Genomic DNA, 72,089 nt, shown 5'->3' on the forward strand with positions numbered 1-72,089 from the left:
GAAAAGAGAATTAAAGGGATCGCAGGATCAAGGACCAGCTAGAAGAAATCCCAAGAGGGCAGTGAAGATCACAAGTTGTCCTCCACTTGGGGCAATTCATAAAAGGACATGTAAACAACAGGACAGACGACGTCGAAAGGTGGCTAGAAATAAAAGCTTAGCAACTCTTGCAAAAGTGTAGTATGAGAGAGCGAACGTCATCAACTCATTGGTCATTAACGCGAAGCAGAGGTCGATTTTAGGGAAATTAGAAATGGAAGCATTCCCTCCCCTAGAATTAATGTTGATTGAGAGAGGAATCCATGATAGAGAACAAGGGAAGGCTATAAAGCTAGGATGCCGAGTAGTAATTGAATAGGCGGCATTATTTGGAAGCTGGAAACTCTTGTTGTGGAGGTGGGCTTTGGTACCGATGGCAAATAATGAGGCACCAAATGAATTTTGGCGTTGGAGCAAAGCATCCGAAAAAATATTTAAGAACCTGTTGGGAATGTACGACATAATGGGTAGTAGGTTGGCTCTATTAGAGAAAGAGAAGAACAACAGAATAGTGGCAACAGAGCGCTAGATGGAGTGGATGAAGACTGGGGAGAAATTAGCTGAGCGGGAAGCAAAGGAGGAGATGGAGAAGGACACGAAGGAGACAGGCTCGAAATTGCAGGTAACAATGCTTAGCAAGGAGGATGACGAGCCAGTCGGTAGGGCTGACAAGCAGGTATCGATGAAAGGAAATTTGAACTTGGATTCGAATTACTCACCAAAGAAAATTTATGGGTTGGTTTAATATGTGCAGTCGTTGAATTTTTTTTTATAAACTGAAGTATTTTGTATTACTTTGAAAAAAAAAAGTTACGTTTCGAATACATAGATAACAAAAGTTATCTAAAGTTCAAGCTCAAAACCAGCTATAAACTGAAGTATTTTGTATTATTTTGAAAAAGAGTTACATTTCGAATACATCGATAACAAAAGTTATCTGAAGTTCAAGCACAAAACAAGCTAAACAAGCAGAAGGACGAATCACCCCTCCTTCAATACCTGACCGGAATGCTACTAGGTCATCCCAAAAATTCCACACGGCTCGAATTCGAGGAAAGATTGGAACTCACAACATTCTAGAGGCATAGAACACTGGGAATCCCGCCGCCATTGAACCAACCAAAATGAGACTATACCCAGCCGCAAACACAAAACCCGCCCAGACGGTAAAAGGCATAAAAAAAAAATTGGTTCCAGGCTGAAAGAACCAATTGAGGAATTCAGCTGAAATTCTAAGTTACATTCCAGCGGTTTTGAAAATTTTCTGGCCAGCAAAAAAATTGCCAACCTTAAAAAAAATTTAGATATGAATTTTTGTTTTGGAGATATTTTTCAGTGATGTGGATTATTATTTGTTTTGGAGATAATTTTCAGTGAGGTGGATTATTATATTAAAAAAATGATTAGGAATTAAAGAAAAGAAAAAAAAATTAAAAAATGGGAGATAAGAAAAAGGGTTTTTTTTTTAAAGAACAGACTTTTTTGAATAGCTGTTGTTTTTATTTTTATTTCTTAGGTGACTGAATTTTCAAGTAGGTTTTTCTGATAATTTTATTTTTTACGTCTTATTTTTTTATTAGAAATTATGAGCTTTGAGTCATAGATGAGAACCAAGTTATGTTTAGAGGAGTTATGTGATATTATTGTAAATATTGTATGAGGCTATGACACAAGATTAAAAGTATAACTCTTTGTGAATAGGAAGGATGATGCAACAATATTGTTTCTAATTTAAAAAAAAATGGATGACAATATTCTTTGGAAGATTATAGTGGCAACCACATCCAAAGATGCTTGGAATATTTTGGAGATGGAATACACTAAGAAGGAGCAACATCTTTCAGCAAAGTGTTGCAATTGTTAATGAAACTGAGATTATAACAAGAGAATTCAAATATGTTGATATGGTAGAATTAATTGGAAACATTGTGAAAGAGTCATAGAAGCATAAGAAGAGTATCCCATGATGCACAAATTGAAGCCACCAGTATCAATAATATGTGGAAGATTAAATTTGAAGTTAAAGGTAATGGAATTGAAACCACTTTTGCGGCAAACAGGTGAAGCATAAGAAGAGTATCCCATGATGCACAAAGTGAAGCCAGCCACGTCGATAACATGTGAAAGATGAAATTGAAGTTAAAGGTGATGAAATTGAAACCACTTTTAAAGCAAACAGGTGAGCAGAGTCCAGTGAACTATGAGTTTGAATTATTTTTTCTTGAAAAGTGGTTTGCAAAGCTCAAGTATGATGGAGATGAAATTATGTATGGAAAAGTTGTTATCACTACAAAGATAAAAGGAACAAAAAAAACATAAAGACAACTACCAAAATTATTGAAGCTTTTGCGAAAGTGGAAGAGGGGACAAAAGAACATGAAGATATTGTTTTTGATATTACAAAGGTTGACAAAAGAATCCAATTAGTAGTAAGTCATGTACAAATAGATGCAAAAGAAGAACTAGATGAAGACCATGATGAAGATGAAGAAATATTGAATAAGAAGATTAAAGTTGAAGATGAAGATGAAGATGAAGAAGAGGGGAAAATATGCAAAATACAAATTTGGAGCTAAATGGAGAAAAAACTTGTACAACTTAAAGCTAAGAACAACCTACTGGAGCCAAATGTGTTGAAATGTAATTTCAACTGCAGCATCAGTCAAACAACGACCACAACGCTGTTTTGCAAAACCGTTCGTACGCTTCCCCGCACCGCTCTTGTTGGTCAGTGGTATTTCTCAAAGAGGCTCCAATCACACCGACTTGCTGTCACGCGTCCAGAGTACGTTTTAAAAACCGCCCATCCCCCGGAACGTAAAGTTCGTGCAAGTGGAGCCTCCAGGGAATTGATGACAGCCATTCGATTAAATCAATGGTTGCATACAGGTTTGAAATTGGAGATTGCGTAAAGCTATTTTGACCGCCAGTTCTTTTCTCCGTAAAAGTCATTAATGAAATTTATTATGGTTCGTAGGATGGTTGGTAAATGTTTTAATTTTATTGTTTTTTTTAACCACGGAGCTATGGGAAAGTCAACGTATTGTTAAGTTTTTTTTGGTTTTGGTATATGTAATGGTTTCTTTGTGTTCATTTGCATATGTAATGAAAAGGGGAGCACAACAGTGCGAGGAAAAAGAAAAGAGGGCCGAGTTAATTTTTCCCGGTGAAGACATATTTGGAATATGCAGCAGCGCATATGAATGAGAAAATATTTTACACAGAAGTGTAAATATATATTGCAGAGATAGTGTTGAAATGCAATGTCTTTTTTGATGAAATGTAAAAACGCAGCAGAGTAAAGGAGGTTTTTTTTGTTGAATGTAAAATGTGAAGGAATTACATTTACAGCAGTAAATGTAAGAATTGTTTCATTTACAACAGTGTGTTAATTTTTATGAAACAGAGTATTACTCTCTGTTGTAGAGACAGAGTAAATTTCTTTTGGAGCTGGTGTAATCCCTCTGTAAGAGGAAGAAGTTTGTATCAGGAATTTTATTAATGAATACAAGTTTGATTTGTATGTGGAAATCTCTGTCTGCTCAGAAATTTTATTTGCTTCCCTGTGTTAAAGATCCTATGGAGAAAACAGAGCATTTTCTCTGTTCAGTGTTGTGTTTGAAATTACCAGAAATTTCCAACATGGTATCAGAGCAGGTCCAGGCTCTTTGAAGGTGTCAAAGAAGCTGAAGGAAGGAGTTTTTTGCTGCAACAACTTCTCGAGCAGAGTGAATTCTCAGGCAAAAGAATCCAAGGTATTTCTCAAAGTTTTTTTTGTGTAGCTGTTGAAGACAATCACTGTTTTTTTTTAAATACAGAGTCAAATATTTGAAGGATAGCTGAGAGTGCAAGGAATGGCCAGCACCAGCACTAGTATGGGTATTTTTAATACTCATCTCCCACAGTTTAATGGGAAAAACTATGACTATTGGGCAATAACCATGAGAGCCCTGTTTGCCTCACAAGATTTATGGGAATTAGTTGAACATGGATTTGAAGAACCAGCGGATGAAGAAGAGTTTAATAACTTGACACAGGCAGAAAAAGATTTGTTGAATAGAAATAAGAAGAAGGATTCAAAAGCCCTCGTATTTTTGTATCAAGTAGTGCATGAGAGTGTGTTTCCAAGGATAGCAGCAGCCAAGACATCCAAAGAAGCATGGCAAACCCTCAAGACAACCTATCAAGGCATGGAGAAAGTGAAGACAACTAAACTACAGTGGCTGAGGAGAGATTTTGAGAACCTGTGCATGAAGGAGTCAGACAATATTGACTCATTCTTCACACATGTGATTGGTCTGGTCACACAGATAAGGTCTCATGGAGAAACTCTTGAAGAAAGGGGGATTGTGGAGAAACTATTGAGGAGCCTACCCTCAAGGTTCCATGTGATTGTCACCACCCTAGAAGAGACAGAGGATCTCTCAAACGTTTCAGTTAATGAACTTCATGCATCACTAATAACACATGAGAAGAGTTTGAGTAGAAATGAAAACTCATCTCTAGAGCAAGCCTTCAAGACCCAGATGTCATTTGGAAGAGGAAGAGGTCAAGGTAGAGGAAACAAGAGAGGAAGAGGCAGAAGCCAAAACAAAGGTGGAAGAAACAGTCCAGCAAATGCTCAAGGAAGAGGCAGGAATCCAAATCAGAACCAAGGCCAAGGCAGCAGTCAACAAAGTGGACAACATCATGCTCAAGGATAAAGGTATGAAAAATCCAATGTTCAATGCTATTATTGTAAAAAATATGGGCATTATGCAAATGAATGTAGGAAGAAGCAGCATGATATGAGTAATAGATCTAGTGCAAATATCACTAGAGAAAATATCAGCCAAGATAATGTGCTTTTAGCTTGTAATATGGCTGAAACAAACAGTGATGATATATGGTTTCTAGACTCCGGTTGCAGCAACCATATGACAGGAAACATAGCCCTGTTTTCTGCTTTAGATCAAAATGTGAAATCACAAGTCACACTTGGGACTGATAGTAAAATTTCTATTATGGGAAAAGGAGAAGTAAAAATATTTACAAAGAAAGGTGAAAAGAAAACCATAGCAGATGTCTATTATGTTCCTGGAATGAAGTGTAACCTCTTAAGTATTGGACAGCTTGTTCAAAAGGGTTACAATGTTTTCTTTGTGAATGATGTATGCACCATCATGGATAGAGCACCCAGCAAACGATGTATTGCTGAAGTGAAGATGACGAGGAACAGGATGTTCCCTCTCAAAATAAGGGCAGATTTGAAAAACAAAGAAGTAATTACAGCAGTTACCCAAGAGGCTTTCCAAAGCGTACCAAAGGATGAAAATTGGTTGTGGCACTTCAGATTTGGACATCTCAAATTTGGAGGTCTTAATTTGTTGAGTAGAAAAGGAATGGTAAGAGGATTACCATTGATAGAGAAACCGGACAGCCTTTGTGAAGGTTGTATCTTGGGGAAACAACACAGAGAAAGTTTTCCATCAAGGAAAAGCATAAGGGCAAAAGCACCCTTAGAGATTGTCCACTCAGACTTATGTGGACCGATGCAAACTCCATCACTAGCAGGCAGCCAATATTTTCTAACATTCATTGATGATTTCACCAGAAAGACTTGGGTTTATTTCCTAAAGAACAAAAGTGAAGTGTTTGAAAAATTTCGAAATTTCAAAGCACTTGTAGAAAACCAAAGCGGGCTACATATCAAAGTTCTCTAAACTGATAGAGGAGGTGAGTATATCTCCAAGGAATTCCTACGGTTTTGTAGAGAAAATGGAATTCATAAACAATTTACAGCTAGGTACACCCCGCAGCAAAATGGAGTTGCTGAAAGGAAGAACAGGACCATCATGGATATGGCGAGGAGCATGTTGAAGGCAAAGCATTTGCCAAATGATTATTGGGTTGAAGCTGTACACTGTGCAGTATATATTTTGAATAGATTCCCTACAAAAACTGTGATGAACAAAGTGATGGAAGAAGCATGGAGTGGGAGAAAGCAAGGAGTCACCCACATGAAGGTTTTTGGATGTGTGGCCTATGCACACATTCCAGATCAGCTAAGGAAGAAGTTGGACAGCAAAGGGGAGAAATGTATGTTCATTGGATACAGTGAGGAATCCAAGGCTTATAGGTTGTATATCCCATCCACCAAGAAGTTTTTTGTGAGCAGAGATGTTTAGTTCATTGAGGAGGAAGCTTGGGATGGAAGCATAGAGAAAACAGTGAATGTTAAAAACTATTTGTCTCATGATGAAAATGATGAGGAGATGGTTGAAATACATCCCCAAACAGCAGCACCAACACAAGGACAACAAGGGACACCCTTGAGGAGAAATGAAAGTGCTTCTCTAAGCACGCCACAAGGAGGAAATTCAAGTGCTTCTTCAAGCACTTGCACACCAAATGAAAGAGGTAAGAAATTCAGAAATTTAAGTGATATTTATGATGAAGGAATGAATTCCTTGTTTGCTTTGTATTGTCATGTTGATGACCCTATTCATTTTGAAGATGCAATTAAGGATAAGAAATGGATAGAAGCTATGAATGACGAGATCAATGCCATAGACAGAAACAAGACATGGGATTTAGTTGAGCTACCAAAAGGAAAAGAAGTCATTGGAGTTAAATGGGTCTACAAGACCAAAAGTAATGCTGAAGGCAAGATAGAAAGGCACAAGGCAAGACTGGTTGTCAAGGGATACAAGCGGCAGTATGGGAGAGACTATGAGGAAACTTTTGCACCGGTTGCTAGAATGGAAACCGTGAGAGCAGTGTTGTCCATAGTAGCACAAAACAAGTGGAAAGTTTACCAAATGGACGTGAAGTCAACATTCCTAAATGGAGTGTTAAAGGAGGAGGTTTATATTGAGCAACCTCTAGGCTATGAAAAGAAAGGCCAAGAACACAAAGTGTGCATACTGAAGAAAGCTATTTATGGGTTGAAGCAAGCACCAACAGCGTGGTACAGTAGGATAGATTCCTATCTATTGGAAAATGGATTTGACAAATGTGAGGGAGAACCCATCGTCTACATCAAAGAAAAAGATGGTAAAATTTTAATTGTTGTGTTATATGTTGATGATGTTATTTTTACAGGTAATGATGACTACCTCATTAAAAATTTCAAATCAGTCATGAAAGAAGAATTTGAGATGACTGACATGGGTTTGCTGAGATACTTCTTAGGAATAGAAGTAGATCAAAATGAAAATGGGATTTTTATCTCACAGGCAAAATAAGTTAATGAAGTGTTGGAAAGATTTAACATGCAAGACAGCAAGGCAGCAATCACTCCCACAGTGATGGGATTAAAACTCAGCAAAGAGGACAGCAGCAAGGATTTTGATCCTAGTTTGTACAAGAGTATAGTTGGTAGCCTTATGTATTTAACTGTAACTAGGCCTGATATAATGCTTGCTGTTAGTTTAATTTCCAGATTCATGGAGAGGCCAAAAGAAGCACATTGGCAGGCAGAAAAAAAGATTCTGAGGTATGTTAAAGGTACAAAAAGGTTTGGCATTTTATATACTACTTCAGAATGTTTAGATTTAATTGGATACACTGATAGTGATTGGGCTGGAAGTGTAGATGATCGGAAAAGCACATCCGGTTATGTTTTTCACATGAGTTCACGAGCCATTTCATGCGCTTCTAAGAAACAACCTATTGTAGCATTGTCTACAGAAGAGGCAGCATATGTGGCAGCTACAGCAGCAGCATGTCAAGCAGTTTGGATGAGAAGAATGTTAAGGAGCTTAGGCCAAGAGCAGGTAAAAGGAATGGTGATTTTTTGTGACAATAGCTCAGCTATTGCATTATCCAAGAATTCAGTGTTTTATAAGAGAACGAAACACATCGACACCAGATTTCACTACATCATGGAATTGGTGAGCAATGGAGAAATTGTTTTAAAACATTGCAGGACTCAAGAACAGGTTGCAGACATTCTGACAAAGCCATTGGATCAGAAAAGTTTTGAGTTTTTGAGGAAATGTCTGGGTATGACTGATAATCCAGTAGTTGAAATTAAAGGGGAGTGTTGAAATGTAATTTCAACCGCAACATCAGTCAAACAGCGACCACAGCGTTGTTTTGCAAAATCGTTCGTACGCTTCCCCGCACCGCTCTTGTTGGTTAGCGGTATTTCCCGAAGAGGCTTCGATCACACTGACTTGCTGCCACGCGTCCAGAGTACGTTTTCAAAACCGCCCATCCCCCGGAACGTAAAGTTCGTGCAAGGGGAGCCTCCGGGGAATTGGCGACAGCCATTTGATTAAATCAATGGTTGTGTATAGGTCTGAAATTGGAGATTGCGTAAATTTATTTTGACCACCAGTTCTTTTCTCCGTAAAAGTCATTAATGAAATTTAATATGGTTCGTAGGATGGTTGGTAAATGTTTTAATTTTATTGTTTTTTTTTAACCACGGAGGTATGGGCAAGTCAACATATTGTTAAGTTTTTTTGGTTTTGGTATATGTAATGTTTTTTTTGTGTTCATTCGCATATGTAATGAAAAAGGGAGCACAGCAGTGCGAGGAAAAAGAAAAGAGGGCAGAGTTAATTTTTCCCGGTGAAGACATATTTGGAATATGCAGCACCGCATATGAATGAGAAAATATTTTACACAGAAGTGTAAATATATATTGCAGAGATAGTGCTGAAATGCAATGTCTTTTTTTGATGAAATGTAAAAAAGCAATAGCGTAAAGGAGTTTTTTTGTTGAATGTAAAATGTGAAGGAATTACATTTACAGCAGTAAATGTAAGAATTGTTTCATTTACAGGAGTGTGTTAATTTTTATGAAACAGAGTATTACTCTCTGTTGTAGAGACAAAATAAATTTCTTTTTGGAGCTGGTGTAATCCCTCTGTAAGAGGAAGAAGTTTGTATCAGGCATTTTATTAATGAATACAAGTTTGATTTGTATGTGGAAATCTCTGTGTTCTTAGAAATTTTATTTGCTTCCCTGTGTTAAAGATCCTGTGGAGAAAACAGAGCATTTTCTCTGTTAAGTGTTGTGTTTGAAATTACCAGAAATTTCCAACAAAATGGAAAAAACCTCTGTTAAAGATCCTGTGGAGAAAACAGAGCATTTTCTCTGTTCAGTGTTGTGTTTGAAATTACCAGAAATTTCCAACAAAATGGAAAAAAAAACTTGTACAACTTAAAGCTAAGAACAACCTACTCCAACATGCAGAAGTAAAATCAAATTTTGAATTGATCTAAGTGTTGTAAGCCTAACTAAGACTTAGACTAGATGCAGTAGTAGCTTTAATTAAAAGGGAGTTGTTAAGGCCCATAAATATAATAATTGAAATTAAAAAAGAGAAAGATATAGAAGTGTTAAAAATAATAATAATAATAATAAAACATCTGATACCCCTAACGTTTCCAAATCAATCTCATTCCCTCTCAGCTTGTCAATGCCTAACCTATTTGAACATCAATTAAATTTGAACATCTTTTAAAATAATTCAAAATTTTAAATATGTGATTCCATCTTCAATCCTTTTAGGTGAAATTTAGCCCAAACATATTAAAAACTAAATCTACTCGTTATGAATATATCATATAGAAACATACATACTTCTTCCCTAATGTCATTCATTCCTGGCGAGTTGTTTTTGGTGCGACGTCCTCATCGCAGTCAACCCCACCCATAAAGTGGAAGTATACTACGATTCCACCCGAGTCGGATGAGCGAAACTATATGGACAAGGAGGCCCACTAGATTCCATTGGATTGAATGAAGATGGATCCTTCTCGTGTGTGTTCCTCTTGAGTCACTCTATTCGCTTTCAGAGCCACCTCCAAGATAAAATAAGATATTAATTGGATTGGAAAGAGTCAAACTGGTTAATTGGATTGGAAGTTCAAAGCAAATCCAGGTTGACGTTCAATGATCTAACATTTTAAACATTACGATAAGGACAATGAAGTATCTGGACCTGCACATTTAACGAGCTGGTCTCGACCCACACATTTGTCTGTATACATTGATCAGATCTTGAGAGCGAATAAAGTTTGAATTTCATGAAAATAGTTTGAAATTTAAACAATAGTGAGAAATCTATAATTCTTTTTGTCTGCATACTTCATTATTCCACGTAACCATGAACATTCAAAGTCGTCGTTCGTATATTTGATTGTCATCACATTATTCTAGAATCGAAGGTGTTTGTGAATTGGACAAATCTGAAACCTCCACAATTTCCACGTAATTTCCCAGGCGGACGGTGGAAATAAAGTAGACCCCAAAACGATAATCATTGCACCTACATAATTTTATCATGACTCTTCTTTGTCAACTATGAAAATTCCAGTAAACGGAACCTTCTACTTCCAGGGAAAAAATTGCACACGTTAACTAGGGTAGGGAATAAGGCACTTGGCGGCTGGTTGTCGGCAAGACATACATGTATTTCCATGGTAGGCCTGGTGTTGCGAGCAGTTTGACCCTGCTGTCGGTTTGGGGCGTCAAAAAGTAGGGGCTTAGGAATCTCGTCCCCTAGCTGTATGGTTGTAGTCTATTTATAGGTGTGAAGAGAGGAATCAATAAAATGAAATGAAATGATATTTTAAGGTTTATTATATAAAATTATTAGTTTTTTGTTTTTGTAATTTTTTTTTCCATTTAGATAGAGTTGGCTTAATTTTCTAAAAATGTCTTCGGACAAACCAATGCTAAAAAACTGATGCTAACATATTCTCATATGATTAATTTTTTTTCTAATTTTAAATTTCTCTTTTTTGATAATTAGAATGCAGTTTGTTGCCTCATTTATTTGAATTCAATTCCAAATAATTTCAATTTGAAGTGTCATGATTGATTCATTTTGATCATTTTGTTAAGGTTAAAAGGACAGCAAGGATATGGATTTAATTTCAATTTAAGTGATATGTTGGACCCATCAGAACATGTTGGTCTGACATTCTCCAATCTGAGGATGCCTTCCTTCTTACTTTTAGAGACAAAATTCATATGCTGAAGGAACATGCGAAATCGTGGCAGATTAATCAAAAAAAGAAGGATCAGCAGGATCTTCTCGACATTAAACAGGAGATAGACCGGCTCTCCTCCTCTATTCCCTCCTGCGGCATGTCGCTGGACAAAAAAGTCCTTCTCAGATCATTGGAAAGAAAAAAAAATGATCTTTTGCAAAAAGAGGAAGTAACCTGGAAGTTAAAAAGCCGCGCCACGTGGCTTAGGGAGGGAGATCGCAACACCCGTTTTTTCCACAATTTTGCAAATGCTCGAAGAACAAAGAACTCTATATGGAAAATTGTAAATGGGGAAGGTACTCTCCTATCCTCCCAACAGGACATTTCTGCCGAAGCTACAAGGTTTTTCAAAGAGCAATATAAAAGGTGAAACAGTGATCTAAACGACATGTTTTGGGCGGTCGAACAACTCCCTCTGATGTTTAATGATGCTGCCAACGAAGACTTCATTAGGCCCATCACGGAATGGGAGCTTTCAGAGACGATCAAGAGCTTCAAGAAGGACAAAAGCCCTGGGCCAGACGGATGGCCGGTAGAATTTTTCACTCACTTCTATGATCTATTCAAAAAGGACTTGCTGGACATGGTGGACGCCTCCCGTGTTTCGGGGAACATAAACAGTGCCCTATCGGCTTCCTTCATTGCGCTTATTCCCAAGAAAGACAAGTCCTTATCCTTGGGGGACTACAGGCCGATCGCTCTTTGCAACTCGCTGTACAAAATTATTTCTAAAATAATTGCTGAAAGATTGAAAAAGGTCCTCGGCTCCTTTATTACAAAAGATCAACATGCTTTCCTTAAGGACAGGCTCATACTAGATGCAGTCGCCATGGCCCAGGAATGCCTCTTCTCTATCTCCTCTAAAAATATCGATGCTGCTGCTCTCAAGATCGATCTTCAAAAGGCCTTCGACTGTGTCGACTGGAGCTTCCTCAGAATCCTCCTGGCAAAAATTGGCTTAAGTCCCCGCGCTATTAGCTGGATTATGGCATGCGTCGAAAGTGCATCCTTCTCTGTCATCATCAATGGCATTCCGTCTTCCTTCTTTCGTGCCGAGAGGGGGCTCCGCCAGGGATGCCCTCTCTCCCCCATCCTATTTATTCTGGTAATGAATACACTTAGCACCCACATCAATCTTGCTGTTGGAGATGGCAGGTGTAGACCAGTCAAGATGTGTCGGGATATCTCTCTCTCACACAATCTTTTCGTCGATGACATCCTCATTTTTGCAATGTTGTGCAAGTCTACATGGGTCTCTCTTTTTGTGATTCTACAAAAATTTCATTCTGCCACAGGTCTCAACATAAACAAGGGTAAATCAGTGCTTTATCATAACGCTACCAGCCCTGCTTTGGCTCTATGGATTGCTGACCGCTTTGGTATCAAACTTGGCTTGATAAGAGACGGGTTCACATATCTGGGTTTTCGATTGAAAGCAAGAGGATACCGCAGCCATGACTGGCAATGGTTGCTGGATCGTTTCTACAACAAAATAGCAGGTTGGGAAATGCGTCTTCTATCACTTGCGGGCAGGTTCATTTTGGTTCAGTCAGTTCTCTCCCAGCTCGCGGTATATTGGGGACATCTCTTTCTTCTTCCGGCTTCAGTCTCTAGGAAAATGAAATCAATTGCTGCAAACTTTTTGTGGGGTGGCCGTTCATTCCAATCGAAATTTCACCTTGCTAACATGGACTCTATTTCTAGGCCAAAAAAGGCGGGAGGTTGGGGCCTTCTTAATATGAAATTTTTTGGTCTCGCGCTCATCTGCAAATCTCTGCACAGAGCCATCTTTGGATCCAGCCCATGGAGTACTCTTGTCAACCAGAAGTATCTAAAAGGCAAATCCATTGAGTTCTGGTTCAGAAAGGCAACTCTCGGTATCCAAACGGGCTCCCCCATTTGGACTTGCTTCAGAAAACTTCATCCTTTTTTTATGCTGCATCTTAAATGGACTATCTATTCTGGTTCTAATGTCTATATTGGTATAGATCCCACCCTCCACAACCTGGAATCCATGATCCCTCCATCCCTTCTCTCCTTCTTCCATGCTAGGGGTCATATCACCTGCGATAAGCTTATTCATGCATGGTCCTCCCAGGAGCCTATCTGGAAAACTGACCTCCAATTGGCCTTGCCTCCCCGCCTTCGTTCCCACTGGCTCTCTTTCACCAATCGTTTCACTCACTGTGCTTTTTATCAAATTGGGACGAGGGATGCACTGACTTGGTCCATTGGAAATTCGATTCGCCCCATCTCCGTCAAAAGCCTCTACACTGCCCTATCTCCTCCCACCCTGCTCCCCTCCCCTACCTTCCCCACCAAGCTTTGGAAAGCCCACTTCCCCCTCAAATCCATCCTTTTCTCATGGCTCCTCTTCTCAAATAAGAACCTCACCTGGGAGGTCTTACAAAAAAAAGGTTGGCAGGGCCCTAGCGCCTGCCAGTTTTTCTCAGCTGCGATAGAATCAAATTGCCATATGTTCTTTGACTGCCTCGCCTCCTCTGTAATATGGTATGATCTCTCACTCTCTTATGGTTTCCATCACCGATCCTTTGCTTCTGTGCAGGACGCATTTGTTTGGTGGAGCTCTCAATGTCCTTCCTGGCATGCTCTCCTCATCCTTACATGCTGGCACCTTTGGAAATGGCGCAATGACAGAATTTTTCAAGGCTGCTCTCTGCCTCTATCTTCTATCCTGACTCCTATATCGGCGCACATGCCCTCACAGGACTAGGCGGGCTCACATAACAAGCTCCATTCTCATTTTTTTCTCCATTATGTAAAATCTACGAGCTCTATATACGAGTCTCCATACAGCATTTCATTTTTGCTTCTATCTGAACAGTCTTTTTTATTACAGATCCAAACCTGCTGGGATTCAAAAACAATGATGCTGATCCTTAATGGATGTCATACCGAAAATTCATGTATCTGATATTTATATTTCCTTAATATAATACATATCGTTTTTCTCTCTTAAAAAAAAAAGGTATTCCATTAATATTTTGAAATTTGTTAAGTTTTAACATTTGTTTTTAATAAGAAATTTGAATTTTGAGTTATAATAAAATTTTAAATTATTTTATACTAAATTAATATTTTAAAATTAGTTAAGTTTAAATATGTTTTTAAATTTAAAAATTATTATTGCTTTTGAAAAAAATATATTAAATATTATAATCAAATTAAAATGAATAATAATAAATTAATAATGTCCAATCTTAACGAAAAAGATTAATAATAAACAATAACAATATCCTGGTAATATTTTTTCATTCTTGTTATTCACATGTATTAGTTTGTCCTATTTTTTAAATTATTTTATATTTAATTAACATTCTGAAATTGGTTAAGTTTTAAAGTATTTTTAATAAGAAATTTAAAATTTGAATTATAATAAAATTAAATGATTAGATTAAATTAATATTTCGAAATTCGTTAAGTTTGAGTTTATTTTTAGATTTAAAAAGTATTATTAATAAACACATACTTTATATATTCTTCTCATATATTTTTCAGTGAAAGAGTTTTAAGGCTCATTGAAAGAATTAAAAACGTATTTTATATATTCTTCGCATATATTCTTCAGTCTACGAGCTGCGGTGGGCACGGGCGATCTGCAGTCAGTTACCAAAGATTACCAAGGGCAGACAGGCGATCTGCAGTCAAGTTTGCTGATATCAGGTGCATACATTCCTTATCTTTTTCTTTTTCTAATACATATTTGCTCATATAATTTCAAGTATGAATATTTCACCACAGTTACCAAAGATTACCAAGGGAAGACCTAGCACAGTTACTCTACAAGGCCTTTATGAGTATATAGAGTCTTTAGAGAAACGTAGAGAAGAAAGAGATGCCAAGCTACAAAAAGAGTTAGAAGCCATGCTGGAAAATAAATTTGCATCTCTTGAAGACACGATCCAAAAACAAATAGAAAATAAAATAGAACTACTAGAGAATAAAATGGAGGCAATGGAGACTAGACTGTAGCTTATAGAAAAACAAAACCAAGATACTAACCAACCATCCCAGCGAGGAGATGCTGATACTTTAGAGAGTCCTAAAATGAAAGACATGATTAAAGAACTAGAAGAAAAAGTTAATAGCCGTCTCACCCTAAATAATGTGGTAGATAAGTTAGATATCAAACCAATTAAAGATGAAATGAAAAAATTAATAGAATTAGACCACGAACGTAACAAAAGGGCCTTAAACCTTATAATATTCGGTTTAAAAGAGGAAGTAGATGAGGATACTTTAGTCTTAGCCCAGACAGAACTACATAATAGATTACAAATTGAAACATTGTGTCTCATAGAAGCAACAAGGTTGGGGAAATTAACCGAGAATAAAGGAAGACTAATCCGCATAAAGGTGAGTTCCACTAATCATAAGCACGACATACTTAGTAAAACCTCAAGTCTAAAAGGAATGGGAATATTCATAAATGAAGATCTCATTCCAGAAGATCAAGCAGAATTAAGAAAGGAGGTTCAAAAGGTAAAAGAAGCTAGAAAGGAAGGAAAATGGGAAATAATCAGAAATAGAAAAGCCTTTATTCGAGATAGAAACCAAAAAGATAGTAATCAATAGCAATTAAACATGCTCCGGATCCTTTCTTGGAATTGTCAGGGCTTCCCATGGAACAAAGGCCCCAAGCTAAGTTGGATTTCAAATGATGTTGATATTATTTTGCTTGTTGAAACTTGGGAGCACGAAGAATCTAAGGTCCCTAACATAGATGGCTTTACGCTATGGTCTACCTGGAACAAGCGATCCTCCCGTAGAGGCATTGGGGGAATAGCTTGTTACATTAAGAAGAACATCTCCCCCCATGTTAGGATTTATAAAAACGACCCTCACAACAAATATAGTTGGATAGAGATCAAAGACATTAATAATAAAAAGTCCTACATAGCAATATGTTATTTCCCCCCATTAATTCTAACTTCTATAAGAAGAAGAATCTAGATAAAACTAACCCTTACAATGGTTTAGAGAATGATATTTCTAGCCTAAGGAATGACGTTAATATCCTTTTAATAGGTGACTTTAATGCTCGAACTTCAAACAACCAAGCTATAATCATTCCAACCCTAATCCTCTTTGGTTAGACGATGACCCTACTCTGGCTAGTAGGTACAAAAGGAGCTCTGAAGATCTCGGGGAAAATTTGTTTGGGTCGGAGCTAGTCAAGCTCTGTAGTGCTCAGGATCTCATAATTTGCAACGGTCTAAAGAAGTGGCCCAATTCTAGTAAGATGACCTGCATCCATGGACTTGGTAGCAACGTGGTAGACTACGTTATTTCCGATCTCCCATTATACAACGAAATAAAAAATTTTGACATCTTAAACGACCACAAACCTGACTCTGATCATAGGCCTTTACTTATAACTCTAAATTTTGTCATGCATAGAGTTCCCATAGAAAATAATACTTATAGCCAAAAGAACATAATATTTGATAGAAATAAAAATGATCTCTTTCTAAATGAATTAAAAACTAATTTGCTTCCTTTATCTAGTATAGACAACATAGAAGACCTCTATCATAATTTTACTACAACCCTCTCATATTCTATTAACAAGTTCTCAATTGAAGTTTCAAATAATAAAAGAAATAGCAAAACCAATCCATGGTATGACAAAGATTGTAAAAGTGCGAGGAGAGCAATTAAGGAAGCTGTTGATGAATCTCTTAAAATGGACAAGATAAAAATATACAAAGCCCTAACTAAAAGGAAAAAGAGGTAGTACATTCGTCAAAGACAGGAGAATCTCTTACACCTCTCTAAGGTAGATCCTAAGAAATTTTGGAGGCATATTCTAACTAGGAAGACTAAGGAATAATAAAATTGATCTTCACGATTGGAATTCCTATCTTAAAAAGCTTTATGAATCTCCAAATGTCATGGATAATTTGGAAACCCTTCTCACAATGAAAGAAGTTTTCTCTTTAGAAGACATTAAGTTTGGGGTTATTCGCCTCGCTAATGGGAAAGCTAAGGACATTGAAGGTTACCAAATGGAAATCTTAAAAATTGGAGGTCCTGTCCTCATCCCCCACATCCACAAGCTTTTCAATCAAGCAGTCAAGCAAGGGTTCCCTAAACCTTGGACTAAGAGCCTCATTATCCCCATTTTTAAAAGTGGGGATACAAATAATCCCTCTAATTATCGAACAATTATGATCAGCCCTCTCTTAGCCAAGTTATATGGTAGTATTTTGGAAAAGAAGTTAAGCATATGGCTTGAAAATGAAGGTAAGCGGGCTAAAGGCCAAGCAGGTTTCAGAAGGCATCACTCAACAATAGACCACCTTGTTACGCTTAGGATCATTGCAGAGGAATGTCGTAATGATAAATCCAATTTATTTTGTTGCTTTGTGGACTTTAGAAAGGCTTTCGATACAGTTCCTAGATACAACCTTTGGAATAGATTAGAAGAGCTAAAGGTTCCTCTTGAGTTGAGGGCTACCGCTATAAGGTTATACGAGAATGTAATTGCCAAGCTAAAGAGCAATGAGGGGTGGTCGAAAGATATTAAGTGTAACATCGGAGTTAAACAAGGTTGCCCCCTCTCCCCTACCCTATTTGGCATTTACATTGATAAGCTCGAAGGCTATTTAGAGGAAGCAGGATGTGATGGCACGATCTTAGCTGGGATAGTCGTCATCCTTCTTCTTTATGCTGACGATATTGTTCTTTTGGCAAGGTGCCCATCTGATCTTAATAAGCAACTCAAGCTTCTTAAGGATCTCTGCTCTACCATGGGTATGACTGTTAACACTGACAAAACAAAAGTTATGATTATCAAATCCAAGAAGGACACTTACGCTAATTTTATGTATGACAATAATAACTTGGAGGAAGTGTATACTTACAAGTACCTAGGAATTGATATTCATCACAAGCTCAACTGGAACCATAGCATTGAGAAAAGGATTAATGGGGGGTGGAAAGCTTATTTTGGTCTTGAAAATAATTGTAAAATAGCAAACCTCGTAATGTGGGATAAAAAGAAGTTCCTATTTGAAACTTTAGTCACTCCTGTTATCTGATATGGCTGTGAGGTTTGGGGTTGCAGCATCTCCAGAGAATCATGGAGAAAGATTGAGCAAATCCAGAAGCGTTTTATAACTTATAACCTGAAAATTAATAGTAATACACCCTATCCTATTCTCCTTATAGAAGCAGGTCTTTCCCCTATTGAGAGCCTAGTTATGCTTAGGTTTGTGTTGTACAAGCACAAAATCAGTAACATAGACGATCATAGACTTCCTAAGCTAGCTTTAAATCTAGCCAAAACCACCTAAGGCTCAATCGAGGGTGGCATAAAGACACAAGGGTCTGGTTAAACTATTGGGAGATCAACGAAAATGATGCATTGCAAAACATAAATAACATTAAAGATATTCTTACCTCTAAGTTCAAAGAAAAAATGTGGTGTGAGAAAGATTTAGCGGCTAAAAGAAAATTAAGTTATTATAAGAAGGTCAAAAGTATCTCTCTGTTTTAACTAGCTCAAAGAAGAAAATTAATATAGCAAAGATTAGAACGAATTCTCATGAGCTCCATAGTGAAACAGGTCGTTGGGCAGTTCCTAAAACGCCATGGATGGAAAAGATCTGCCATATATGTGAGAATAGGAACATCGAGGATGAAAACCACTTCCTCTTAGAATGCCCTGCGTATAACCACATTAGATCTTAGTTTCACAATCTTTGTTACAATATTGACCTTCCTAGCCTTTTACAATGTCAAAATTATAGTGAGCTCGGGAGGCTTCTCTCCAAGCTTTTTGAGCATAGGAATAAAATCTTAAATCAAAATAAATAATTTGTTTCTTTAGGTCCGATAGACCATTGTTTGGTCTCAGCGGACGTTAACCATCTTCATCATCATCAAAGACAAAAACATATTAAAAATTATAATTAAAAAGTGAATAATAATAAATTAATAATGTTTAATTGTAATAATGAAGATTAATAATAAAAAATTAACAATATCTTTCTAATAAATAATAATATTTTTTAATATTTTGGTCATTCTTGTTATTCACATGTATTAGTTTTTCATATTTTTATATGTTAAAAGAGTATCATTGAGAAAACCATTTAAATCTTTAGTTCTAAATATATAAAATTGTAATAAATTTTGTATTTAATTTTGCTTATTTTCTAATATTAGTTTTTTTTTATTTGACTTTACATGTTCCTTATTATTTTATTTATATTTTATTATATAATTTAAATAGCTATTTAATATTTTAATTAATTATTTTAATGTGTAAATAGTAATAAATAAATCACATTTAAGAAAACAAAATATAAAATTTCAATTTATAAGATGTATTTTGAAATTAATTTGCATTGTGTTATCGTTAAAGTCATTTTATTGAAATATACTTATCAAATAAATTTCTTTGATATTGTTTTTTATTAGTATATTGAATCATGATTGTAATTTAAATCAATATACATTATATTTAATGGTTAATTTTTTTTTAGGTTTGGCAAGGTTTTATTTTTATTATGTCCAAAATATTGGTTTGATCAAGGTTCGGTTTGATTTGGGTGGAGAATGGAACAAGTAATTTCATATAAAGGATTGTTTTAATAAATTACCTCGTCTATCCAAAATCCCGTAAAATAATAAATAATGAATCAAAAGTTCAAATAAGTATAATGATTAATATTAAAATTGCATTTTTTTTTTCATTTCCCTCAAATCCATTTCATTTTCTTTTTAATTAATATACTTGAGATTAAAATATTAATATTACATCTTTTTTCATAAATGAAACATTTCAAGGATGTTACCTTCTACCTCCTAATTTTGAAAAGAAATTCAATTTAATAAAATACATATTAAAAACATAATAATAGATTTATAAAAAAAAAAAAAATCATCCCAATTATATTAAATTATTGTCTTAATAATTTTTACATTTAAAATAAATTTAAAATTTTGGTTGTTTTACATTTGAAACCATTTGAAATTACATTATATAATATGATCTTATATCATAGTGTAGTAAAGAAATAATATAAAATAAATTAGTTTAAAAAAATATGCGTGACCAAAATAAAAAATGATAATAATTATGGGTGAATAAAAAGAAATTTAAATATTAAATTTATTAAAAAGTGATGGTATGTATATTTATATAGTATATAATATATATTTTTTGGGTATTAATTTCTTTTTAGTCTAAATATAAGAGGATATTGTTGGAACTAGGCTAACCCTTAATATAGACCTACTTAAAATTGTAACAAAATTATTTCACCTTACCACCTAAGTTAAACTCAATTAACAACATTACATATATGTATTTCTTAAATAATATAATTTTAATTTTAAAAATTAAAAAACTGAAATTATTTAAAGTATTGATTGTATTTAATATTTGATATTCATCTAGATTTAATATTAATCTTAGCAATTATTTAGCAATATTATTGATTTTTTTATAATAACTATTCAAAATATTATTAAAACATTTTTTTTTGGTGATTTTTTTTTTTTAATTACTCATTGCTTTCCTAAGGAAAATCAATATAATACATATTTAAAAAAATGTTAGAATGATATTTTTCTTCAAATGGGTATGTGACCTTGTCATAGGTTTGGTTTTACTTCATTTCTGATTTGAAAATATTATGTAAGGAAGATTGATCCTCTAACTTATGTTTGGACATGTTAAAACTTAAAGTTCTTTAAAAACATGTTAATTGACAACATTTTTAAATATGCATTTCACTTCTTCTTTTTCTTCCCTTGGAAAAAGTTGTAATTTCTATTAATATATAAGAAATTACATTTTGTAGATGCTAGAGCATATGCATATGGAGGCAAGTTGCCTATCGAGTTCAAAAGAGAACAAAAATAAAGTTCAGATATGTAATCTCCATGCAGGGAGTCATGATAACAGATCATCTGTTTCCTGTGCCTGTTCTCTGTATAGAGAAACTGTAATAAAATTTTAATTCTGTCTCTTCTCAGAGAGAGAATGTAAATATCAAAATTGGTACCACATGTCCTATATAGTTGATCAAGTGCAGTATATATAAATAGCATAATATTTACAAGAGTTATGCCAAAAATAAAGGGCTTATAGCCCATTGTCTAGGAGCTCCATAAAAGGTCTGTGATAATGCTGGTCGAAAGTCCCATCAATCTCTTCCTGTATCAACCAGTCATCGCTCTGTCTAAGCGCTGCCTCTTTGGAAAGGAAATCTGCCCCCGAGTTTCGCTCCCTGAAAATGTGATGATAGGTAAATGAGTCAAAAGTAGAAATCAATCTGTGAGCCTCTTCCAATATATGCCTCAATGAATATGCATTGTAGTGAGATGCTCTATTTAACCAATTGCAAACAATTTTGGAATCCCCAAAGAGTTGTAGGTGTCTGCAATGCTTTTAATATGCATTTCACTTATTTCATGGTTCTTTTTATTTATTTTTTGTAAGGTTAGGTATTTTCCATTAGATTTAAAAAAAAATGTGCATAAATGTTTTCCGCCATACACTATTCCACCATTCAAGTTCATTTTATTTTAAGATTACATATTGCAAAAGATATCATTCTATCACTTAAATTAAAAACATAACTAACTAAAATATATTGTTAGAGATCAACAACTAAAGTCAAAGCATTGACACTACAAAAGTTGTAACATAGTAATTGGGTCGCATGATCATGCCAACCTAAGGGTGAGTCCACCTAGGTTGGTGGGTGAGAGTCACTTTATTCTTGAGGGGGAGAGAATATAATGTACACATACTTCTTAGCTAAGACATGGACCTTTCTATCTAGCTTCTCAAAATTTTCCATCATTTTTCCATTCAGACTAGAATCTCTTGTTGATTATTAAATTGTTCAATAAGAACTCGACCTTTAAGTATTTTGGCATGGCAATAAAGGTTGATAGCTTATGTTGGAAATGCTGAGAGGGGGGATGAATCAACATTTAACTAATTCAACAAATTTTATCACCTTACATAGTCAATACCATGAAACATATGAGAAACTAGATCTAATATGTAAAATTTTGTAATTAGTAAACTCCTCAAGTGTTGAAAATGCAATAAGAAAATATAGTTTTGACTTTGCCTTGGTCAAACTAAATTAAAAATCAAATTTCTATTTCAGCAGAATACTTGGAGGTAGTTAACTAAGGTGACGTGGCTCTTGTCACTATGTTAACTCAGATAATTTGAGGTAGAAAATCTCGAGTTCAGTTCTACATGATTGATTGCTAATTTGTAGCATTCCATTTCAGTTATTTTGAGTTATTATCAGTTTAACTAGTTCTATCTGTCAGAAGAACTAGTGGAGGTCAAGTTGTGGAAGTGGAACCTCAACCACACTCAGTGATCAACTAGTTAACTGATCAATCGGAATTTGAGTTACCTAGTTGAGATGGAGATTCAAAGGAAGTTTACCATTAGTTGTAGCATATTCCCATGTGTACAGGTGGTGCATGTAGTCAGAGATTGACCTAAGGATATTGCATAATTCCCTGGTGTGAAATTCCTAAAAAATAGGGGCTATTTCCCAAGGGAACAATGAAAGGAAATATGAGCTTAGAGGGCTTGAAAATTGGCTAAGTGTTGGACAGAGTTAGTCAACGAGGAAGAGGGATAGACTATACACTTGTAGGGTGTGCTCAAGCTTGAGCAAGAATTTTATTTCTTCTCTATTCTCTGGTTAATGCAATATAGATAGTAGGGGGTTTTGAGTAGTTTCTTTCCCCTAGATAAATCTCTATGCATGTGTGATGTTTCCTTTTGCATGTCAATGATTCTTGTTCTAGATTGATCTATTATTGAATGTTAGTTTTGTTGTGCTAATTTCAATTACATATTTATAAATACATTCTTGTTCATTGCTTCCTGTGCATAAGTTTCCTTAGGTTGTTTGGTGATTGAAACAGGTAAATTACATCACGTTTTAAGTGACATTCATAAGAAATAACTTAAAAGAAAAATGGTGAACAAAAATAGTAAAAAAGTACAACAAACCATCAAATAGACACATAACACAGTGTTTTGATGAAGGAGTTCACCCCTCCTAGGCTACATCTCCTTGGTCCAACTTCCATGGCTTGGGCCTCTATATTATCTCAATATGGAAAAATCTAATGTTTAAAAAGCTATACTACTCCTGATACATCTATCAATGTCTTCAGAATGTCAAGATTAGCTAGGAACAACTTTTCCTGAGCTCAATTTGGTCGAAAATTGCTCCAGTTATGGCTCTAACAGGTTTTTCCTTGAAACACTTTTCGAAATCTGGAAAACTCTAGTTAGGGCCACTAAATTTTGGGTTGGTGCCAAAAATGTCGGAATCACCAAAAATTTGCCAGTTTAAACTCAGGGTTAACAACAAATTGATTAAAGACTAAACTGGGATTAGCATTAATCACGCGGATAAGCCTAACCATTTCTAAAACTGTTGGCGGTTTCGTAAGAGGTGACACATGTTGCAGCTTATTAAACATCGTGGTTTCATAGCGCTGGCCACCAGGTTAGCTAAACTCCACTGTAGCCATCAAATTCGTTCACATGGCGCTAATTGTTAGGGTCATGGTCTATGTTAGAGCCACCACGTTAACCATTTGGTGTAACCATCATTGCGTTCACATGGGGATTGTGACTATTGTGGTGACGATTTATAGAGATGCCTTCCTAACCATTTGCGGTAACTATAGTTGTGTTCACATGGGGAGGGCTGGCCTGTGGGCTCGCCCTCCCCTAACTGCCAAACTTGAACCCATTAAACATTAAATAAATGTGGAATACAATATGGTTAAGAAACACATGGTAGCGTAGATGGTTAATACTTGTGGACTGTGTGTCGGAGGTCACGGGTTTGAGCCCAACCTCCACCAAAAATTTTATCCTTTGCGCCAAGTTTGCCTAGGCCTTTGGGAGGTTCCACGTGGTAGCATCCTGGCTTGCCACGTGGCATTCTCTCATTGGTTCAAAACTAACCAATGAAAATATGCCACATCACCACCTAAAACCCAATAAGAATGTGCCACTTGTCAAACTATGATTGAATGTTGACAAAAGTTTACCCTACACATTCACCTACCACGTCAGCAGTACAGACTGCTGACTGTGCAGTGACTGTGTATCTTTTATGCAAATTTCGTCGGTTTAGCAAAGCAAACATAACACAATAACTTCCTAATACGAACTCATTTTTTAGCGAAACAAGTTGCGTTAGGATAATTTTTCCAAGATAGACATGGTCATTCAGGTCTTGAGACATTTTGAGAACTTTGATTTTTGAGCTAAATACTGAGTACCTGATCATTGCTCCCCACTAGAAGCCTTTTGGACCCCAAAAGATACTATCAATTTTTCAGTAGGCGAGGGTACATATTCCTCACCTTCTCGATCTGCAACCATTTGGCTTTAGAAGGCTTTTGTCCCTTGAGTCCCACTCTAAGGTATTCAACATCCCCTCTTTTTGAAGTCCTAGTTCTTCTGTTAAGTATGAGATCCTGCTGAAGTTCATCAAAATATTATGGCGAGAAATCATCTATTGATGGTAGTTGAACATGCTCTCCTTGATCATCAATCAAAGGAGGCTGAAACAATCTCAAATTCTCAACATTAACAACATAGTATATTTGCATATAAGAAGGCAAATCAATCTTAAATGAATTGTTACCAATCTTTTCCACAATTTTAAAAGGACCATAACAGATTGGCTTAAGATTTTTACCTTTCCCTCGAAGTCTCTCTTCTCTAATATATAACCAAACTTTGTCACCATCTTGAAATTTGTGATCAACTCGGTGTTTGTCATGCCTTGCCTTGTAGCTGCTTTGGCTTTTCTCAAGTTGTTCGTGCACTGTATAATGTATCAACTGAACTTGCTCTATGAACTTCCTTGCCTTATTGATGTCACTGTGACCATTGATGGCGACATCTTTCTCAAAGATGAAGTCTAATGGAGATCTTGGAATGTACCCATAACATGCCTCAAATGGCGATGTGTTTGTGGAAGAATGTTTTGCCCTGTTGTATGCATATTGTATGTAATGCAACTGTTCATCCCACAACTTGGGATGTTTGTTGCAATATCCTCTAAGAAGATGAATTACTACTCTATTGACCACCTTTGTTTGTCCATCTGTTTTTGGATGAAAGTTTGTACTCTTCTTCAACTTTGCGTCCATCATGTCCCACAAATTTGACCAAAAACTCCCATCAAATCAAGAATCTCGATCACTTACAATAGAAGTATGAAGACCAAAATGAACCCAAATGTTTTGGAAGAAAAAATGATCTGTTTTTTCAACTGTAATTTTCTTTTTAGATGGTGTTAATATGCACATTTTGCTAAACATGTCTACAACTACATACAAGTAATCATGACCTTTCCTTGACAATGGAAGACCTCCTCCAAAATCCATTGAGATACTCTCCCATGGACGTGAAGGTATCGGAAGTGGAGTGTACAATCCAAGTTTCCTATTATTAGGATTACTAGTTGCACACAAATAAAATCCTCTTATAAATTGAGAAACATTATCAAACATGCTGGCTAATAACAATACCTTTGGAGATTCACTACTGTCTTGCCTACACCAAAGTGTCCAACAATCAATGAAGTGTGTGCCTCCATTATGATACTGTTTCTTTCTCCTTGTGGAATACACAACTTGCCCAAATGATACAACAAATTGTTATGTACATGATAGTCCAACTCTTCAATTTGGTTTCCTTGACTCAAGCTTGCATACACATCTTGAGAGTCACTATCATTTGGATATTGCTCAATGTAACATTCATGTGAAATAGAATTATGCTTGAGTATAACATATGAATTTACAATAGGCCTTGAAAGCATATTAGTAACTTAATGTAGATTCCCTTTTTATACGTGATAACCAAATGAAATTGTTGTAGAAAACCCATCCATCTGAAATGTCGTGACTGCTACAACTTTGACTGTGACTATAAATACTGCAATGGTTGATGGTCAGTATGGATAATAGTCTCCTTCCCCATCAAGTAGTGCTTCCATTTCTTAACACTTTGTACCAATGCATAAAGTTCTTTGTCATAAGTGGGATAGTTAGTTACAACTCCATTAAAAGTTTTAGAATGAAATGAAATGGGCTTACCATGCTGCATAAGAACTGCTCCCATGGCGTAATCACTAGCATCCATTTGAATCTCGAATGGTTGTCTAAGATCTGGAAGAGCCAATACCGGTGTTGAACTGATATTTTGCTTCAAAGCATCAAATGCTTTTTGTTGTACATCTCCCCAATGGAAGACTTTCTTGACACTTGTCAATGCATGTAATGGAGATGAAATTAAAGAAATATTAGCAATAAACTTTCTCCAATATTATGCTGCCCCAAAAAATCTTCTTACCTCTGTAACTGTATTGGGATTGGGCCAATCCAAAATGACCTCAAATTTAGAGGGTTCTATCTTCAACTCACCTCCTCCAATAATGTGTCCCAAATACACTAAAGAATTCTTTCCAAATTCACACTTTGGCATCTTTAAAAACAACTGTTCTTTTCTCAAGACATCAAGTACTTTCTTTACATGAATGACATGTTCATCTCTAGATTTGTTGAATATAAGTATATCATCTAAGTACACAATGACAAAGTCATCTATAAATGGTCTCAATACATCATTCATAACTCTCATGAAAGTAGTTGGAGCATTTGTAAGACCGAAAGGCATAACAAGCCACTCAAACAATCCTTGTTTAGTTTTAAATGTGGTTTTCCAAATGTCCTCTTCAGCTATTCTAACTTGATGATAACCACTTCATAAATATAACTTAGTGAAATACTTTGCATACCTCAACTGATCAAGAAAATCATCAATTCTTGGGAGTGGATAATGATTCTTTACCATGATTTTGTTCAGTGCACGGAAATCCACACACATGCGCCAAGTCCCATCCTTCTTTGGCACCAAAACAATGGGCGAACCACATGGCGAAGTAGATGGGCGTATGATACCTTTGTTCAACAGTTCTTGAATTTTCTTCTTGATTTTTGTGCTCTCCATAATCGACATGTGATACATGGCAATGTTTAGAAGTGGAACATCTTGCTGCAACTGAATCTCATGCTAAATTCCCCTCTTGGGAGGTAACCCCTTTGGTTCCTGAAACATTTTGCCATGCTTGTTTACCACATCAAATAAATCAGATTTCAATTTATCATCACAACCTTCAAAAGATTCATAATCTATATCATTATTTTTATTGATCATGAGAAGCGCAAAATTTTTACTTGCATTTACTAGTCTCTTCATCTACGCTACATTAACTAAAGAGATGTTCAGCTTTTTGTGATGGGCTCTCACAATGTACTCCACCCCATTCTTGAGCAATAATTATTTGTTTTCATGGCGATAAAATAATTCTTTCCTATCATACAAATATGGACTACCCAAAATGATTCCTAAGATGTCAAGTGGAACTACATCTAACTCAACTTCATCAATGAACTTTTCAGTAATCGCGAACTTGAACAAACACTTCGTTATAACTTGTAAGTTTGCATTGTTGACTATGCAACCCAATGGATATGGCTTGTGATGAGGTATAGTTTCAAGGTTTAGTTTTTTACCAACTCTTCTGAAATTAATTTTGATTGTGAACCACTATCAAATAATGCATCAATCTTTGTAATATTTGAAATCACCCTTACATGAAACAACTATATTCTTGATTCTTCATTTGGAGTGTTGTTTTGACTATGTGAGGAACTAGTACTTGCAACAGTTTATTTTCCTTTGTTGACCATGGCTGAAATCTTGGTCTCATCACCAGAATCTGAACCAAGGTCATGGCGTGTGGTAGCGGTCGTCTTTTGTTTTCCCTTATTGTTTTGTTTCTTAGGCCTTAATTCGGGATGTAATTTCCAACAATGGGCTTCATCATGCCCAACTTTGGAACAATGTTAGCTTATTTTTTTCTCCCTTTATTTCTTCACACTTGCATTCTTCTGTACCTTCCACTTTCCACCCTTTTGTTTCTCCTTACCCTTGAAAGGCTTCTTCTTACTACCCTCTTCCTAAATTTTCTTTCCCCTTGCTTCAAGGTGCATGGCTTTCACACATGCTTCACCCAAATTGATGGGATTGAACATAAGGATAGTATGTTTCAAATAGGAATGTAAACCCCCAATATATTTCAACAATGTATCTTGTGAATTCAAATTTACTCCTAACAACAAAGCCCTCTTTCTAAACTCTTGGGTATAATATTGGACTGTTTGGCCTTTAAGATGCCAAAAATTGTACCAACTCATAATGGATTTTTGCATATAGGCTAAAGGATAAAACTGTCTTTTAATTGCAGAAACAAATTCAACCCACAAAATGGATATCTTACCATGAATTCACATTTCCTCTTGAGTATTTGATTCCCACCAGACTAATGTTGCTCCTTCTAGCCTCAATGAAGCCAACTATATATTTATGTCATCTTCTTGAAGGTTCTAAATTTTGCAGTATACCTCCAATTGTCGAATCCAATTGTCTAACTTTTCTGCATTCACTTCACCATTGTACATGGGAAGTTCAAACTTAATGTCCAATTTGAGTAAGGGAGCTTTTCCTTTTTGGGTTTTTGAATGGGTATGGATAGTTTTGGTGGTGGCAATGGAAGAGGCTACTATGTGAGATGACGAATATGATGAGGAAGATGATAAGGATTGTTATCACTCAAAAAAAAAAATTTAAATTTTTCACATCAGTTCGATTGTTTGTCAAAGGCGCATAAATCCTTTCTATCAGTTTCGCAGCGCAGCATGTTTTAAGTGATTTCGTAGCGCATAATTCATATTTTGCACTGGTTGTGCTACGAAATGGGGAATTCATGCTGATCCATAGCACATCTCACACCAGCTGTCATATTTTCTGCAAGAATTTTACGGGAATAGCATGTGTAAGGTCTTACATGTCAGTCTTGACACGTGCAGGCTCTGTTGGCATCAAAGGGGCTTTTGCAAAGGACTATTTCGCGGAGTTACAGGTATTGTAACAAAGCCACTTGAAGGTGCCAGATCATCTGGTGTGGAGGGTTTTGTTCAAGGTGTTGGCAAAGGTATAATTGGAGTTCTTGATCTTCTGTCGAAAACTACAGAAGGTGCAAATGCAATAAGGATGAAAATCACTGCAACGATAACCTCTGAGGAACAACTACTTCGTTACAGGCTTCCTCGGGAAATTAATGGAGGCCATGCTCTCCGATCTAATAATATCCTGGCGGTCGTAAATACAAAGCTTCTCTATGATTATGCACAAATAGATGTCCGTTTACAGCAACTTGCATTCATGGTAAAGCATTGGGCAAAAGGTCGGCAGATCAATGAGACATATCAGGGCACTCTATCTAGCTATGCGTATGTGCTTATGTGCATACACGTTCTACAACAGCGCAGACCCCCGATTCTTCCTTGCTTACAGGAAATGGAAGCAACATACCAAGTTGTGATCGGTGAGATTGAATGTGCTTACTACGATCAAGTTGAGAAACTGAAAAACTATGGTGCTGGAAACAAGGAAACCCTTGGTCAATTGCTATCAGTTTCCTTTCACTACTGGGCTTTTCGTCATGATTATGCCAATTCTGTGATATCAGTACGCACTGGAGGGTTTCTTAGTAAGAATGAAAAGGATTGGACGAGGTGTATTGGAAATGAGCGACATCTTATTTGCATAGAAGACCCCTTCGAGATTTCTCATGATTTGGGCCGTGTTGTTGACAAGCACAGTATACGTGTGCTCAAAGAGGAATTTCATCGTGCTGCAGAAATCATGCAGGATGATCCTGATCCTTCTATCACATTATTCATGCCATATGTGCGGGGTTGATAAAATGCAGATGTTGATATTACAGATTCTCATCAAGTTAATAATTCAAGTGGCTCAACTGTAAGGTTTTGGACTGATGTAGTTCATTTTCTTGGGAGAGAAAATATGCAAGCATTTACAGTGGAATTCTTGGTTATTAAGTGCATAGTGTCAGATTGATCTGCATTTTGTGCGTGTATATTATCTTTGGGTCAGCATATACCAGTGATCAAGGGGAAAAATTGAAGAGGTTGAGTTGCCAGAGAAAGCAGATATTCTAATATCAGAGCCCTTGGGAACATTATTACTCAATGAAAGAATGCTAGAAACATATGTGATTGCGAGGGACAGGTTCCTTGGTCCTACTGGAAAAATGTTTCCCACTATAGGCAGGATACATATGGCTCCTTTTAGTGATGAGTATCTATATGTTGAAATTGCAAATAAGGCTCTGTTTTGGCAACAACAAAATTACTATGATGTTGACTTGACACCATTGCATGGTTCTGCGTTTCAGGGCTATTTCTCCCAGCCTGTTGCAGATGCTCTTGACCCAAGATTGCTTGTGGCCCCTCCTATCTCTCACACAATTGACTTTACAAAGGTCAAGGAAGAAGAGTGGTATGAAATTGATATTCCCTTGAACTTTACTGCATCTGCGGGCACTCGAGTTCATAACCTAGCATGTTGGTTTGATGTTTTATTCAATGGAAGTGCTGTACAACGATGGCTGACTACTGCACCTGAAGCCCCAATTGATCACTTCATGATCCTTCCAACTACAGATTCTTCTGGAGTCAATACATGCACAGTTCTACAGTTATTGATTGCTCACAAAAGACTAATATTCTGCCCAAACGATTCTGATACTGATCTTATTTGCTGTCTTTGTGTGAACTTGATTTCATTACTTTGATCTCAGTATATGTTTTCTCATTTGAGAATATGCGGAATGTGAAGTTCAAAGATCTCAAGGATAAATCCAAGGGTATGGTATCAACAATCAGGACATGTCAGATATGGTGTTTAAGGATTATTGCTTCAAAACTAGAGAACTGAGGCTCTTGTTGAGAAGTCTCAGATAATCCAGCTCCAAGTATTGTGATAGAGATTGGTGCAGTACATGAAGAATATCCATGCACCTATACTAAGCATACCAGCAGTGAAAGTTACAGTCCTATTGGTGTTCAGGAGTTTTGCAATCAAGTGGCAGAGCAGTAAAATCTCAGGGAAAAGAGAAACTGTTTAAAACAGTTTCGCAGTTTCGCAGCGCGCTACGAAACTGCGAAACTGCTGTAGGTGTTGTTTTAAAAACGCAGGCAAACAGTTTGATGGAATAATCAGAAATTGGCAAAGTGAACACCTAGGTGACATGAAAGAGATCAAAGAAGGCTGCTACAGCCATTCAAAATATGCCAGGTGTACTTTTAACAAAAGGTGAAATATTTTAACCTAAGTTTAAATTTTTGGTTATAAAGCCACTTTATTCTCGGTGATTAGGGTTTTAAGGGAGCTGCATACGAGAAGTTTTGGTTGGCACACCTGTCCATCAGAGAAGCCTCCAGCATATCAGGAACATGGTGATGCCCTTTATTCTTGGGCTATTAAAGACTTAAAGTTCATGCTGCTGCATATTCGAAGTGATGGGGGACCAGAACCGAAAATTTAGGGATATTCTCAGCCAACACGGAGCAGATCAAAGCCTTCAGTATCCAAAGCCAACATGGGACATTAATTGCTCATCACATGCCATCTCAGCCAAACGAAGAGGAAGCCAAGTGTCAAAGCTGCAAGGAGGAATCAATTTACGAAGAAGATAGAGTTAGAGTTATAACCAAATTAGAACTCTTTAGAACTTCTGTTAGTGGTTATTGTATTAAATAGTTTGTTAAAAGCAGATAGGTGTCATTAATGGCAATCATCGAGCTCCCCTCATGCTGGAGGAGGAAGCTCCAAGTAGTTAGAATCATGTTTCTATATATAGCTGAATCATCTATGTAACAGGGGTTGGATATTTGAGAAAACAGAGTGTTATTTTGGCTTGTGTACAAACTCCTTTTCAGTAATACAAGTGACTACTTTTCTTCTCAGGATTCATACAGTGTTTCAAATGCTCAAGATATGTGGTTTTGTTTTATCCTTTATGTTTTTACAGTTGTATAGATACACAATCACTCAGAATTCACTTTGCTGCTCTGATTTCCTGTGTATATTTGTAAGCTGAGGTTTCTATGAGAGGTGTTTTGAGTATTTAAACATCACATGCCCTGACTTCTATGAATGAGTAGTGTTATAGTTTACTGAAGGATGATTAACTCCATAAGCCCAATGGAAGTCTTTGTAATGTCTGTCCAGCCAACATATTTGTTAAATTTACTTTGCAAGAGTTAGCCATCTCATCAATAGCCAAAATCAATAACCTTTTGAGAGAGCCCTCTCAGGCTAAGGAGGCTAAGCCTTAGTCAAAAGTCTGGTTTGAAACAGTTACACAGAGTCTACCTGGTCAGCAGCCTTCTAGTGCTTGATTTTGTGATAACAAGGATGGTGGAGATGGAGGTGGATTTCCACCATTACCCATTGAATCCTTCTTTTCATCTTTTTTATCCTCTGAGATTCCTTCTCCATGTGGAGGTTTAGAACTCTCTCCAAGAATTCTAGTGTTCCTCTCTTCATAGAGGATTTTAACCATCTCAGTTAAAGTGTAGAAAGATTTCTTGAATTCTTCTTCTTCTTCTAAAGGACCTTTAGGCTCTCTTTCTCTAGACATAATGTTTTTGGATTAAGGCTCAAAAATTGGTACTGCTTGTACCTCTTCACTCTTAGTTGAAGGCATAAATTGAGGTGTTTCAAGTGCAGCTAGAATTGAAACTTTGGGAGGTGGATATTGTGGCCTTGTGGTTGTCCTTCTTTTGGGAATAACCTTAGGAGTTGCAACCAACAATTTCCCTTCTCCTTTCTGCAACTTTAACCTTGTAAGCATCACATTTTTGCAACTGTTAAAACCCTACTTGCACAAAACTCAAGCAGTCAAGAAAATCAACCTTTTCTCGGATACCAACTTGATCTATTATTGAATGTTAATTTTGTTGTGCTAGTTTCAATTACATATTTATAAACACATGCTTGTTCATTGCTTCTTGCGCATAAGTTTATTTAGGTTGTTTGGTGATTGAAACAGGTAAATTACATCAAGTTTTAAGTTTCCTGGCCTACATATCCTTGGTCTAGCTTCCATGGCTTGGGCCTCTGTATTACCTCAATATGGAAAAATATGCTTTTTATAAAGCTCTACTGCTCCTGATACCTACACCAATGTGTTCACAATGTCAAAATTAGCTAGGAACACATTTTCCTAAGCTCAATTTGGTAAAAAATTGCTCCATTTATGCCTCTGACATTTTTTTCCTTGAACAGCTCCAAATCTAGAAAAATCCAGTTAGGGCCGCTAAATTTGGGGTTGGAGCCAAAAATGTTGGAACCGCCAAATATCCGCTAGTTTAAACTTAGAGTTAACTATAGATTAATTAAAGGCTAAACTAGTATTAGTGCTAATCGCGCAGATAAGCCTGACTGTTTCCGAAACCATTAGCGGTTTCGTCAGAGGTGACACATGTCACGGTTTATTAAACATCGTAGTTTCATAGCGCTAGCCACCAGGTTAGCTAACCTCCATTGTAGTCGTCAGATCCGTTCACATGGCACTAACTTTCAGGGTCATGGTCTATGTTGGAGCCACCACATTAACCATTTGGTGTAACCATCATTGCATTCACATGGGGACTATAATTGTTGAGGTGACAATTTCTAGAGCTGCCTCCCTAACCGTTTCCGGTAACTGTAGTTGCATTCACATGGGAAGGGCTGGCCTGCAGGTTGGACCTCTCCTAATTGCCGAACTTGAACCCATTAAATGTTAAATAAATGTGGAATACATTATGGTTAACAAACACATGGTAGCATAGATGGTTAAGACTTGTGCACTGTGTGCCAGAAGTCACAGGTTCAACCCCGACCTCCACCAAAAATTTGCTCCTTTGCGCCAATTCTACCTAGACCATTGGGAGGTGCCACATGGTGGCCTCCGAGCATGCCATGTGGCATTCTCTCATTGGTACAAAACTAACCAATGAAACTCTGCCACATCACCATCTAAAACCCAATAAGAATACAACACTTGTCAAACTATGATTGAAAGATGACCAAAGTTGACCCTGCACAGTCACCTGCCACGTTAGCAGTACAGACTGCTGACTGTGTAATTTTTTTGCGAATTTCGCCTATTTACCAAAGCGAACAGAAAATAATATCTTCCTCATACAAACTCATTTTTCAGTGAAACAAGTTGCGTTAGGATCTTTTTTCCAAGACGAACGTAGTTGTTTAGGTTTCGAGCCATTTTGTGAAATTTTATTTTTGAGCTAAACACTAAGCGCCTGATCATAGGTGGTAAATTTTCTTCTGCATATCAATATAGTAGCTTCAAGTCTTGTGCTTTAGTAAATTTCATGAGCTATATTGAATCTACACATTAATTTCTACATGATATTAGCGCTAGAATCATTATAGAACAGAGATTTCAAAGTTGTCATTGCAGGAGGTTCGAATTTTAAGGTCAATGTTGTAGGTTTTCTTTGGGACTGAGAAGATGGCTTCCAATGGACTCATGATTGAGTATGCCTTGGAATGCACCTCAAACGTTGTTGCATGGAATGACCGCATGGAGGCAGTATTGGATGATAATGGGCTACTAGAATACATTTGTTAGGGTCCAACACTAACCCCTTTATCTATGTAATAAGCCCAAGGGGCCTAGTCCAAGTCATAGTTAGTTAGTGAGTCAATAAAGCTCGTAAGGGGTTATTTGAATTAATAATAATTGTAAGTGGTTGACCCACATTATAGAAAAGGGAACACAATTATTTATAAACGGGGCATAGTTAATAAATAAAGTGGTTAACCCATCTTATGCAAGGGAACACTAGTAGTTAGGATTTTGGATGTCATTAAGCTATAAGTAGCCTTAGATAGTAAGGGAAGAGACATTGTGTCTTATTGTAATTGAGCTCTTCTCTGTTGGAGGTTACCCATTCGAAGAACCAAGTGAACATTATATTATGTTTCTAAATAATAAAATATCTTGCAGCTTGTCTCATTTCATGAGATATTCCTATATTACGCTCTATATCGTTTCATATTTCTAGTATTCTTATTTTCTCGCAGGTCAAGTGCATAAGATGTGGTATCCGACCACTTTCTAGGCCAGTTGTACCTCCAATTTTTGCAGATTTTTTTTTTAGGCTAGAGACATGTTCTGACGTCTTTAAACCACGAAATATGTCGTTGAGCGGATAAACCTGTAGATTTGGGAAGTATTCATGCAGGAACTACAAGAGGTGGTCACTCTTATTGGACTCCCTTGTAACCCCTATGGGTACCCCTTCGAGTAGTAGCGCATTAGACAGAACTTCACACGGACTGCACTTCCACGTACCCTTGGGTATATCAGAAGCCCCTCCCTAGGGTAACCTAAAACCTAACATTATATAATTCATTGGTCGTCTTGCTACTATAGTACACTAAGAACAACACTTGGGGATATTAATCGCACATACAATAGGGTAGTAAGGTAGTACGGCTAAGCGTACGGTCGATCCTCCTTATTTAGCACCTTGAAATAATGGGTCATGTACTATTGTCAGACCCTTGTGTATATTGCAATGTGTATCACCAGACACTCCTTTGAGACCATAGTTCCCTCAACTATATGAAGATTGTCCCTACCTTTTCATCCATATCAGATCCAGTTGTTGGGATTCGGCTGTCATTGTCGAGATTAGATCCATTAGTTGGGGTTATGCCACCACCATATAGATTTGATTCAATAGTTGGGGTTCCACAATGCATATCAGAGTCTTTGTGTAGTGAGGGTTTTGGTTGCCATAGTCCAGATCATATTGATGCAACATATTTTGCAGTACCAATACCTTGGGGTTTCTGTTAATACAATTCTAGCCTGATTTTCATAGGATATTTGGTAGTGTCAAGCTTTATGAAATTAGGCCACTACAGTATTGATCAACTGGGAGTAAAACGACTTTCAGAGTATAAAACAAAAAAATGTTTGGGGTCATCTCGGGACGCTTGATAGAGACCTAGGCCATAATATTTAGGATGACAAGCTAGTGGTAGTGGTATCATTCACTTGTAGGTCTCCAATTTTCAGGTTGTGCGAAATTTTTCTTGACGCAAGTTCAAGTGAACTGCATCACTAGACTCATGAGCTTGCCCTCTTCCCAACCATATTACTCTTAAGTAAGATTGAAAACATTTATCGTGGCTAGCATATGTATGGTACCAGGTCTCAAGTTATGGTTGTAGAGAAGTTATTGGAGAAATTCAAAGTTGAGAAAAGATTAGATGAATTCCACACTTCCCTTCCCAGCAAAATTGCAGAAGCATTGAATTCCCCGCAGATACCTCACAAACCCATAAGCGAAGAACCTAGTGTTGATGCACATGTAGGAGAATTTAGCCATCACATTCACTTCCATGGAGGTCACCAATTTTCGAGCCAACGAATAGCCAAGCTGTACATGTACAAATTTGAGGGCTCTAACCGGACAGTATGGGTGGCACAAATGGATCAATATTTCCTCCTTAATAATATCTATGAGGATGGAACTAAACTACATGTGGGATCCCTTTACTTGGACCAAGAGAGGCGATAGTGGTGGCAATGTCATCAGAAATGTTATCCTGGAAGGCCAACTTGGAATATGTTCTCAGAATCCATTTGTGATTGCTTTGATTAGGATTCTCACTAATCTTAGGAAACCAGGTACAATAAGGGACTACATTGCAACTTTTGAAAAATTGGCCATCATAATTGAAGGACTATGAGATGAATTTTATTTGGAATGTTTCATCAGTGGCCTAAAGGAAGCCATCCAATCCCATGTCTGAATGCATCACCGAGTTACTGTGGAGCACCTGGAAGGTATGCTTTTTGATAAGTAATCTAGCGGTTTTTCAATACTATTTCTAATCTTTTCTGCATTATGAGCCTAAAAATATAAGGGTTTTGGTAAATTGTGTGAAAATGGACAAACGAAGCTCAATCACTAATAATCGATGTTTTCTATGCAGAAGGACGCGGAAATAGGGAATTATCGAGTAAACACAAGAAGCGCAAGGAAAGTAACTGCTGCCCCGTCGACAGGGAACCGGATGCGGACAAGATCAAGTAAAATTGGAGCCGAATAATCCAGGAAAAGAACGCAGGGCACCGTGACGGAGAACGCAAGAAGGAAAGAGGAGACCCGAACGATTAGCGAATCCCTCAGGATCTTCGATCCTGAGGGATCGCTGCTTTAAGCTTATCTTTTGTATCTAGACATCTCCGTCATTTCTGTTATATAAAGGTACCACGCCATCGAGCGTGAGGGGGAAGAAGAGAAAAAAGGACGACTGTTATTATAATTATAAACTCAGAACGATTTTGATCACTGAGCTTTTGTAAGATCTGATTTTGTACACTTTTGTTAATGCAATCAATATAAAGGATTTGGTGTTCACTTCGTTTCTGCATCTGAAGTAACTCTAAGCAGTGTACCATCGTAGCCAAGGGCCCAGCTCCGACGGTCACTTGCTATTGTATCATACGGTGATTTGTGTGGTTTGCTTATTTCTTTTATTACAGTAATCCGATATATCCTTGCTATGATAGACTATGCTTCTTAATTAATACTTGAATCTGAATAAGTTCTTTAATTCATGTCTCTGTATTACACAAACTGAATCTATTCGAATTGCATCCATTTCCACAGCAAGTTATTGGTATGAATGTTATCATTATTGGATTCATATGAAATAAGTATTTGTGAGGCTTGAAGATAATATCACTTTGTTCAGAAACATAGTCGCATCATACATTACTCTCGGATCGCTACAGTAGTATAGACTGTGTACATACTTCGTGGTTTGCTGTTCCATTTGGATTTGCTGTTCCATTTGGGGTTGCTGTTCCATTTGGGTTGCTGTTCCATTTGGGTTTGCTGTTCCATTTTATATGATTGACGTTTCCTGTTTATGATAGTTTGCTGTTCCATTTCATTACTGCTGTTCCATTTCATTACTGCTGTTCCATTTTAAGAATTGCTGTTCCATTTTACTTTCGTTAATCTGCCTTTATTGCTTTCGCGTGATAGCAGGCCTAAGGCTGTCGTGAGCCCAGCAAGACGCTGCCTAGCTCCCTGACCTATAAGCCCATGCTTTGGTTTCCTTTCTTTATCAGTTTCTAAAGGGAAGGGTTATTGGTTCCGTACCCTTGACTGATCATTTGCCTTGTGTGATTTCATTTTCTGAATTGGTTTAGTTATAGCTTAGTGTTTGTTTCCTTTCAAGTCATTAGAACGCTATACTACCGAGCACTACTTGGACAGAACAGCCTCGGATTGAGTTACTCCTTGAAAGAACAAAACGATCCCGGATTGACTTAATAATGTGGAATAATTGGTGGTGTGAGAGACCCTAGTTATCGCTCTACATTTTGGCGCCGTTGCCGGGGAAGGGGTAATAGCCATTTGTCCTTTATAGAGTAGTGCGCAAATCTGCTAGGAGGGAGTTGGATTTTAAAAACGGAAGGTAAGAACCTGCGTACGGAGCATGTAAAAGCCCTGCTCCACCGTCCGCTCTCTTAGTAGAATTGCTGGTTAAATAGGATTTAGCAGTTTAATTGGAGTGCATGACTAAGCAGAAAAAGTTAGAAAAAGATCAAAAGCCTCCATCCAAAGCCAAGGGGCCGGTGACCCTTGGACGAACGACCTTTATAGACGAAATCTATAAGAAAGCCGACTCTCAGCCATCAGTAGGTTATAAGAAAGTCAATTCTAAACAGCCTACTAGTTCCCTTCAGGCCTCGGGATCACCATCTGAAGCCTTTGCTGAGGTGCACAGTCGAACAGAGGAGCAGGATTTTCAAGAAATTGAAAATTTGACTCCTGGACCATTGCACGAAGGGACCCAAAGTAACCTTTGTGAAGGAGAAGGAGAAACAGGGGAAATTGAGGAACCTAGATCTCCTATTGAATTAAACCAGCCTTTGAATAGCCCGGACAAGGGAAGCGCTGTGAAAATCCTTGTTGAAGGAATTCATTCACCGCAGACAGTTGGGGCCATTATCATCCCTGATCAAGGGAGTGGTGTCAAGACAATCCCTGTTAAGACTACCCCTCCTCAACCAAGGAACACTCTCTTGGAAATTCCTGAAGATTACTGGCATATATTCGATCCCATGGCGCAGAATCAGCCAAACACCCAGACCTCCACATTGCAATATCCGATAGTAGATTCTGCAGCAAATGCGCCCATGAAAGCCATTCCTCTCCAGCATATTCCCACATTTCATGGCCTCACATCAGAAGATCCGGACGCCTTCTTGTTCGAATTTGATGTATTATGTAGAGGATACGATTACACCACCGATCCCCAGAAACTGAAATTGTTCCCCTCTACATTAAAAGGGGCTGCGTTGAGATGGTTTATGGGCTTAGGTGGTGGGGTTATTAACAATTGGGATCAAATGAAAGAAGCCTTTTTAAAGAAATACCAAGATTACTGTAGATCGAGGGAATTAAAAGATGAAATCTTTCAAATGTCAGCCAGACCAAACGAAACCTTAGAAGAATATGTGGAACGTTTCCAATATAACTTGCAAAGATCCCCTTATGCATCACTACCTCTGCCTGATAACGTGTTGAAAACTGCATTAATTAGAGGTATGAGAGAGCAATGGATCGAAACGTTAAACATCATGGGGAAAGGAGACATTTATCAGGAAAATTTTGCTGATATCATTGATCTGTGTATCAGGAGCTCAAGAGGCAGCACGAGGATAAAACCAGCAGAATATGATCGCTTCCCCAGAGATAACAGAACATTAACAGAGGGAGTAACACGGGTGGAACTTGGAAATTTGCTAGAAAATTTTAAAACTGATATCCTGGGAACATTAACTACACAACTTGACATTGTGCAGGCTAAACAGAAGCAAGCTGAGGCAGAGCAGAATCTAGCCATTTTTTGCCCACGATGCAGGAAGAAACACAGCCATAAGGAATGCCCGCTGGATACAGTCCAAATATGTGCTATCTACACCAAGGAACACCTGACCGAAAGCTGCCCTTCACTGCCTGGTTTGAAGGCAGTATACAAAGAAGCAGAAGAGGAGTCAGAACCAGCATATTTTGTTAACCAGCGTCGTCAATGGCAGCCTAGGCAACCAGGTATGTTTTCAGATCCCTCCTCTTCTTTTCAACCCCCGCAGTTCAGTACACAGCAACAGAACATGTGGCAAAATCAGTCCCAACCCCCGTTTTCAAATTGGTCACCTCAAATGTTTCCTACTCCGAATCCTTGGATGTCCCAATTTGGTTGGCCAAACTGCCCTTATCCTCCACCATATTGGCAGAATAGTTCCTATCCTCCACAGTGGACCCCTTCCACTTCGCAAGGCTCATCCTGGCAGACAAGCTGGCCAAGATCGACATATCAGCCAGCAGGATCAATCCCACTCCCTCAACCAACTCTGCCAGCCTTACAACAAAATCCCCAGTCTAATCTGAGACCGCAACTCCCAGCCCAACCCAATCCCAACCCTAATAATAGGCCAGTCCAATCTATCCAAATCATAGACACATCAGAGATTGAGTCTGACCTAAGGGAGTGCAACGATCTTCAGTTAAGATCGGGACGAATAATAGAAACAGAGGGAGACAAAATGATTCATATTGAAAATCAGTTACCAGTAGAACAACCCCCACATCGGGAGGATGAAAACAAAGAGCAAAACAATAAACAAGCAAGTACATCCTCTCCTCCTTTCCCAGAACGATTAGTCATATCTCGACCTATACAACCTCCAGACTTTGACATTTTGGGAGAATTACAAAATTTGTATATAAAGATTCCATTCCTCCAAGCTATACAAGATATTCCTATATATGCGAAAACCATAAAGGAATTATGCATAAAAAAATTAAGGAGGAATACAAATACTAACCCTAGAGTCCAAGTAGTTGGTACTTTATCCGACCTATTATCAGGAAAGGAGACACCTATCAAATATGAAGATCCCGGGAACCCAATTGTAACCGTTCAAATCTATGGCCAAACCCTGACTAACGCTCTAGTCGATCTGGGAGCTACAATCAACATTTTGACAACCTCCACCTGCCAAAAGCTTGGCATTACGTCAGTAAAACCTACCTCTACTCTGTTAGAATTGGCAGATCGATCTGTAGTTCGACTAGAAGGTACTCTGAATGATGTCATGGTTTCCGTAGATTCATGGGAGTATCCCACAGATTTCCTGGTAATTAATCCTAAAACCCGACTAGATGGACATCCGTTAATCCTAGGCAGACCCTGGCTTGCTACTGCCGATGCCTACATAGGCTGCCGGCAGGGAAACATGACTATAGCTAAAGGACCCGATGTTAAAAATTTAATTTTATATCCACCAGCTCAGCCAAGCCTGCCAATGATTAAAACTAACTCTTATCCTGTATCATATCTTGCTAACAACATCAGATCTCCATTAACTATACAGAAGGCGTTAGACTTCAAGGATCAAACAGAAGACGACGCCATTAACAATTTTATTAGTCAAACTGAAGCTAGAAAACATATGCAGTGTCTTATGATAGAGGCAGCATTTGACAGTGAGCTAGAAGAAGATCCCTTAAAAGATCCGCATGATCAGACAATACCAGTAACTGTTGTTGCTAATAGTAAAGTAGTGGAAATTGAACATGGTAAAACTCTGAATATTAATGCCAATCTTACACCAGATCAAGAGACAAAACTTGTTAGTCTGTTACAAAAATACAAGGATGCATTTGCGTGGGATTACCCCGACATGAAGGGGATTGATCCTCAATTATGCACCCATCACATCTATATAGAGAAAGATGCAAGACCTGTCCGTCAGCCACAAAGAAGACTCAACCCTCACCTAAAGGAGATAGTGAAAGATGAACTTCAGAAGCTCTTAGATGTTAACTTTATTTACCTTATCTCTGACAGTAAATGGGTCTCTCCCCTTGTGGTGGTACCCAAGAAAAATGGACAATGGAGGATTTGCGTCGATTACAGGGAGTTAAACAAGGCTACACAAAAGGATCACTTTCCCCTCCCATTTATAGATCAAGTATTGGACACGTTAGCAGGGAAGAAATTTTTCTCCTTTTTGGATGGCTTCAGTGGATATAACCAAATCCAAATTGCCCCTGAAGACTAGGATAAAACTACCTTTACGTGCCCTTGGGGAACGTTTGCCTATCGTGTATTACCCTTCGGCCTATGTAACGCCCCTGCTACATTTCAAAGGGCTATTCTCAGTATTTTTGCAGATCTAATAAACGATGCACTTGAGGTGTATATGGACGACTTCACATCGTATGGGGATGAATTTGATCCAGCTCTGGATACCCTGGAAAAAGTTCTACAATGCTGCATTGCTACCAGACTCTGCCTGAGCCACGAGAAGTGCTACATGATGATGACGGAAGGGCTCATTCTAGGGCACTACATTTCAGCAGCTGGCATCCAGGTAGACCCTGCTAAAATTCAGATTCTTTTGCTCATCCCTACCCCCACTACTCAAACAGAGGTACGTAGTTTCCTTGGATTTTCCGGATATTACAGACGCTTTATAGAACATTATTCACGAATTGCAGCACCTCTATATGCTCTGACAGGTAATGTCGATTTTTTGTGGACAGATAAATGCGACCAGGCTTTTAAAGAATTGAAAAAGTTGTTGTCAATAGCTCCAGTCCTTCGAGGACCAAACTGGAATCTGCCATTCCAGATCTCATCGGATGCCTCGGATACAGCAATCGGTGCAGTCCTAGGACAAGAAGAGGATAAGAAGCCATACGCTATTTACTATATTAGCAAAAATTTATCCTCTGCCGAACTCAATTATATTGTTACTGAAAAGGAATTTCTCGCTGTAATTCATGTTGTTAATAAATTTAGGCATTATATTACAGGTTACCCTGTTGTGTTATATATAGATCATTCTGCTATTAAATATCTAGCAAACAAACCTGTCACGAATGCTAGAGTAACTCGATGGTTGATCCTGTTGCAGGAGTTTGACATCACAATTAAGGATCGACCTGGCAAGGAGAACCCTGTAGCCGACTTCCTCTCAAGAATACCCAAATCAATCGAAGCAGCAGCCGTGGAAGATCAATTCCCTGACGAACATCTGTTTGCCATTGCCATTCGAACACCCTGGTATGCTGACGTCGCCAATTACCTTGCAGTGGGTAAGTTACCAAAACACCTAACCCCTCAGGAACGAAAGCAAATTGTTCAAAAAAGCACACGATTTTCGTGGATTGGAGACCATTTATTCCATACAGGGGCAGACATGCAAATTAGAAGGTGTATTCAAGAGGATGAGATCCTAGACATCTTAAAGGCTTGTCACAGTGGACCATGTGGGGGTCACTTTGCCAACAAGAGAACAACACATAAAATACTACAGGCAGGGTACTATTGGCCTACAATCTTTAAGGACGCGAAAAAGTTTGTGCAGGCCTGTGATAGCTGCCAGCGAGCAGGAAAACCTGGTCAAGCTGATGAAATGCCTCTGAGACCACAAGTGGTTATTGAGCCATTTGAACGATGGGCTCTCGATTTCGTCGGGCCCATTAATCCACCATCAAACCAAAGGACATACATCCTGGTAGCAACAGACTATGTTACTAAATGGGTTGAGGCTGAATCATTAGCTAGGGCTACAGAAGATTCGGTAATACAATTTTTGTTCCATTTGTTTGTACGTTATGGACTTCCGAGAGAAGTAATTACAGATGGTGGACCACAATTTGTTGGAAACAAACTAGCTGCAACATTTAACAATTATCATATCCAACATAAGATTACTACCCCCTACCATGCGCAGGCAAATGGACAAGTAGAAAACAGTAACAAGATAATTGAGTCAATCTTAACAAAGACCGTCGCATCACACAGGCGTGATTGGGCTGCTCGGCTACCTGAAGCACTGTGGGCTTATAGAACCACATGGAGAAGTACGACAGGCTATTCACCTTATCAATTGGTGTTTGGGAAACAACCAATCTTTCCTATCGAATTCGAGATCCAAACACTACGAACTGCACAAGAGGTTGGCCTAGATCTGAATGAGGCACAGATCAATCGACTACGACAAATCAACGAATTGGATGAGATTAGGCTCTCTGCATTACAAAACACAGCATTAATCCAACAACAGCGAGCTAAGTGGCACGATGCACTTATAAAGAATAAAGTCTTCCATGAACGAGACTGGGCTCTGTTATACGATTCTCGGTTCCAGGACTTCCCGGGGAAACTCCAGACTCGTTGGCTAGGACCATATGAGATCCAGAAGGTGCACGACAATGGGACCCTCACTCTGATCACGATTGACGGTTCTGGACATACGTTCAAAGTAAATGGCCACCGAGTTCGTCTCTATCGAAGACCTCTTACTCGGGAATCCTTTTGTCAACAGCTTCAGCAAGATACTGATTTGGAGATCCTAGCAGAGGAAGTGAAATCTTCCTCACCCATAACTTAAGCAATTTGTTTTTCATAATTTGTACATAACATCCTGTATATATGTTCTTTTCATCTTTGTTTTGTAGTATTTTGGTTACCTTATTTTGCACAGCACTGGTTTGATTTTGCTGTTCCTTTTCAAAAGGAACAACACTCGTTTGATTTTGCTGTTCCTTTTCAAAAGGAACAGCACTCGTTTGATTTTGCTGTTCCTTTTCAAAAGGAACAACACTCGTTTGATTTTGCTGTTCCTTTTTAAAAGGAACAACACTCGTGTGATTCTGTTGTTCCTTTTCAAAAGGAACAACACTTTTGGTGTTTTGCTGTTCCTTTGCAAAAAGGAACAACACTTGTTGTTTTGCTGTTCCTTTGCGAAAAGGAACAACACTTTTTATTTTGTTGTTCCTTTGCGAAAAGGAACAACACTTTTGCGTTTTGGAATTTTTGCTGTTCCTTTGCGAAAAGGAACAGCACGTTTGTGTTTTGGAATTTTTGCTGTTCCTTTGCGAAAAGGAACAGCACTTTGGCGTTTTGGAATTTTTGCTGTTCCTTTGGAAAAAGGAACAACACTTTTTGTTTTGCTGTTCCTTTGCGAAAAGGAACAGCACTTTTTGGCTTTGCTGTTCCTTTGCGAAAAGGAACAGCCCGTGTGGATTTTTGCTGTTCCTTTGCGAAAAGGAACAGCACTCTTTGTGCTTTGCTGTTCCTTTGCGAAAAGGAACAACACTCGCATATTTCTTTTTTTAGATGCAGAATTTGGTTAATTCCGCTATTTTCCACAAGATGAGTCATCCACATGCTTAGTGCAGAGAAGACACCATCAGAACCTTTCTGCTTCTATTTGGACGCTTTGCGATTATACTCTCCTAAATCCTTCAGATATAGCAATGACATTATGCAATGAACATAAAAGCATGATATACCGAAACCTGCATATCATAAATCACTATTATTTTAACAGTCAGTATATATAAGAAGTCAAGAGGAAGGACATTAACTTTCGTCTTTACTGTCATTATCTTGTTCCTGAACCATGGTTTGGAAATTTTTATCATGTCGATCTTCCTAAAAACTTTCTTGATCATTACTGAGGAATATGAGCAAACAATTTATATCTGTCTGTTGGGATTGTAAGACTTCTTCCACCATTCCCCGCTCTTAAGGAGTGCGGAACCACCCTTATGTGTAATTGAACAAAGAAAAAAGAAGTGTGCTGCAAAAGAAGAATAAAAGAAAAAAATAAGAACAAGACATGAAATCGTCAAATGCAGGATAGGGGGTCTCATTCAGAGCCAGCCTACCATGATCATAAGGATGGAAGCGAAGTGGCATTCCCATTACGGCCACCACACCAGGGATATGGTCCAAAGGTAAAATAACAAGCAAACCTTGGAACAGGAGGTCTCATCACGAGCCGGCCTGACCACGTTTCGTGCCTACCTTGTGAATGGCATTATGGTTATCTGGTCACCAAGCCAGCATAATGGCCTGCATTTTGACAAAGCACTCTTCAGTAGATACACAAAGGATAATGGTTCCGGAGGGTGAGATAAACAACTTTGCCAAGGTTATGAACACCTGTTGGCAGCAGAGCTCTGTTAATGGCATTGGAGTCGTAATATTTACACCAACAGGTATGATATTAAGTCTATTTGTCTTTTATATCCTTTGCATGTATCATATGTCACACCCTGATATAATTATCGCATGAGCATTATCACCAATCATGGCAACGGAATTGACAATGACTACTGGAGACTTGGTACAGTTGACAGACGTCCAACCCTCGGTTCCTCATTATATCACACTGGCTTATCTTAAAAGCGATCCATTTTTCTGCCTCGGTTTCGGTACTTCATTGTCCTTTTACAACATGGCATAATTTCCACCTGCTGTACTTTATGATTTGACTCCCGACTGGCTGCTGCTCCTCTCTTTGACGGCTGGGGGCAGCCTATCAGATCGCGGGGGGGGAGGTGACCTCATTACTCCAATGGTTACGTGGCTGCACACCATTCGGGCAAAATAATAACACGATTTAACGGTATGATGATCTCATTCCACGGACTGCCACCCACGGTCTTTCTCTTTGCTGCATGCTCTGCGAAAATCCTTCCTAAAAATAGCATCGAGTACCCTCTCTGTTCGGTAAATACCGCGGACAGTTGCTGTGTCATTCCCGAATTCATTCCTGAGAGTAAGCTATGGGCGGGAAAACAATCCGAAGTGAACCACACAAGCTGACCGCGTCTGCTGCTGCCCGCGAAATTCTGGAAAATGCAGGATGGTTGAATTACTTCAACCGCCTGCAAGAATCGAACGAGGCTGTAGCGTTGGAATTCCTGCAAAATCTGCAGGAAAACCACTCTATAGTCGGAGGAAAGCGGATAGAAGTTACGGAGGACATTATTGCAGAAACCTCAGGATTACCAGCTGTTGGACCTAGATGGGAGCTGAAGAAGGAAAGACTGCAGAAAGCAATGGAAATTTTCCAAAGCGAAGGCCAAAGTCTGACAGTCAAAGGGAAAGGAGTTCTGCCGACAACACTGGGGGAACCCTGGACCGAGCTGGCAAAGATAGTGCAGAGCTATATCACCTGCGAAGGGAGAAAAGATGTGGTAAGGGCTCGTCACTTAAAACTTCTAGCTGTTTTGAAGGGAAAATGCTCTGTAAATCTCCCTGCCTTTTTAAATTCATTATTACATGATGCGGCCCGAAGTTTGAAGAAGGCTCAGCACACAGAGACGGTTGTTAGCCACCACGGACTGATTCAGCTAATAATAAGCCACAGTCTTTCCCAACAGCAAGACACCTGGGAGGAATTGGTCGAAACAGTTAAAATGGGACTGGCTTTACCTCGAACCTCCAGCACACTGGAACGTTCAGAAGAACACAAGGAGCCAGCAGCAGAAAAGCATGCTGTTTCAAAACGAAAGCAGTCCTCTAGCACGCCGGAACAATCAGAGAAACGTAAGAAGCCGGCGGCAGAAAAGCATGCTGTTTCGAAACGGAAGCGATCCTCCGATACGCCGGAACGACCAGAGGAACCTAGAGAACCTGTTGGCACTCCCAACCTGCCTGAAAGACCCAGGAAGTCAGCTCGATTGGTTCGAATACGGGGAAGGTTGGAAAAGATTCAGAAAACTGCGGCCCAACCAATTGAAATCGAGGACGAACCTTCGGAAGAGGAAGGTGAATTACCCGAAGGAAATGCTGAGCAACTAGAGGCTGGAACTAACCAGCCAGAAGAAGGAATTGAGGAAGAAAACGCACAATCCATGGGGAGCCCGTTGCAAGACCATCCAGGAGAAGAGGAATTGGCAGCAGTTCTGGCCAATATGGGAGAATACGGCCAAGCCTCCAGTCCAGGAGGCATCCTTGACGGTCCCGCAGAAGAAGAATTACCTAAGGAAGGGCATGCAGAAGAGGCAGGGGAAGAAAACCTGCCTGTCTTTGGTAATGAAGCAGAAGACATCAATTCGGGGCAATCTGTCCCCAGGGCGCCGGAAGATGTTCCAGGAGAGGAAGAAGAAGTAAGATTGAAGGCCAAACCCTCTACCGAGGCTAGGGAAATTGCAAAATTGAGGAAGAAGCACCAGAGGATGCTGGGCACGATAGCAAGACTTCGGCAACAAATCAGAATGTTGAAAGCCAGTCTGAGAATACAGAAAACTGCAAGGCAAAGGAAAAGGACCACGGCAGCAAGAACCCCGAGGGTTAGGGTTCGTTTTGATGGACGAAACCCCATCAGGAGACCTACTGTGGAGGAACAGTCCGTTGTTCCGAATGATAATGAGGAACAGGGTGCTGTTCCAATAGAAACTGCTGTTCCATCTGGCCCAGGGGAATGAATGGACATTCCAATGGAACAGCAAGAGGCTCTGGTGGTAGGAAGACCGTACCAACCCTTTGTTCGCATCAAAAAGGAGACGGATAGCAAAGAGGTTCAAACGGAAGCACCCCCCTCGGGTGTAATTCGGGTCCAAAATTCCAAACAACGCAATAGGAAGGTCCAGGTTAAACTTCCAGCTTCTACGGCTGCCTGGAAGAAAGACCCGAAAACCAGAACCTTGCATAAAATGATGAAGGAAGCCCAGCAGGAGGCCGAGCAGTTACGAGAACAGACGGTCCCCAAGGAAAGATATGAGGAGCTCCAACAGCAACTTCGAAACATCAGTCAGTCTGAAAGCCAGGCCTTTGAAGGATGGCAAAAGGAGCAGGAAAAGGTTGCTAAGGTAACTCGTCGACTAGATAGTGTTGTTAAACAGATGGACACCTTGTGTTCCTTGTATACTGATGTTTTGACTTGTAGAGCCCCTGCTAAAAATTATGCTTTGTTTTTGCTTGAACGTTATTTGAGATTAAAAATAAAAGCTGTTAGGGCAGGAGCACCCATCCATATCAACACTGTTAATGATTTTATAGATTGCTGCAAGCACTATGGAGTTAAAGTTCAAAGGTTGTTATGTGAATTCTACTTGCACAATCTTGTCTTAGACCAGGAAACTGATTTGAATCCTGGCCCTTTCGTTGGCGATATACAATTTCAAGCCTTTATCTCATTTGGGGTGAATCAGTTAAAATGGCTTAAAGCTTACAACATCTTCCAGAGGCAAGAAAATAATTTAGACCTTTGGGTACGAGCTGAACCTAGGGACCCAGCAGCATTATGGAGAGAGCATAGGAGTATGATGAGGATCCCAGGTGTCATGAAGATATTAGGTCCCATGCATGGAGACTTGATCCGAAATGGTCTGGAGTATTTCCTGACTATTAAAGACCAGGCCTTCCATGCTGCAAAGTTTCGCTACCGAACCTCTAACCCAAACATCCAGCTCAGGGAACCCTTTAACTTTGAGAATTTTGAATTGGCTGCCAGTTGATTGAGTCTCTATGGGGAACGGATTCTGCGAGCAGGACCATTGTGGTTGGGGTATCGGTTTCGCAGCCCAATTGTTTGGCATCCTGCACCTGGATATCAGGCCCTATATGAGATGCCTGCAGATCAGTTAGACCAGTTCTTTGACCATCTAGTTGCTAATCATGGTTGCCGGCCTCTTCGTGAGATCCCTTCTCCGGCCTACTCTCTCACAGCCCTGCATGTCAATTACAACGTTTTCATGAGGACATGAAACAGGTTAAGCAGGGGGGTGTGTGGAGCACCTGGAAGGTATGCTTTTTGATAAGTAATCTAGCGGTTTTTCAATACTATTTCTAATCTTTTCTGCATTATGAGCCTAAAAATATAAGGGTTTTGGTAAATTGTGTGAAAATGGACAAACGAAGCTCAATCACTAATAAGCGATGTTTTCTATGCAGAAGGACGCGGAAATAGGGAATTATCGAGTAAACACAAGAAGCGCAAGGAAAGTAACTGCTGCCCCGTCGACAGGGAACCAGATGCGGACAAGATCAAGTAAAATTGGAGCCGAATAATCCAGGAAAAGAACGCAGGGCACCGTGACGGAGAACGCAAGAAGGAAAGAGGAGACCCGAACGATTAGCGAATCCCTCAGGATCTTCGATCCTGAGGGATCGCTGCTTTAAGCTTATCTTTTGTATCTAGACATCTCCGTCATTTCTGTTATATAAAGGTACCACGCCATCGAGCGTGAGGGGGAAGAAGAGAAAAAAGGACGACTGTTATTATAATTATAAACTCAAAACGATTTTGATCACTGAGCTTTTGTAAGATCTGATTTTGTACACTTTTTTTAATGCAATCAATATAAAGGATTTGGTGTTCACTTCGTTTCTGCATCTGAAGTAACTCTAAGCAGTGTACCATCGTAGCCAAGGGCCCAGCTCCGACGGTCACTTGCTGTTGTATCATACGGTGATTTGTGTGGTTTGCTTATTTCTTTTATTACAGTAATCCGATATATCCTTGCTATGATAGACTATGCTTCTTAATTAATACTTGAATCTGAATAAGTTCTTTAATTCATGTCTCTGTATTACACAAACTGAATCTATTCGAATTGCATCCATTTCCACAGCAAGTTATTGGTATGAATGTTATCATTATTGGATTCATATGAAATAAGTATTTGTGAGGCTTGAAGATAATATCACTTTGTTCAGAAACATAGTCGCATCATACATTACTCTCGGATCGCTACAGTAGTATAGACTGTGTACATACTTCGTGGTTTGCTGTTCCATTTGGATTTGTTGTTCCATTTGGGGTTGCTGTTCCATTTGGGTTGCTATTCCATTTGGGTTTGCTGTTCCATTTTATATGATTGACGTTTCTTGTTTATGATAGTTTGCTGTTCCATTTCATTACTGCTGTTCCATTTCATTACTGCTGTTCCATTTTAAGAATTGTTGTTCCATTTTACTTTCGTTAATCTGCCTTTATTGCTTTCGCGTGATAGCAGGCCTAAGGCTGTCGTGAGTCCAACAAGACGCTGCCTAGCTCCCTGACCTATAAGCCCATGCTTTGGTTTCCTTTCTTTATCAGTTTCTAAAGGGAAGGGTTATTGGTTCCGTACCCTTGACTGATCATTTGCCTTGTGTGATTTCATTCTCTGAATTGGTTTAGTTACAGCTTAGTGTTTGTTTCCTTTCAAGTCATTAGAACGCTATACTACCGAGCACTACTTGGACAGAATAGCCTCGGATTGAGTTACTCCTTGAAAGAACAAAACGATCCCGGATTGACTTAATAATGTGGAATAATTGGTGGTGTGAGAGACCCTAGTTATCGCTCTACAGTTACTTTGTTGGATGCATGATGTAAGGCCTTAGAGGTAGAAGTCGCCTTACATACTTAGTCTAATCATCCAAATCTCTTTGCAAAGGCATGTCCCACCCAGGCTACAGGCCCAACCCAAACACTTAATGTTCAAAAGGTGTTTCCGAAAGAAATGGCCGAAATAAGGAAACAAAGACTTTGTTACTACTGTGATGACAAGTACTCTTTAGGGAATAAATGCAAGGAACTGATATTCTTGCAAATTGATCCAACTGAAAATAACTCAGTCGATGAAGCTCCATCCACTGAAGTTCCTGACGAAGAAGAAAGTGAACCCCAAAAAGACGTAGACAATGATCTCATAGATATTCCAGATGAGCCGGTTATATCACTACATGCCTCAACTGTAATTTGTTTTCCCTCGACTCTCAAAATCCATGGTTTCATTAAACATAGGCCAGTAGTGGTGTTGATTGATAGTGGTAGTTGTTGGTTTGAGGGGGCTTAAACCAGGTTCAGAGTGTGTTGCGCACCAACAGAATCCTCAACTGATGACCCTTTTGGAAACAACCTTCAAGCAGGTCGTAATCTCACCCGAAGTAGTTATGGGAGGTTGTAGAACCAGGTTTTTGCAACTGAAGGGATATCCGAGAATTGGCGCCCTATATTTAGTTCTATTGTATATCAATATTCTAACTTCATATGCATAAGAACTTCACACAGATGATTATTTTACAAAAACACATAAAATTTTAATACATAACAATATATCTTATAGGTCTTCGCATAATTCAGTAAAAATCATACATAATCAGATACATAACAATAGACAATTAACATATACATAGATATAATACTCTGCCAAAACTTCTTCTTTATTAAACACATCTTCAATTACATTCACTTCTTTGACCTTTGCACCCAACTGTAGATGGTTTGCGCACTCAGATGCAGATCCTTCTCCCAACACTAAAGACTACAAACGTGAAAACATAGATTTACTTTTGATATCTCATTACTTTCTTCTCATTTCCTTTCACTAAGGTATTACATATGATTTTATACAATTCAGCTATACAAAAACCCTAGTCCACATACCATGGATCCATAAAACAAGGACTACTGCTTGACACCCCTTAAAAAATAAGGGCTGTATGCCATCCCAAAAGCCCTGAAAGTCTGCACGATGAATATCTCTTCACCAGCTTCGCACCATCTGCTCCTTCTTTCACGAGATATTTTACCCAAAACTTGAGCCAAGCTAGACCATGCCCAACAGGCCCCCAACACTCACCTGCGACTTCTCCCGAGTCACTTAGCTTTGATGCCCTTTATCTTTGCTGTGATCCCATTTTACACTGCGTTGTAATGTTGGAGTGTTTCTGCCATCAACATTTCTTCCTATTGTGCCTCCTTCAACAAAGATTCTGTAGTAGGGCCAATGGTCTTCTGCAGTAGCTCTACTTCTCTTTTCTTCAATTCCTTCAGTTGTTCATCTACTGCCTACGAACATTCTAGGGCTTCCTCCTGCCATGGATGAGTCCTCTCCTGCAAGGTTTGTGCTTTTCTCCACAGGTCATCTATTTGCGTCTGGAGGTTCTTTCCTTCGGATATACTGGCAAGCCTCTACAAGGTTGGTATGGTATTCACAGCTACCAAGATCTCATCGCATCGCTTCTTCTTCGTTTGTAGTTCTTCCTCAATCTTCAAGACGTTGGATCCTCTTGTAGTGAGGTCCAAATATGCATCGTGTCATTGAGAAACTTCCCACAATCTTCCACCGCATCATATATGCCCTTTGATGTTGCGTCGAGGTCCCTTTGTATTTTCTCCTGAACCTCTGCTGGCATACTTGGTTGCAACCTTATTTATAGCTCCGATATCTTCACTTCATATTCAAATTTCAGCTTAGCTATAACATTCTTTGAGTCCTTGATCACGAGGGAAAGCTTCGCGACCTTTTCTGTTGGTTCTTCTTCCTCAAGGTCCTTCACATCTGAAACTATTCTATAAGTCTCAACAATGGCCTTCTCCAACAATGTTGCCTTGCTTCCTCCCTTTCCATGGCCACTTGCTTCAGCTCCTTTTGCATCGTTGATTTCTCTAAGTCCACCATTTCTTTTAAAAACGACATACATTTCTCTCATTCTTGCATCTCTGAAATGATTCCTTGATGAAATTCATGCAGCACCTGGATGGGTAGCGCAAGGACCTTCATCTGGACACTACGCCATGCCTTGGCTAGCTCTTTATCTATTGTTGCTTCAAACTTCAGTGCCTCAGCTGGCACATGTAACATCCTCATTCCAAAACTCGTTTCCAACCTCTGTTCTTGTTGTGATGACTCGATTTCCTTCTCTTGTTCCTTCAATTCTTGTGGCAATGCCTTCAGCTCCGTGATATCCTCTAGTGCCTTAGCTAATATCACTTTGCAGGGATCATCAATATTGTCCTAGGTCTCTTTGTTAATCTCCTAGATTTTCTCTGATATCTCAATGATGTCCCCATCAATGAGGACAAGCGGCACTGTGCCCTTACTCTTATCTGCCTTATGCTTCTTTCTTGGCCAAATTTTTATCACAAAGGACTAATCTTCTGATACCTATGCATATCTACAATGTTCTTTGTGTTCTTGTCCTCCCCTTGTTTCTTTTGTTTCCTCATTGACATTCCCCTTGTACCTACACCCTTCGAGGTACCTTTTTCTGCTCCCTCTCCTCCAAATGCTCCATTAGGTGGAGTCATTTGTTGGTTTGAGGGGGCTTGACCTAGGTTCGCAGTGTGCTGCGCACCAACAAAAACCTCAACTACTGGCCCTTTCAGCGACGACCTGCAAGTAGGTCGTAGTCTCACTCGAAGCAGTTACGGGAGGCTGCGGAACTAGGTTTCCGCAACGAAAGGGATATCAACGAAGTGGCACCATATATTTACTTCTACTGTATATCGATCTTATAACTTCACATGCATAAGAATTTCACGCAGATGATTAGCTTACAGAAACACATAAACTTGAACTCATAATAGTATATCTTACATGTATTCACATAATTCAATAAAAAACATACATATCATATACATAACATTAGACATTTAACATATATAGAGATACAATACTCCGCCAAAACTTCTTTATTAAACATATATTCAATTACATTCACTTATCTGACATGCACACCCAGCTGCAGGTGGTTTGTTCACTCAACTGCAGACTCTTCAATGTCTCCGTACATTTAGCTACGAAGCCTTCTCCCAAAACTACAGACTACAGACGCGAAAACAAAGATTTACTTATGATATTTCATTACTTGCTTCTCATTTCCTTTCGCTAAGGTATTACATATCCTTCTATACAATTGATCTATATGAAAACCCTGGTCCACATACCATGGATCCACGAAACAAGGACTACTACTCGATACTCATTATAAAATAAGGGCTTTATCCCATCCCAAAATCCCTAAAATTCCATGCGATGAATATCTCTTCGCCAGCTCCACACAGTCTGCTCCTTCTTTTGTGGGGTCTTTTACCCAAAACTTTGACAAAGTTGGGCCATGCCCAATAATAACACTCATAAATTTGTACATAAGAGAGTAGCAGAAGTTGTTCATTATTTTATATGGGTGGTATCTAATTTCCAAGTCATTGTCATTGATGGGGGTACCATGAAATGTGAAGGATGTTGTGAAACTATTAAGCTTCTTATGGGGAATTGTCACCTCAAAACCCACATGTGTGCCATTGAAATGGGTGGCTGCGACATTAACCTTGGTTTCAAATGGCTCCGCACACTAGGCCCTATCAAAATGGATTTCTAGGAGTTATATATGAGCTTTACGTAGAATGACCACACTCATACGCTTAGGGGACTCCAGATAGGTTCTCCTACTATCATCAGCATGCATCGAATCGAGAAGCTTTTAAAAAAGGGCCATCATGGGATAGTAGCCCAATTTAATGCAATCTGTGCCATTGAATCCACTCGTTATATTCTTCCAGATATGCAACAGGTATTAGATTGCCAGCAGCAGGTCTTTGACAAACCTAAGGAGCTCCCACGCTTTAGGGGTGAACATGATCATATAATCCATTTAGTCCTAAGTTCCTAGCCACCAAATGTCCTCCCATATTAATATTCTTTTGCACAAAATAATGAAATTGAAAAACCCATCAAGGAACTCCTCGCAGTCAGTGTTATTCATCCCAACACCAACCCTTAGTCATCTTGAGTGCTCATGGTTCGAAAGAAATATGGATAATGTCACATGTGTCTCGACTTTAGGGACCTTAACAAGCCCACTATGAAGGAAAAATTTCCTATTCCAATAGTTGATGATATGCTTGATGAACTACATAGTGCTAAATTCTTTACCAAGCTAGACCTTCACTCTGGGTATCACCAAATACACATGAAGGAAGTTGACATTCCCAAGACAACCTTTTGAACTCATGAAGGCCATTATGAATTCTATTTCATGCCATTTGGTATTTGTATTGCTCCATCCACTTTTTAGAGCCTCATGAACCACCTTATGAAACCATTCTTAAAAAAATATTCCTGGTCTTTTTTGATGACATTCTCATCTACAGCATAACATGGGGCAAACACCTTTAACATGTTTACCAGATATTGTAATTACTCCAAGATCACAAATTATTTGTCAAATTATCCAAGTGATCCTTTGGCATGGAAGAAGTAAAGTATTTTTCACACATTGTCGGTCGTAACAGAGTGAGAATTGACTTGAAAAAAATTCAGGTGATGCAAGATTATCCCTAACTAAAAACATTGAAGAGTTTGCAGGGATTCTAGGGCCTCATAGGCTACTATTGTAAATTTGTCAGCAATTATGGATGGATTGCCCTACCCCCCTCTAATATTCTTAAGAACAATTCATTTCTCTAGACTGACGCAGCTCATCAGGCCTTTTTGGCTCACAAACATGCCATGTGCTCCATTCCAATATTGACCTTACTAGACTTGGCCAAATATTTTGCGATTGAATGTGATGCTTCAGGTATGGGCATTGGGGTAGTATTAATGCGAGAAGGTAGACCATTGGCTGTCACCAGTAAAGAACTTAGCGACAATCATCTGGGTCAATCAACATATGAGAAAGAAATGATGGCCATCTTACATGTAGTAGACACTTAGAGACCATACTTATTGGGGTGACATTTCCAAATTCACAGTGACCATCATAGCCTAAAATATTTTCTAGATCAGCATCTATCATCGCCACAAAAAAATAAATGGCTTGCAAAAATGTTGGGACATGATTATGAGATAATTTACAAGAAGGGGTGTGACAATGCAGTGGTGGATGCCTTATCGCGTCAATTTGAGGATGAGGGAACCCTTTTATCACTCTCTCTACCCATACCATATTGGATTGAAGAGGCCCACCATGAATGTTTTCCCACCCATCTTTGTCCCAACTCATTAATAACTTAAGAGTTAATCCTAATTCCTCAGAATATACTTGGAAGGATGAGGTTATTCACTACAGGAATTGGGTAGTTCTATCCCCGACATCCACCCTAAAAACCTGCATCTTGGAAGGGTTTCACTCCTCTATGATTGCAAGACATTTAAGCTTTCAGAAGACTTATGCTGGAGCATGTCGCTCTTTCTTTTGGATTGGTATGAAGAACAACATTCTTACTTTTGTAACTGAATGTGATGTATGCCAACGCAACAAAGGGGAAACGATCAAGCTACCAGGAACCTTACAACCATTGCCACTCCCTACTTCCATCTAGATGGATGTTTCCATGTATTTCATTACGGGTCTCCTAAGGTCAGGAAACAAATTAGTCATCATGGTGGTTGTTGACAGGTTTTCCAAATATGCTCATTTTTTCTCTCTACTACACCCATTTAACCCAACATTGGCCGCTCAAGTTTTCATGGACCAAATCTTCAAACTGCATGGAATGTCGACTTCCATTGTGTTTGATCAAGAGCCCACTCTCACCAGAAAATTTTGACGGGAAAGTTTCAAGCTCCAGGGCACACAACTCCAACTGAGTACAACTTATCATCCACAAACAGATGGTCAGGCTAAAGCAGTCAACAAGTGTTTGGAGACCTATCTGTGGTGCTTAACTTTAGACAAGCAACATCAATGGGTATAGTGGTTTCCTTTAGCTAAGTGGTGGTATAATACTAAGTATCATGAAGCCACCAAGGCAATGCCATATGAGGCAGTGTATGGCCAACTCCCACCTTCACTAATCTCTTATATCCCTAGGTGTTCCAAAGTATACGTAGTTGATCAACTCCTACAAAGTCATGCCACCATAATCGCTCATCTCAAAAATAATCTACATCAAGCTCAAAACAGAATGAAACAAATGGCCGACCAACATCATTTTAAGCGGTCATTTCAAGTAGGTGATTAGGTGTTCCTACGACTCCAACCATATAAGAATACCTCTCTCAAGGAAAAGGGTTGTGAGAAAATAGCACCAAATTTCTATTGGCCTTATAAGGTTGTTCAACAAAATGGAGTAGTCTCTTACAAGCTAGCCTTGCCAACTACTTCAAAAATCCACTTGGTCTTCCATGTATCATGCCTCAAGGAAGTTGTGGGGAACAATTCCAGGGTTCAAGCAAGTCTGCTAGAATTGGATGAGGAAGCCTCACTTTCGCTCCAATCATAACAGGTCTGTGATGCTCGTGAAGGACATCTTTGTGACCGCAAGATCAAGGAATTATGTAGGTTTTAACTCCGTAAAAAAATTACCTGCATACAAATTCTAAAAACAAAAAATAAACAATGGCATGAGCATAAAACATAAAACACATATACATAGATATTTTCCCCTAGATCCAAAATTTGGGACTACCAGATTGATTGTTCATTATATTTCTTTCAATTTTACAATACATATATATACATGTCGAAGCATCCATAAACCCCAATCCACTAACCCTGGATTAGAACATATCCGTAGTTCCCTTGACTAGATCTACAAATTACCATGGGTAGAAAATCATCATGCCCAAAACCATGTGTGGAAACCACGCATAAACCATAGGTAGGTCCACCCACCTAATATAGGGTCCAAAAAGAAATTTCCCCGGGATGTTGCCCCGGACCCCATAGAGGGAGGTTACTACCCCCTCAAACCCCCTGATAGGGGGGCTGCCACGCCCCCCGTGTGACCCTCACGTTGTGCTCAGCATAATGAATAGGGTGGCTATTGCCCCCCCTATGATGCCCTCACACATGGGGCTAGTTGTGGAAAGAATATAACGCACACCCAACAAATTCCTCATCAAGTGGAAAGACACCTCTTCAAAAGATGCAACATGGGAACCAACCATTATTCTTCACCAGTTTCTGCATCTTCATCCTTGAGGAAAATGATTCTTTTGATGGGGGAGGTCATGTTAGGGACCAACCCTAACCCCTTTATTTATGTAATAATCCCAAGGGTCCTAGTTTGAGTCATAGTTAGTCAATGAGTCAATAAAGCCTGTAAGCGGTTATCTGCATTAGTAATAATTGTAAGTAGTTGACCCGCATTATAGAAAATGGACCACAATTAGTTATTAAATGGGCCATAGTTAATAAATAAAGTGGTTAACCGATGTTATGGAGGGGACCACTAGTAGTTAGGGTTTTGGATGTCATTAAGCTATAAATAGTCTTATATAGTAAGGGAAGAATCATCGAGTCTTATTGTAATTGAGATTTGCTTTGTTGGAGGTTGACCACTCGAAGAGGCAAGTGAACATTGTATTTTGTTTTAGAATAATAAAATATATTTGCATCTTGTCTCATTTCATGTGATATTCCTATGTTTCGGGCTATATTCTTTTGTGTTTTTGATATTCTAATTTTATCACAGGTCAAGTGCATAACAACATCAAGATAGATGTAGAAAAACCCCAATAATCTGATGCCCAAAATCTTTTTTAGTGGAAGAAAGATGTGGCCAAAGCAAGGAGAGTCACATTGGAGGGAGTACACGATGAGATTGTCTCAATCTCCCTGGAAAGTTTGTAATGTGGAAATCATTAATAGAGTTTTTCGAGAACAATAATGACCAGAGGAAGCTAACACTCAAGGACAAGATTCGAAGTATGAAGATGAAAAAGAATGATACAATTCCATAGTATCTGATCACACTTACACAATGTCATGATGAACTTGGCGGTGTCAATGTTAATGTCCCTGAAGAAGACCTAGTAGCTCTAGCCATTTTGGGCCTTCTAAAGAACTAGCATAGCTATCAAGATTGGTAAATCGTATAGAGAAACTACCAAGTTGGGAGAGCTTATGGTCCAACCTGGTGCAGGAAGAAATAAGGCGAAATACCAGAGACAAGGTTTTATCCAATGGTGAGGGTGAGGAGAATTGTGTCTTGGCTGAAAAGGAAAATAAATGAAAGGTAAGAAATCCCAATTCAATGCAGAATCCAGTCAAAAGGTCAAGGAAAAAAACTTATCCAAAATCAAATGCTTTCACTATCATGAATTTGAACACTATGCAACTAAATGTCCACACACGAAAGAAAATAAAAAAACCGCAAAAAGAAAAGTTTTCTCATTCTATCATGTCATTCATTCCTCACGAGCTGTTTTTGTGCGACGTCCTCATCGTAGTCAACCCCACCCATAAAGTCGAAATATTCTACAATTCCACCCGAGTCGCATGAGCGAAATTAGATGGACAAGGAGGCCCACTAGATTCCATTGGATTGAATGAAGATGGATCCTTCTGGTGTCTGTTCGTCTTCCTCTTGAGTAACTCTATTCGCTTTAAGAGCCACCTCCAAGAAAGAATAAGATATTAATTGGATGGGAAGAGTCAAACTGATTAATTGGATTGGAAGTTCAAAGCAAATCCAGGTTGACATTCAATGTTTGGTACTCAATCTAACATTTAAAACTTTACGATATGGACAATGGAAGAATCTGGACCTGCACACCCACGCATTTGTCTGTATACATTGATCAGATGTTGAGAAAGAATAACGTTGGAATTTGATGAAATGGTTTGAAATTTAAACACACATGAGAAATCTATAACTTTTTTGTCTACATACTTCATTATTCGACGTAACCTCAAAGTCGTCCTTCGTAATTTCATGAAAATAGTTTGAAATTTAAACAATGGTGAGAAAACTATAATTTTTTTGTCTGCATACTTCATTATTCCACGTAACCATGAACATTCAAAGTCGTCGTTCGTATATTCGATTGTCGTCATATTATTCTAGAATCGAAGGTGTTTGTGAATTGGACAAATCTGAAACCTCCACAATTTCCACGTAATTTCCCAGGCGGACGGTGGAAATAAAGTAGATCCCAAAACGATAATCATTGCACCTACATAATTTTATCATCACTCTTCTTTGTCAACTATGAAAATTCCAGTAAACGGAACCTTCTACTCCCAGAAAAGAAATTACAGAGAAGTCGGCAAGACATACTAGGGTAGGGAATAAGTCACATGGCGGCTGGTTGTCCGCAAGACATACATGTATTTCCACGGTAGGCCTGGTGTTGCGAGCAGTTTGACCCTGCTGTCGGTTTGGGGTGTCAAAAAGTAGGGACTTAGGAATCTGGTCCCGGGCTGTAGTCGATTTATAGGTCTGAAGGGAGGAATCAATGAAATGATATTTTAAGGTTTATGGGATTAAAAATAATTTATGAGAATATTAAATTTTTGTTTTTGATTTTTTTTTTAATTTAATCTTTTTCTAATTTAAATGAATGATAAGTTGATTTAATTTTTTAACAATTCTCTAATTAAAAAATAATGTCAAAAAACTAATACTAACATATTTTCATATGATTGAATTTTTCTCTAATTTTTTTTTAATTAGAATGTAGTTTGTTCTCTCATTTATTTGAATTCAATTCCAAATAATTTCAATTTGAAGTGTGATGATTGATTCATTTTGTTAATGTTAAAAGGGCAGGTATCTTATTCATAAGGTTATTAAGAAGGATGTGGGTTTAATTTCAATTTCAAGTGATATGTTGGACCCATTTAGATAAGATTAAGAGAATAGGTATTCCATAATTTTTGAAATTTGTTAAATTTTAAGGGTTTTTTTAATTAAAATTCAAACTTTGAGTATAATAAATTTTTAAATTATTTTATATTAAATTAATATTTTGAAATTTGTTAAATTTTAAAGTTTTTTTAATTAAAATTCAAACTTTGAGTATTATAAAATTTTAAATTATTTTATATTAAATTAATATTTTGAAATTAATTGTTGAATTGAGGCTTCTGTGATCCATAATATTTATAAGTAGAATTTCGGTGTAAATCACATAAAGAGAGACATTTGTCAATGAGCCATACTGGTTGGTTCTAAACGCGTCGACAAATGTCTCTCTTTATGTGATTTACGCCTAAAATCCTACTTATAAATTTTCAAATTAATTAAGTTTAAGTTTGTTTTTAAATTCAAAAATAACAACAATATATTAAATATTATAATTAAATTAAAATAAATAATAATAAATTAATAATGTCCCATCTTAACGAAAAAGATGAATAATAAAAAAGTCACAATATCCCAGTAATAAATAACAATATTTTTAATATTTTTCATCCTTGTTATTCACATGTATTAGTTTTCCATATTTTTTAAATTATTTTATATTGAATTAATATTTTGAAATTTGTTAAGTTTTAAAGTATTTTTTTAAGTAAGAAATTCAAACTTTGAATTATAATAAAATTAAATCATTAGATTAAATTAATATTTTGAATTAAGTTTATTTTTAGATTTAAAGAGTATTATTAATAAAGACAAAAATATATTAAAAATTATAATAAAAAAACTAATAATAATAAATTAATAATGTTTAACTGTAATGAAGAAAATGAATAATAAAAAAATTAACAATATCTTTGTAATAAATAATAATATTTTTTTATATTTGTTACCCATGTATTACTTTTTCGTATTTTTATATGTTAAAAATATTTGATCGAAAAAACTATTTAGATCTATAATTCTAAATATATAAAATTGCAACAAATTTTGTATTTGATTTTGCTTATTTTTTAATATTAATAATTTTTTTATCTAACTTTATATGTTCCTTATAATTCTAGTTATGTTAAATATAATCAAAATAGTGATTTAATATTTTAATTAATTGTTTCAATATGTAAATTTTAATAAATATATCACATTTAAGAAAACAAAATATAAAATTTCAGATGTATTTTGAAATTAATGTGCATTGTATTATAGTTAAAGTCATTTCACTTTTTATATATAAATTTATTAAATAATTTTTTTTTTTATATTTTTTTAATTAGTATTTGAATCATATTTTATTATATTGTAACTTAAATCAATATACAAATCAATATACATGGTATTTAATGATATATATATATATATATATATATATATATATATATATATATATATATATATATATATATTTCATTTCTCTCCGATTCATTTCATTTTCTTTTTAATTAATATACTTGAGATTAAAATATTAATATTACATTTTTTTCCATAGATGAAACATTTCAAAGATGTTAACCTCTACCTTTTCATTTTGAAAAAAAAAATCAATTTAATAAAATATAATTAATATTATATTTATAAAAAAAATAAAAAATCTTAAATGGTTTTCTTAATAATTTTTATATTTAAAAGAAATTTAAATTTGTGTGGTTTTACTCAAACAATTTGAAATTACATTATATACTATGATTTTATATAATATTACATTATATACTATGATCTTATATAATAGTGTAGTAAAGAAATAATATAAAATAAATTAGTTTAAAAAAATATGCTTAAATAAATGACCAAAATAAAAAATATAATAACTATAGGTGAATATAAAAAATTTAAATGTTAAATTTATTAAAAAGTGATGGTATATATATATATATATATATATTCAAGAAAATATTTTGGGTATTAATTTCTCTCTGGTCCAAAGGCAAGAGGATGTTGTTGGTACTAAGCCAAACTTTAATATAAACTCATTTAAAAAAATTGCACAAAATTATTCTGCCCTACCCCCAAGAAAAACTCAATTAACAACGTTACATATGTGTATCTCTTAAACAATCTAATTATTTTAATTTTAAAAATTAAAAAATTGAAATTATTTATGTGTATTGATTGTATTTAATATTTGATATTGGTGTAGATTGAATATTAATCTTACCAATTATTTAGTAATATTATTGATTTTTTTTAATAATAACTATTCAAAATATTATTAAGCCAAATTTTTTTTTTTTTAATTACTAAGTGCTTTCACGAGGAAAATCAATATAATGCATATTGTAAGACATGTTGAATGCTATTTTTCTTCAAATGGGTTTGTGACCTTGTCATAGGTTTGATTTTCCTCTAACATATGTTTAGACATGCTAAAACTTAAATTTCTTTAAAAACATGTTAATTGAAAACATATTTAAATATACATTTCACTTATTTCATGGTTCCTTTTATTCATTTTTTGTAAGGTTAGGTATTTTCAATTAGATTTAAAAAAAAAAGAGTGCATAAATGTTTTCCACCATACACTATTTTACCATCCAAGTTCATTTTTTTAAGATTATATATTGCAATAGATATCATTCTATCACTTAAATTAAAAACATAACTAACTAAAATATATTATTAGAGATTAAGAGCTAAAGTCAAAAGATTGCCACTACAAAAAATTGTAACAAAGTAGTTGGGTCGCATGATCATGCCAACCTAAGGGTGAGTCTACCTAGATTGGTGGATGAGTGTCACTTTATTCTTGAGAGAGAGAGAGAGAGAGAGAGAGATAAGATAATGTATTCATACTTCGTAGATAAGACAACGACCTTCCTATCTAGCTTCTCAAAATTTTCCATCATTTTCCCATTTAGACTAGAATTTCTTGTTGACTATTAAATTGTTCGATAAGAACTCTACCGTTAAGTATTTTGGCATGCCAATAAAGGTTCATAGCTTATGTTGGAAATGCTGAGATGGGGGATGAATCAACATTTAACTAATTCAACAAATCTTACCACCTTACACAGTCAATACCATGAAACATATAAGACACTAGATTAATATGTAAAATTTTGTAATCAATAAACTCCTCAAGTGTTGAAAAAGAACAAGAAAATATAGTTTTGATTTTTCCCTGGTCAAACTAAATTAAAAATTGAATTTCTATTTTAGCAGAATACTTGGAGGTAGTTAACTGAGGTGACATGGCTCTTTTCACTCAGTTAATTTAGTAAATTCGAGGTAGAAAATATTGAGTTCAGTTCTACATGATTGATTGATAATTTGTAGCTGAGTTCAGTTCTACATGATTGATTGATAATTTGTAGCGTTCCATTTCAGTTATTTTGAGTTATTATCAGTTTAACTAGTTCTAAATGTCAGAAGAACTAGTGGAGGTCAAGTTGTGGAAGTGGAACCTCAACCACACTCAGTGACCAACTAGTTAACTGATCAGTCAACCCAAAATAATAGTTGCATGTAGAAAATTTGAGTTACCTAGTTGAGATGAAGATTCAAAGGAAGTGTACTATCAGTTGTAGCATATTCCCATGTGTACAGGTGGTGCATGCAGTCAGATATTGACCTAAGGATATTGCATAATTCCTTGGTGTGAAATTCCTAGAAAATAGGGATTATTTCCCAAGGGAACAATGCAAGGAAATATGAGATTGGAGGGCTTGAAAATTGGTTAAGTGTTGGATAGAGTTAGTCAGCCAGGAAGAGGGATACACTATACGCTTGTAGGTTGTGCTCAAGCTCGAGCAAGCATTGTATTTCTTCTCTATTCTCTGAGTAATGCAATATAGATAGTTAGGGGTTTTGAGTAGTTTCTTTCCCCTAGATAAATCTCTATGCATGTGTGATGTTTCCTTTTGCATGTCAATGATTCTTATTCAAGATGGTGAATTTTCTTCTGCATATTAGTATAGTAGCTTCAAGTCTTGTAATTTAGTAAATTTCATGAGAAATATTGAATCTAAACATTAATTTCTACATGGTATTGGAGTTGGAATCAATGTAGAATAGAGATTTCAAATTTGTCATTATAGGAGGTTCGAATTTGAAGGTCAATGTTGCAAGTTTTTTTCATGATTGAGAAGATGACTTTCAATGGACTCAGGCTTGAGTATGCCTTGGAAGGCGCCTCAAACTTTGTTGCATTGAAGGACTACATGGAGGTAGTATTGGATGATAATGGGCTGCTAAAATACATTCTGTTAGGGTCCAACACTAACCCCTTTATTTATGTAATAGGCCTAAGGGGCTCAGTCCAAGTCATAGTTAGTTAGCGAGTCAATAAAGATCATAAGGGGTTATCCGCATCAATAATAATTGTAAGTGGCTGACCTGCATTATAGAAAAGGGACCACAATTAGTTATAAATGGGCCATAGCTAATAAATAAAGTGGTTAACTCATGTTATGCAAGGGACCACTAGTAATTAGGGTTTTGGATGTCATTATGTTATGAAACCAAATCACAAAAAGATAGAAAAGATAGATCAACGACTTAGAAATCAACCTCTTCAAGGGGGGAACCTCCTTTACATTACACAAATGAACAATTCTTGGATGATACAAATGAAAAAACCTCCTTTCCATATATAGGAGTTTAAGGCATCACAATATAATCAAAGCCGACATAGCAATAATAATATAAGGGCAAAAAAATAACAATAGTGGGCTTCCATGGGGCACAATAATAACAATATGGGGACAATAGGGGCACAACAATAACAATAATGGATTTAATGACAATAGTAATGGGGGAATCACTAGTATTATAGGGACCCAACATGCCCCTCTCCTTCAAACAAGTGTTGTCCTCAACGCTTGAGTAGTTCTGGATGATTTTGTATAAAATTCTTATCCTCCCATGTGGAATCTTTAGCTGGTAAGTTCTTCCACTTGATGAGATACTCTAAAATTGATTGATTTCATAGTTGTCAAGTTCTTGTTTCTATGACTGCTTCAGGTCCCAATATGATTTTTCCTTCCTCATCAAGTTCTGGAAATATTATTTGATTTGGGAGCTTGTCACCTATAACCTTCTTTAAGAACGAAACATGGAAAACTAGGTGCACTCGAGAAGCTGCATGAAGCTCCAATTTGTATGCCATAGTACCTATCTTTTGTAACAACTTGTATGGACCATAATACTTTGGTGATAATTTATTATCCTTCTTATCTTACTTGAGGGACATTTGTTTATATGGTTGTAGCCATAAGAATACCCAATCACCCACATCAAAACTTATTTTGTTGCGATGTTGATATGCCTGTTGTTTCATTTTATTCTGCGTCAAAGTGAGGTTATCCTTTAAGAGTTGGAGAACTTGTTGTTGATGTTCGATGTGATCTTCCACTGCTTGAACCTTAAAATTTTCTCTTAAATATGATGTGATGGATGGTGGATGATATCCATAAAGTGCCATAAATGGGGTCATTTTTGTTGCAGTATAGAAGGAAGTGTTATACCACCATTCAGCCTGAGCCAACCATTTGACCCATTGTTTTTGTTTATCAAATACAAAGAAATGAAGATATCCTTCCAGACATTTGTTTACTATCTTAGTTCGCCCATCAAATTGAGGATGACAAGATGAGCTATGAGTTAACTGAGTACCAAGACCAGAAAATAATTTTGTCTAAAAATTTCCAGTGAAAATGGGATCTTTGTTGCTTACAATAATCTTTGGGTTTCCATGTAGCTTTTGAATTGTTTCCATAAACGCCGTAGAAACTGTACTCACTTTAAATGGATGAGATAACCCACAAAAGTATGCATACTTGGTAAGTTTGTCAACTACCACCATGATAATACTCTTTCCTTCAGACTTGGGTAAACCTGTGATAAAATCCACTGAAACCTCCTCCCAAAGTTGTCTCGAAATGGATAAAGGTTGTAATAGACCTAAGGTATTAATTGTTTCAACGTTATTTTGTTGGAAAACCAAACATTTTGCCACAAAATTTTGAATATTTGATTTAAGGCCATGCCAAAAAAAATCCTTCTTAACCCTGTGGTAAGTTTTTAGAAATCCTGAGTGCCCTCCTAAGGGAGAGGTGTGCAATTCCATAAGAATATTTTGTTTGAGTTTGGAATTTGTACATAGGTATAGGCGATCTTTGTACCTGTTGATGCCTCGAAAATCGCTGCATCAACATTGGGGAAACCACCTGGTCTGCACCTTAAAGGCAACTCCTTTTCCGTTTGGTGTGGTGGCTCTGACTAGATATAATGGGACCAGTTTCCGAATGATTTGTAAATAGGATGGATGAGTAATTGATTTTCTATTATCCAATGGTAATGATGGATGATTTATTCTAAAATGCAAAAATATAAGCAACTAATCTATCCCGGGAAATCTCCATTTTAGTGCAACTTTTGATAATTCTTATTAACAAGTAGGCATATAGATGACTCCACTTGTAAACAAAAACATTAATTCATATGATAATTACTTTGTTCAAGTAGTTGAACAAAGTAATAATTAAAACGTTACTACACTATTCTTTATATACCATTGACATAAATATGAATGAAAAATTAACATCCCTTAAACATTCAATAGTGATAAGTAAAAGGAGTGTTTTTAAAACACATACATATATCAAATGATAGCAAAAATGAATAAACACTGATTCATATAAAAGAATGAAGCAAAGACATAGATAATAGTACCATATGTAATTTGAATCCCCTCCGATATCAATTGCATTCAGATCCCATCTTTCAACTTAGAAATACTCTCACAAAAAGAAATAGTGCATATCTCATCAAAGTATTCTTCATTAAAATTCAGAATATAGGTCCAGTCTTCATAAAAATATATATATTGGAAGCACAATAGTGCAACTCCTGATCCAAGTTTTTAATGCAAAAATTGAGGACCCTTTCCAAAAACATGAAAGGGTCTATAAATACTTTGTAAACTAACTAACTATAAAATAAAAATGTTGTGAGCTAGTATAACCAAATCATGAAAATCTCCCCCAAAATAGACATACTTGCAGTCGGTAAGAATGATTCACTGTTTTGGCTGACTATCCTTTGGCTTGAGCTGGCATATGGCGATCATTGGTTGCAGTTCTGGAGGGTGACTCATATGTGAATGTAGTTGGGCAGAATACGTGGCATCATTAATTTCAGGAATCATGTAACTGATTGCATCGGTTAAACATTTCATCACTGCCTTTTGACTATGTGGTTTAACCAAGAAGAACCAAAAGGTGTCGCAAGTTAAACTTTGAATGCCCACGATCAATCTCTCCCTCTTTTCCAGTTTCTGTTTGCATGTCTGCTCCAATGCCTTGGCTGAAGGCAGTTTCCCTGGAGTGCATTCTGAAATTAAATTAGAAAAATAAATAGTATCATTAATTAATTCATTCATATTACCAATCATTGATCTGCATCTTGAAGTTTCCCTCTCCGCTTTCATCAGTTGAGATTGCCATTCTAGGAATAGAATTTCTTTATGTGATTCCAGAATTTGAGGTAGATTTGTAGCTTGTCCTTCCTTGGTTTCTTTCCAAGAAAGAAACTCTATTAATGTTTCATCGGCCTGCTTCAATTTCTGTCTTGCATCGACTAACTTATCAATCATTAATGAAGAAATTTCACAGAGGGGATGAGCAAGAGAGATATTATGACATAGCAAGTTCAATTGATTAGTTAATGCCTTATTAATTTGGAGAGCTTCTGATTTGAACTCTCCTACTTGAGGAAATCCTTTGAACCTTTCTATTTGTAGTGACAGTTGAATGATTTGTTCATCTTTTGTTTTGTTCAACTATTCATTCATTGTTTTCAACTTCGCTAATGCTAGGGATAGTTCCTTTTGTTTCTAAACCACATTTTTATCTATTCTCTGCTTCTCAATGAGAAATTGCTCGTTCAACTAGTTGTTTGATTGCTGCTGTGCTACCAAATGTTGTTCTAACTGCTCTATCTTTTGCTACTTTTTAGATACCCGTGCCTCCAGTGAAACAATTGTCTGATCTTTCTCTTTAAACAAATTACTAAATTCCGATGCCTTATCCATAGTAGCTGCCGAGTATGCCCCAACATACTGAGAGAGTTTAGTAAGCTCTTTGGAAGGATTGACTTCCTCTCTCCATACCACATTAGCTATTTCCATATGTGTAGGCAAAAGAGAAGATTGATCAAGCTTTCTCTTTTTCCTTTGTCTCTTTACTACAACCCTATGCTTAGGGCTGTAGAAGACATCCAAAGGTGGTATTTCTTCTACATGTAGAACGATTGCATCGGATGGGTTTTCTAGAATTATCTCTATATTCTTTTGAGTCATGGGTGGGCCGCTGGTTCCTTCAGTCGGAACTGTATTAGTTGTTGTCTTGTGACTAGTTATTACTTCAGGCATGCTAAATCCCTGTAAGCTCTTAATATTTCTTATGATTGAATCGAATTGTTGCCATTATTTAAGTAGTTTGGGATCAATGTGAGTATTTGTATCCATGATTTGAATATCTTTTTCCTGTTCCTATTCCTGTTCTGGCACTTTTTCGAAGACCTTTTCCACATCAAGGGTCTTACCAATAACTGTTTGTTCAGCTTGACTGGATGGCTGAACTGTAGGGAATGTGGTTAATAGGTCTAAAGGCAGAGTTTTCAACCTCTGTTCTCTAAGCCTATTAAATATTTTTAGCCCTTCATCTTGATATATGATTCTAGCCAATCCTTTAACTTGGAATAATGATTCAATTGAGGCAAATAGATCATCGAAGTCATCTTCTTCATGATCAAATTTGGCAAGTTTGGCTTGTTCAAGAACATTATAGGCAACCTTTCTTGGATCATATTGCCTGTTAGGAATTGTGGCAAGCTTCAGCATTTGTATTTTTTCTGTCTCCTTCTCTGCGTGCTTGTAATCATGAAGAGTGAAAACGCCGCACCATAAAGGGAATATAGGCCATACCTATTTCTTAGAATTTCTAAGGGTCTTTGATGTCCCATCTACTGTTATTTGATAAGCCAATTCCCGAGCTAACAGTTTATCGGGCACATACAGGGGAAGGACATGGGGTTTAGTAAGGCTACCAAAAAACCTTATATAAGTAAATTTTTCCTTCTCGAACCAACTACCTACTACTGTCAAGTCTGTCTCTGCTTCGTGGGATATCCTGGGAGCAAGCTTATTACAAATAGAGCAATAAACAGGCAAAATAAAACTGTTGCAAATTTTATACAGATGATTTTTGTAATGAGCCTTCCATAACTGCTCATGATAAATATGGATTAGTTTGGGGTCTTGGGGAGTCCATCTCCATCCTAGTAACAGAAATTCAGAATTGAAACAAATAGTATCCATAATGTATGCACTGTAATAGAATGGGGGAATGGTCCTATTAGTTTGATGTGCATTTTTTTTGTACTCTAGAATTGTTGTGGCTAGTTTATCTGACAAAATATTTGCCCAATCTATCACATAACCATTGATTGCAACCTCCATTAGAGGGACCATTTCTATAGTGAATTTAGCATAATCATGTATCCCTCACATTCTACACATCATAGCTCTGGCATAATAGTAAGGAGAAGCCAACGAGTCAATAGAGTACTTACCTGATGACTCGTGCTTGTGCTTTTCAGGGAAATGCCTCCACTGCTTTATCAGGGCTGACTCTGAATTGTTTTCCTTTGCAAATGCTTCTAGGAACTTTTTGTTGTATCGCTTCTCAGGTTCAGGTAATTGATACATTTTCCTGAGATCCTCAGGCTGAAACAAGCCCAATATCCTCCCATCAGCTGTGCAAAAGGTTTTATCCGAAACTGGACTTTTCTCTACCACCCATCTCACCACGTCAGTATGTGGTAGGATTTTAGCTCGTGATGTTATCCTATGAAGAAAGGAACAGGCCAATTCTTTAAGAGTTCCTTCATATTTGTTAGTTGAATCGGCTGTGGCTTCTTCTGATAACTCTTCAAGCTCTTCTACTTCAATCAAATCATAGATACTCTCCCAACTAGTGTTTCCTAGACCAAGATACGTTGTATCTGAGATTAATCCTTTTTTGCTTGGTCATGGATCTTTGACTAGAGGAGCTGTTGTTGCAGACTTTTTTAATTTCTTCCCCATTTTCTCTGAATTTATGGTTTCGGAGGAATTCTGCACAAGCAACTGCAAACCATGATACAGAGAAATGTTGCTGCAAGCCAATATGACAATGAAAAGAGTTACATCAATTGGCAAGTGATAATGAGATATAGTTAAAGATTACCACAGATAAAATCTTAATAAAAGATCTACCCTTAACTGCTTTATTGAATAGCCATTTAACCTGTCAATCATGGTAAATAACATCTTAAATGCCCATCACATCACTCATATGCCGAACTATTATTTCAAGTATGCCTTAGATTTCTTTGATCAGCGAGCGGCGACAAATCGCAAATCAGCAATCGGGAATGTCAAAGGGAAAGGATCTAACACTTGCTTTAAATATCTCTAATTACCGAATGGTGATATAATGCATGCAAACCTTTTAAATGTATTTTCAAGATGTGCGCCTAATTAATACATCGCAGTCAGGACTTGGCTCGAGCTTTATTTCTTTGTCATGTGATTCCACCGATTGCCGATTGCGATTTTCTTTATCGCATCGGGGGTTTTGAGCATGCCTTTATTCATGTGTTTATTTATTATTAACACCGCCGATTTTTCGATTGCGATATGCTTTATTGCATCAGAGTAATTGAGGGGCTCTATTTTATTATACTTGGCCTTTTCTTCCTCCGATTTCCCAATTGCGATTACCTTTTTGGATCGAAGGGATCAAATGAGGTTATCACTTTTGTGTGTGTTTCCTTTGTTATTGCGATATGCGATCTCCGATCGCTTTATCG

At 37.4% G+C, this 72,089-nt stretch overlaps 2 pseudogenes; both read left to right on the forward strand.

Moving 5' to 3' along the window:
- The first annotated feature begins 29,299 nt into the window (after positions 1-29,299).
- On the forward strand, positions 29,300-30,091 carry LOC149218827 (UTP:RNA uridylyltransferase 1 pseudogene; annotated as a pseudogene).
- Positions 30,092-30,293: 202 nt separating this feature from the next.
- Positions 30,294-30,809, forward strand: LOC149218828 (putative histone-arginine methyltransferase CARM1 pseudogene; annotated as a pseudogene).
- Positions 30,810-72,089: the final 41,280 nt, after the last annotated feature.

Source organism: Pinus tabuliformis, chromosome Q (assembly GCF_031772625.1).
Source record: "Pinus tabuliformis cultivar Carrire ecotype Pingquan chromosome Q, CPIR1, whole genome shotgun sequence".
NCBI classification, from domain to species: domain Eukaryota; kingdom Viridiplantae; phylum Streptophyta; class Pinopsida; order Pinales; family Pinaceae; genus Pinus; species Pinus tabuliformis.